The sequence below is a fragment of the Lolium perenne genome, chromosome 3 (assembly GCF_019359855.2).
Source record: "Lolium perenne isolate Kyuss_39 chromosome 3, Kyuss_2.0, whole genome shotgun sequence".
Taxonomy (NCBI): domain Eukaryota; kingdom Viridiplantae; phylum Streptophyta; class Magnoliopsida; order Poales; family Poaceae; genus Lolium; species Lolium perenne.
Genome location: NC_067246.2, coordinates 213,456,831 through 213,528,919, shown reverse-complemented (window position 1 = coordinate 213,528,919; position 72,089 = coordinate 213,456,831). Strand labels below are relative to the sequence as shown.

Genomic DNA, 72,089 nt, shown 5'->3' with positions numbered 1-72,089 from the left:
TTTGGAAATGACATTTCCAAAATCATTATGCTTTTACCGTCGGGTCATGTCGTGGCAGAGCAGAACCTATTGCAGTATTTTTCGTCATGATGCCCTGCCTTCTCGACTGCTCCGCGTGATTTGACCGTTGTATTTGGGCACCGCCTCCTCGAAAACTGCCGTGGCATTGAATTTCTTCACCATAGCCCCCTTTTATTTAACCGCTTCTGAGCAGTTCGTCACTTCACCATCCTGCTCTATTCTGGCCATCGGCACCGAAAAACCCCAATCTCCCACAGCCATGTCTTCTTCTTCTTCCTCTTCGTCGTCGGTCTTCCACGACTCCTCCTCCGAGCTTTCCTACGGGTCCTCCTCCTCCCGTGAGACGCCGCCGGACATCCGCGCCCCAGAAGCATGGGACCTGGAAGACCATGCTTCCTCGGTCTGGTCCAAAGACGACCAGTCCCTGACCAGCGGGGACGAAGATCTTCAGTTCCTTGCCGTCGGGGAACTGGAGTCGGAGAGCGAGGACGATCAGTTCCCCTGGGACGGCTGCCCCACCTCTGAAGAAGAGGAAGAGGAAGACGACGATGATGACGACGACTCCCTCGAGGGCTACCCGCCAGCGAAGCGCCTCCGCATGTGGTGGGACGACGACAGCAGCGACGATGAAGACGAAGATGAAGCTCCTGTAGAGGGCTATGGGAGCAGTGACGAGGAACCCATCGGCAGCAGTGCCGATGAGAGTCCCGAGGATGACGATGAAGGAAGCGATGGCCCGTAGATTAGGATCTACTAGTGTAGGCCTAGCAGTAGTAGATTGGTCAATAGACCCTTCTTTTGTTCTTCCTTCCTGAGAAATCGACTCTTTCTTTGTAAGAAATCCCCTTACTAATGAAGAAAATCCCTTAATTAATCTCGCTCCCTTGCCGATTGTCGAAGGGAGTTGTCGTACAGGGAGCCGATAGCAGAGTATCGGCTCATATTACTGTCGAAGCCAAGCTGTTGTATAAACAAGCCTAAATCGCGTCCAAACCATAAGACTGAATCCCTCAGCAATTATTAGGAGATCTCACGCCGTGGTTAGGAAGCTGTTGTATAAACTTATTTCGCTAAAGTCGATATCAGCGTATCGGCTTTGTTTTCTGAAGTCGATGCCCGTGCATCGGCTGTTCTTGCATACTGTCAATCTCCACACATTTTCTCAAGTCGATGTCTGTGCATCGGCTGTGATTTTTGTTTTTTTTTACTGGCCGATTCTGAAATCGGCCCCCATATCTTACTGTCCATCATCCCACATGCTGGGGAAATATTTCTTGAGGTGTTGACCATTTACAGCCACTGGGAACTTTTCGCCGCTCAACTCCTCCAGCATGTATGCATTACCCTTCAAGGCCTGAACAACTTTGTACGGACCGTGCCAATTAGGAGACCATTTGCCATATGCCTTATCCCTGGTTCCCAATGGCAACACGGCTTCCCACACAAGATCACCAACTTGGAACTCCTTTGGCCTAACCTTTTTATTGTAAGCACGAGCCACCTTGGCTTTGTTCTCCTTAATCTTCTCCAACGACCAAAGCCTGAGTTCTGTTGCGTCCTCAATAGTGTCGCTCATCAAAGCTGCATATTCTTCAGCTGTCAGATCATTCTGAAACATGACACGTCTTGATCCAGCCGTAATTTCCCAAGGCAATACGGCTTCCTGTCCATAGACAAGCTGGTACGGTGAAGTCTTTATGGATCCATGGCACGACATGCGGTAGGCCCATAATGCTTCTGATAACTTCTCATGCCAATCCCGAGGGTTCTCGTCAATTTTTCTCTTGATTAGCTTGATCAGACTCTGATTGGACGCCTCAGCCTGCCCGTTAGCTTGAGCATAGTATGGGGATGATCGGATCAGTTTGATCCCTAAGTCATCACAGAACTTCCTGAATTCTTTAGAAATGAAGACCGAACCTCCATCGGTCGTGATAGTTTGGGGGATCCCAAACCTATGAATGACGTGTTCTTTCACAAACTTGATCACATCTTCTGACTTCACCTTTTTCATAGGGACGGCTTCCACCCACTTAGTGAAGTAATCTGTGATAACCAAAATCCATTCATGTTTTTTACCTGACGCCGGATGGATTTTGCCGATCATATCCATGCCCCACCCCCGAAACGGCCAAGGCTTGATGATGGGGTTCATTGCTGATGCTGGCACCATTTGAATCTTTCCAAACATCTGACACGCTTGGCACCCCTTGTAATATTTGAAGCAATCTTCAAGCATAGTGGGCCAATAAAACCCTGATCGCCTGATCAACCACTTCATCTTATGAGCCGATCGATGCGTTCCACGTGCACCTTCATGCACCTCATGTAAGAGCCGATTAGACTCGATCGGTCCTAGGCACTTGAGTAGCAACCCTTCCAATGTCCCTGTAGAACATGTCGTCTCCTATAAGGACATACTTCATGGCTTTGTATCTTACCCGTTTAGGTGCCCCCCGAGCCGAATCTTTTAAATAATCGAAGATCTCGGCTCTCCAATCATTCTGTTCCAGGAATTGTATCTGAACTTCCGATCCGTCGGCTATATCTATGTAGCCTGACGCCATTTGTGCGAGATTGTTGGCATCGGTATTCGGGATCTTGGGATCCAATTAAAGTTGATGTACCGAAACTGTGTCATCAACTCACGGCATTCCACCCAATATGGGAAAAGTGATTCACTTTCGCAATTATATTCATCCGTGAGCTGGTTAATCACCAACTTTGAGTCTCCAAAGAGCTCCACAGCTTCCGCTCCAGCTTCTAGTAGCAATTCCATTCCCTTGCGTATTGCCTCGTATTCTGCTACGTTGTTGGTGCAAGGGGTAGATAATCTGATGGAGAAGGAGTACTCCGCCCCCCGAGGCGACACAAGCAGAATGCCGATGCCACAACCCCCGTCACAAACTGATCCATCGAAGAACATAGCCCATGCACGTATAGATAGTGCTGCTATATTGGTACTGATCCGTTCAGCGATGAGATCGGCCAACGCTTGGCCCTTGATCGCCTTCGCCGGCTGGTACCGGAGATCAAATTCTCGATGCCAACATCCACTTACCGAGTCGGCCTTTCAAAACAGGGGCCGACAACATGTGCTTGACAACGTCTGATTTACAGATGACGATGATCTCTGCCGTCAGAAGGATGTGATGAAGCTTGGTGCAGGTAAAGAACAGGCAGAGGCAAAGTTTCTCGACCTCAGGATATCTTGTCTCCGCGTCCAGCATCCTTCTGCTGAGGTAGAAAACGACTCTCTCCACGCCCTCGTAGAGTTGCACCACCACCGAAGCAATGGACGTGTCAGTTACTGACAGGTAGATGTAGAATGGCATGTCTTGCTGGGGCGGAACTAGCACAGGCGGCGTCGTCAGATATCGCTTAATCTCATCAAACGCCTGTTGTCGTTTCTGCCCCCGATGAAACTCGTCGTCAGTATTTAGTCTTCACCAGCGCCATGAACGGCTCGATTCGTCCTGACAAATTAGAGATGAACCGCCGGACGAAATTGATCTTGCCGATGAGGCGTTGGAGCTCCTTTTTCGTGGTTGGCGGCTGCATGGTACGCACCGCCTCCTGACTTTTCAGGCCGATCTCAATTCCCCGTTCATGAACCAGAAAACCTAGGAATTGACCAGCCGTCACGCCAAAGGCACACTTCTTCGGATTCATTCTCAGCCCGAATTTCCGAGTTCGGTCTAGGACGCGCCGTAGATCGCTCAAATGTCCCTCCATGGAGACCGATTTGACCACCACGTCATCGATGTAGATCTCCACCAACTTGCCGATCAAATCATGAAATATATAATTCATGGCTCGTTGGTACGTTGCACCAGCATTCTTCAACCCAAAGGTCATGACCACGTATTCGAACAAGCCCACTGCCCCTGGTACCCTGAATGCGGTCTTGTGTATATCTTCCGGAGCCATGAAAATCTGATTATAACCGGCGTTGCCATCCATGAAGCTCAACACCTTGTGGCCAGCAGCAGCGTTTATCAATGTTTCTGCCACGGGCATTGGATATTCGTCCTTTGGGGTGGCTCTGTTCAGATCTCGGAAATCGATGGCAACGCGCCATCGGCCGTCCTTCTTCTCCACCGGAACGATACTGGAGATCCACTCCGCATACCTGCATGGCCTGATGAAGCCAGCGGCCAACATTTTCTCGATCTCCTTCTTGACTTCTTCCAGGATTTCGGCCCTCATCTGACGTGCTCGCTGTTGGAACGGCCGAAATCCCTTCTTAAGGGGGAGCCGATGCTCAATGATGCTCCTGTCCAAACCAGGCATCTCCGTGTAATCCCATGCAAAGCAATCTGGGTATTCCTTCAACAGGGCTATCATCTGTCCCCTGAGCTGTGGATCTAACTTTGTGCTGATGAAAGTAGGTCGAGGTTTATCCCCAGGACCGATGTCGACTTCTTCTAGCTCATCAGCTGATGTAAACCCGTACCCTAGCTTTCCGTCACCTGTGAGGTCGACGCCACATACTGGGAGAGCAGGTGCTACGGATACTATGGGCCGATTACTAGCATCGGCTTCTACCTTGATCATCACCAAGATGTTTTGGCGGTGTCGGGGCCGATCACATGGAGCAGCCTCTTCCTCATCTTTGCCACGAGAGCAGTGGCCCTCGCCTTTATCTCCATCTAGGGGGTGTCCCAGTTCTATCATGTTGACGTTGAACGAGCGTCCTGGTTGGCACCTCCCAGGGTAGGTACCGTTGATCCTGTCAACGGTGCGCGACGGTGAATGAGGCACTCTTGGTGCCGCCGATGTGCACGACAACGGCATACGGGGCTGGTGTGGCACCTTTCCTCGGTAGGTCCTGAGAGCTGGCTCTAATAGAGAGTGCCGATTCTTCATGACCTCCTTGACCATCCGAACGGCGACATGCTCCAAAGTATTCACCAGGCTCTCGGAATGGAGATGCAACGAGTGAGCCACCATGCCACCGATCTCCTGGCGCACGGCCCTGGTACGTTCCTCTGACGGGACAGATAGATCCACTTCGTCGAGTGCGCCTTCCGGTGAGAACCCCTTCCGCCTGATGCCATACGCACGGGTTCTGTGATATGAGCTGATGAGGTCAGCTTCGAGGCTGGCCTTGATCTCGTCATATTTCTTCTTGAGCTCGGCAGGCAGCTCCTCGTAGGTGACTGGCGTGCCGTCCGCCGCCATCTCAGATGTAGATGGCGATGTGGTTGATGTAGACGATGGTCCCACCGGGCGTGCCAGAATGTGTTGACTGCCAAAACCCACCGGCGGGCAGCGGCCTGTCAACACAAAGTGGAGAGCCGGAAGAGCCTAGAGCTGCGGCTGGCCGAGACCCTCCGAGCGACGGCCCGCAATGCTCTTCTGGTCACACGCGGCGATGCGAAGTGCAAGGGCGTGCCACCTGACCTATACCTGGTCAGGAAGGTGATGGGGATGCCTCGCTTAGTTCCTGCATGGCATACACGTAAACATTAAATACGAGCCTCGATCGGCTCTCAGGTTATCCTGTGAATCGGCTCAAAGAGCCGATTCACCCATGATCCGTACGGGGTGCACGAATACTTGGTGATCCTGCTTGATCAAGATATAGCTAATGAGATCTACGACGATTTAGGGTTTTCACCGCATAATCGGATCATCCTACTCCAGGTTGGGCCTCGCGGCCACGCACGGTGCTCATAAGCCGATCCTAAACAAGGCCTAAAAACCAACATGACGTTGATCCTCGGAACATCCTGTTTAGGACTTGCGAACGCCACCCTACGTGCCGCTGGATCCTCCACCCCTTTGTAAGGCCTAACTATTGCAGATATTAAACTAATCCTTGCAGAGCAAGGAGCAATCGTAACGGATCAGACCTACTAGATGATGAACAAGCAGGGTGCCGCCCCCACACCCGAGATAGGCGTGAGGGCGGCTAGACATGCAGGGGTTGCACTACGTAAGCATGTTATACGAAGAGCTATGCTAACCCTAACACATCTATGATAACTACGTTGCTCGCCATCAAAGACGCTTCAGTACGAGCAACGCATGAACAACGTGGAGCTTGTGCTGCCTAGATCACAAGATGCGATCTAGGCAGCATGTCGCTTACCTGATTGAAACCCTCGAGATGAAGGAGTTGGCGATGCGCCGAGATTGGTTTGTTTTGGGTTGAACGTGAGTTGTTGTTTATTCCATAAACCCTAGATACATATTTATAGTCCAGCGGACTTTCTAATTCAGGCGTGCACCTAACCGTGCACGGGTAAAACTCTAACTCCTAACTTAACATACGATCTAATATATTACAGATAAATGGGCAATCTAGCCCAACTTCGCATATAAGGCCGATCTTCGTGTTCTCTCCAAATATATCCTTCAGGCTTATCTTGATCATGGCCCACCTCCAACTTGGCCAAATTCTGGTGATAACAAGCTCCTCCTTCTCTTTTCATTCCATCAAATCAAATCCATCATTGCGAGAAGTGGAAACACAGTTAGCAAGCAATGAGTGTATGTGAGGTGGTATCATACTTATCAACATAGGGAGAAAGAAGAATACATACTAAGCTCAACAAATAACAGTGCAAAGAAGAAGACAATGGCACACTGTCTATGAAGGGGATCAATTACTTTATCAAAGCTCACATTTCCAAAGCTCATATTTCCAAACCTTTTTGTCAATGTCAATCACAGCCTTCAACTCTTCAACTTAATTTATCAGATTTAAATTCACTTCAACTACGACACTTCATTCTACCTATATTCAGTAAGTTTATACTTTATCTACAAGTTCTTTTCTCATTTTTACTATATTTTAATTAATTTGTTGATGCTTTCTATGCAGAATCTATTCCCTCAAAACCCCGACCCTCAACTGGACCCTTCCCATAGACATGAAAACATGGTTTAGATGATGGACCAAAGGTATGCATATTCACTTTATTTCCACAAGCAAGCAATAGTTTTAGTTAACTCAATTATGACACAAATAAAGTAAAGTTATATATTATCCAGGAAGCAACTAATGTACTAATAACTAGAGTTCATGAGCCACTACCATAGAGTAAATTTGTGCTAGTTGTTAGATATAGCATCCAACAAACAAGACCAAAAAGATGCATGGAAGATGCATGGAAGTGCATCTGAAGGGAGAGGAAGAGGAAGAGGAATTGGAATGAGACGGAGTAATGCAAATGCATAAAGAGGAATATGCGTGGAATTGCTGCCCAAAAAGATATGCCGAAGCTAGTTCAAGTGGATTTGCACAAGAACCTGAAGATGTCGTAGTTGTGAGGGGAAGATCAAGAAGAGGGTACAGTACAACCCCTAGCAGTGCCTACTTTATGCTATTTGGTGATGAAAGGCAACAACAAAATCAAGTAATGTACCAAATTTGAATCAATATTACAATCCAGATTTGAATGCACATGAGATGCCACTGAGTCAAAATGCATGCTCGTTCGATGACATCTAGCTTAAGTAACATGACTATTTCATAATACACTGAAGAATAAGTAATTTGTGTCATTTTAAGTGGCTAAATTATTGCCAATTTAGTGAATAGTTGTTGAATTATATTGTAGTCAATATTCTATGAACTATATTGCCAATTTAGTGAATTATTTTGGTGTTGAATATTGTAAAGTTTCAATATTTCACACTGTCATTTGAGGCAAGATAACAGATTGCAAAAGTCATTTTTATTTCTCAATCAGTAGTACATTGATACAACTTACTCACACATAACACTCACAAAAAGCCCTAAAAAACATCACACAACCAAACAACTACTCCCTCCGAGCTAGATTAACCGGTGCCATCTGCCCACCATGCAGTTTCTTTTCTCCCTGCTGGTTTAGGCGTGTATCATTTAATTCTCGTCTAGTACTTAGCGAGTCCCTTCGTTGTGAAACTGAGCATGCAGGTGTGAACGGAAGCTGGCTGTTTGTTGTGTGTTTGCATGCAGTGTGAACATGAGCTAGCTGATGGTGCAATGATTGCATGCATGTGTAAACAACCTTCGTCTAGCTGCCAATCACGGAGCAACTTGGTCCTAGCAAAATTTCTAGTACGCCGGTTAATCTGGCCTGGAGGTAGTAGTTAAAATGATCACACATCCCACGACCAAAAGATACTTCAATTTATCCTAGAAAAAATCAACAAATTTGCACTAGTTCAGTAAATTTCACCTCCAGATCATGATCACTATAGTACAACGAAGAGAGCGGGGAGCAGTAGAATAACTAACGGGAGATCCTCACCCAGTCATCCTTGTCTGGGTCCTCGTCGTCATAGGGTAGTACATGACGGAGATAAACTTTTATTCATCAATGTTTTCCCTAGTGCTCCCGCCAACGCCACCATGGGCACCTACGACCTCGCTGCTCGCGCTCGCAGCCACCAATTTGTCTGTGCCCCCTCCTAGCTTGGCCTCGTAGCTCGCCTTGGACACAGCTTGCCGCTCTTGCCGTAGCTCTCTACTCTCTGTTCTCGATGGTTGTGATGGTTGTCTCTTTACTCAAGCAGGCATCTTTCGACGGTAGGTAGGACTCCGCCAACAACCCCTTACACTCCTTCCTCTCCAATGTCAGTCATCCCCTTCTCTTCGATAGAAAAAGGTACTGGGTGTTGGAGATATTCCCAAGAGGCAATAATAAAAGTGTTTATTGTTATATCTTAGTGTTCATGATAGATGTTTACATCCCATGCTATAATTTTATTAACCGGAAACATTAATACTTGGTTGTTTTGTAAACATAAAGGAGTCCCTAGTAAGCCTCTTGTTAAACTAGCTTGTTGATTAATAGATGATCATGGTTTCCTGATCATGAACATTGGATGTTATTAATAACAAGATCACATCATTAGGTGAATGATGTGATGGACATACACCCATAGTAAGCGTAGCATATGATCAAGTCATTTAGTTCTTTGTGCTTCAAGCTTTAATATGCATAGTAACTTAATCCTTCGACCATGAGATCATGTTAATCACCTACACCGGATGGATGCTTTGATGACACCAAACACTACTGCGTAAATGAGTTGTTATAAAGGTGGCATTAAGTGTTCGGAAAGTATAGGGTTGAGGCACGTGAATCAATAGTGGGATTTGTCCATCCTAATGACGAACAGATATACTCTGGGCCCTCTCGGTGGAATGATATCTAATTAGCTTGCAAGCATGTGACTGGTTCACAAGGGATATCATATCATGGTACGAGTAAAGAGAACTTATCGGTAACGAGGTTGAACTAGGTATAGAGATACCGACGATCAAACTTAGGATAAGTAAAATATCACAAGACAAAGGGAATTGTTATTTTATGTAAATGGTTATTTTGATCATGAAATCATTGTTGAATATGTGGGAGCTATTATGGATCTCCAGATTCCGCTAGTAGTTATTGATCGGAGAAGAGTCTCGGTCATGTCCGCATAGTTCTAGAACCGTAGGGTGACACACTTAAGGTTCGATGTCGTTTTAAGTAGATATGGAATATGGAATATGGAATGGAGTTCGAATGTTGTTCGGAATCTCGGATGGGATCCAGGACATCACGAGGAGTTCCAAAATTGTCCGAAGAATAATATTCATATATAGGAAGTCACTTTGCAAGTTTGGAAATGATCTGGTGCATTTATGGAAGGCGCTGGAATATTCTAGAACCTTCCAGAAGAAATCACCATGGAAGGTGGAGTCCCGGAAGGACTCCACCAACCCTAACCAGCCAACCAAGAGGGAAGGTGGAGTCCATGGTGGACTCCACCACCTTGGCCGGCCAAGGGAGAAGGAAAGGGAGGAATCCCACTTCCCCTAGGTTTCACCCAAAAGGCAGTTTTTGGAGTTGGACTTCAACATGGTTTTGGGGCAACCCTAGGAGGTTTCACCTATATAAAGAGAGGGAGAGGGGAGGGGCTGGACACACCAATTGATCCACACCACCAAGGGCACCCAAGGCCGGCGCCCAAGTGCCCCCTCTCCCCAAACCCTAGACACTCCTCTCCTCCCTATTCTCCCGCGGTGCTTATGCGAAGCGCTGCCGGAGATCTCCACCACCACCGCCACCACGACATCGTGCTGGCGGGATTTCGGGGAGGATCTACTACATCCGCTGCCCGCTGGAACGGTGAGAAGGACGTCGTCATCAACACCGAACGTGTGACCGAGTGCGGAGGTGCTGCCCGATTGTGGCACCGTCAAGATCTTCTACGCGCTTTTGAAAGCGGCAAGTGATCGACTACATCCACCACGAGATTTATCTCGTTAACGCTTAGTGATCTTCGATGGTATGTTGATCTTCACCTCGTTTCTATCATATACTAGATTAGATCTTGGCTTGTTGTTCGTTCTTGCGGTAGGATTTTTTTTTTGTTTTCTATGCTATGAATCCCTATAATGGTATCAGAGCCAGGTCTATGCAAAGATTGGTTGCACGAGTAGAACACAATGGTTTTGTGGGAGTTGATGATTTTGTTGTCTTTTGTTATGTGTACTTTGCATCTTGCGGTATGGTGGGATGAAGCGGCCCGGGCTAACTTTACATGATCGCGTTCATGAGACTTGCTCCACGCTCGACATGCAACTTGTATTGCATAAGTGGCTCCGCGAGTGTCTGTCTCTCTCACCATAGTTAAGATTGAATTTACTATTTCAATTGACAACACTAGTATCAGTGTTGTGGTTCATGTTTGTAGGTAGATTGGATCTTACTCGAAAACCCTAAACCACGTAAAATATGCAAAGAAAATTAGAGGCATCTAACTTGTTTTTGCAGGGTTTGGTGATGTGATATGGCCATTATGTGATGATGAATATGTATGAGATGATCATTATTGTATTGTGGCAACCGGCAGGAGCCTTATGGTTGTCTTATATTTCATGTAGTAGTATTATTTCAAAGTAGTTGTAATAGTTGCTACATGTGGTGAACAACCATGAAGACTGCGCCATTGACCTTGACGCTACGCCGACGATGATGGAGATCATGCCCGTTGATGATGGAGATCATGTATGTGCTTTGGAGATGAAGATCAAAGGCGCAAAGACAAAAGGGCCATATCATATCACATTATGAATTGGATGTGATGTTAATCTTTTTATGCATCTTATATTGCTTAGATCGTGACGGTAGCATTATAAGATGAACCCGCTCACTAAAAATCAAGATAATAAAGTGTTCGTCCTTAGTTAGCACCGTTGCTAAGACTCGTTGTTTCGAAGCACCACGTGATGATCGGGTGTGATAGACTCAACGTGTGCATACAACAGGTGCAAGCCAGATTTGCACATGCGGAAACTAATTAAGGTTTGACTTGACGAGCCTAGCATGTACAGACATGGCTGCTTGTGACGGTAAAGCACACGTCCGTTGGGAACCCCAAGACGAAGGTATGATGAGTACAGCAACGAGTTTTCCCTCAGTAAGAAACCAAGGTTATCGAACCAGTAGGAGATGAAGACCACGTGAAGGTTGTTGGTGAAGGAGTGTAGTGCGGCGCAACACCAGGGATTCCGGCGCCAACGTGGAACCTGCACAACACAATCAAACTACTTTTCCCCAACTTAACAGTGAGGTTGTCAATCTCACCGGCTTGCTGAAAACAAAGGATTAAACGTATGGTGTGGAAAATGATGTTTGCTTGCAGAAAACAAAAGAGAACAATGATTGCAGTAGGTTGTATTTCAGATGTAAAAGAATGGACCGGGGTCCACAGTTCACTAGTGGTGTCTCTCCAATAAGATAAATAACATGTTGGGTAAACAAATTACAGTTGGGCAATTGACAAATAGAGAGGGCATAACAATGCACATACGTATCATGATGACTACTATGAGATTTACTTAGGGCATTACGATAAAGAACATAGACCGCCATCCAGCATGCATCTATGCCTAAAAAGTCCACCTTCGGGTTAGCATCCGCACCCCTTCTAGTATTAAGTTGCAAACAACAGACAATTGCATTAAGTAATGTGCGTAATGTAAGAAATACAAATATCCTTAGACAAAGCATTGATGTTTTATCCCTAGTGGCAACAGCACATCCACAGCCTTAGGGGTTGCTGTCACTCCCCCAGATTCAATGGAGACATGAACCCACTATCTAGCATAAATACCCCCTCTTGGAGTTACAAGTATCAACTTGGCCAGAGCCTCTACTAGAAACGGAGAGCATGCAAGATCATAAATAACATATATGAGAGATCAATAATCAACTTGACATAGTATTCCATATTCATCGGATCCCAATAAACACAACATGTAGCATTACAAATAGATGATCTTGATCATGATAGGCAGCTCACAAGATCTAAACATGATAGCACAATAGGAGAAGACAACCATCTAGCTACTGCTATGGACCCATAGTCCAAGGATGAACTACTCACGCATCAGTCCGGAGGCGGGCATGGTGATGTAGAGCCCTCCGGTGATGATTCCCCTCTCCGGCAGGGTGCCGGAGGAGATCTTCTGAACCCCCCCCCCCCCCCCCGAGATAGGGTTGATGGCGGCGGTGTCTCTGGAACTGTTCTCGTATTTTGGCTCTCTGTCCTAGGGTTTTCGGGGATGAAGGAATAAATAGGCGAAGGGGCAGCATCGGGGGAGCCAGGGGGCTCCCTCCCCACATGTCGGCGCGGCAGTGGGGCCCCCCGCTCCGCCCTATGGTGTGGGCCCCCTGCTGGCCTTCCTCGACTCTTCTTCGGTCTTCTGGAACACTCAGTGGAAAATAGGGCCGTGGGCTTTTGTTTCGTCCAATCCCGAGAATATTTGTAAACCAACTTTTCTGAAATAAAAAACAGTAGAAAACAGGAACTGGCACTGTGGCATCTTGTTAATAGGTTAGTCCCAGAAAATGCATAAAAACATTATAAAGTGTGAATAAAACATGTAGGTATTGTCATAAAACTAGCATGGAACATAAGAAATTATAGATACGTTGGAGACGTATCAAGCTTCCCCAAGCTTAGTTCCTACTCGCCCTCGAGTAGGTAAACGATAAAAAGAATAATTTCTGAAGTGACATGCTACCAACATAATCTTGATCAATACCATTGTAAATCATATGTGATGAATGAAGTGACTCAAAGCAATGGTCTATAGTTTGCTAACAAAAAGATAATGACTAAACAACTGAATCATATAGCAAAAACTTTTCATGAATAGTACTTTCAAGACAAGCATCAAAAAGTCTTGCATAAGAGTTAACTCATAAATCAATAGATTCTTAATAAGAGGTTTTGAAGCAACACAAAGGAAGATTTAAGTTTCAGCAATTGCTTTCAACTTTCAACATGTATATCTCATGGATAATTGTCAACACAAAGTAATATGATGAGTGCAATAAGCAAGCATGTAAGAATCAATGCACACAGTTGACACAAGTGTTTGCTTCTAAGATAGAAAGAAGTAGGTAAACTGACTCAACATAAAGTAAAAGAAAGGCCCTTCGCAGAGGAAAGCAGGGATTAAATCATGTGCTAGAGCTTTTCAAGTTTTGAAATCATAAAGAGAGCATAAAAATAAAGTTTTGAGAGGTGTTTGTTGTTGTCAACGAATGGTAGTGGGCACTCTAACCCCCTTGTCAAACAGACTTTCAAAGAGCGGCTCCCATGAAGGACGTTATCTCTACCAGCAAGGTAGATCATCCCTCTTCTCTTTTGTTTACACATGTATTTTAGTTTTATTTATAGATGACACTCCTCCCAAACTTTTGCTTTCACAAGCCATGGCTAACCGAATCCTCGGGTGCCTTCCAACATTTCACATACCATGGACGAGTGTCTATTGCAAAATTAAGTTGCTTACTGATAAATCAGGGCAAAACATGTGAAGAGAATTATTAATGAAAGTTAATTAATTGGGGCTGGGCACCCTGCTGCCGCCTCTTTTTGCAAAATTATTGGATAAGCGGATGTATATGCCACTAGTCCATTGGTGAAAGTCTGCCCAACAAGATTGAAAGATAAAACACCACATACTTCCTCATGAGCTATAAAACATTGACACAAATAAGGAGTAATAAAGTTTTGAATTGTTTAAAGGTAGCACATGAAGTATTTACTTGGAATGGCAGAAAAATACCACATAGTAGGTAGTTATGGTGGACACAAATGGCATAGGTTTTGGCTCAAGGTTTTGGATGCACGAGAAGCATTCCCTCTCAGTACAAGGCTTTGGTTAGCAAGGTTGTTTGAAGCAAACACAAGTATAAACCGGTACAACAAAACTTACATAAGAACATATTGCAAGCATTATAAGACTATACACTGTCTTCCTTGTTGCTCAAACACTTTTACCAGAAAATATCTAGACCTTAGAGAGACCAATCATGCAAACCAAATTTCAACAAGCTCTACGGTAGTTCTCCACTAATAGGTTTGAACTACATGATGCAAAAGCTTAAACATGATCTACTTGAGAGCTCAAAACAATTGCCAAGTATCAAATTATTCAAGACGATATACAATTTACCACATGAAGCATTTTCTGTTTCCAACAAAATATCAATAAGTGATGCGGCTTTCAGCTTTCGCCATGAACATGAAAAATAAAACGAAGAACACAAGTTTTCAAATGAAAAAGCGGAGCGTGTCTCTCTCCCACACAAGCATGTTAGGATCCGATTTATTAAGAAAACTTAAAATAACAAACGAGAATAAAAGCACACAGACCCTCCAAGTAAAGTACATAAGATGTGACGGAATTAAAATATAGTTTCACTAGAGGTGACCTGATAAGTTTGATGAAGAAGGGGATGCCTTGGGCATCCCCAAGCTTAGACGCTTTAGTCTTCTTGAAATATGCAGGGATGAACCACGGGGGCATCCCCAAGCTTAAAATTTTCATTCTTCTTGATCATATTATATCATCCTCCTCTCTTGATCCTTGAAAACTTCCTTCACACCAAACTAAAAGCAATCTCATTAGAGGGTTAGTGTATAATCAAAAATTCACATGTTCAGCAAGGACACAATCATTCCCAACACTTCTGGACATTACCCAAGGCTACTGAAATTTAATGGAGCAAAGAAATCCACTCAAACACAGTAAAAGAGGCAATGCGAAATAAAAGGCAGAATCTGTCAAAACAGAATAGTCCGTAAAGACGAATTTTTTAGAGGCACCTAACATGCTCAGATGGAAAAGCTCCAGTTGAATGAAAGTTGCGTACATATCTGAGGATTACTCATGATTGTTTTCAGGATTTTACGATTTCTCTACAGAGAGAAAAGCTCAAATTCGTGACAGCTAAAAATCTGTTTCTGCGCAGAAATCCAAATCTAGTATCAACTTTCTATCAAACACTTCACTTGGCACAACAATGCAAGAAAATAAAGATACAAAGGTATTGCTACAGTAGTAACAAGCACCTTGACTCAAATATAAAACAAAAATTTCAGAAATAATGGGTTATCTCCCATAAGCGCTTTTCTTTAACGCCTTTCAGCTAGGCGCAGAAAGTGTAATCAAGTAACATCAAGAGAAGAAGCATCAACATCATAATTTGTTCTAATAATAGAATCAAAAGGCATCTTAATTCTATTTCTAGGGAAGTGTTCCATACCTTTCTTAAGAGGGAATTTATATTTAATATTTCCTTCTTTCATATCAATAATATGACCAACGGTTCGAAGAAAGGGTCTTCCCAAAACAATAGGACAAGATGCATTGCATTCAATATCCAAAACAACAAAATCAACGGGGACAAGGTTATGTTAACCGTAATGTGAACATTGTCAATTCTCCCCAAAGGTTTCTTTATAGAATTATCAGCAAGATTAACATCCAAATAACAACATTCCAAAGGTGGCAAGTCAAGCATATCATAAAGTTTCTTAGGCATAACAGAAATACTTGCACCAAGATCACATAAAGCATTACAATCAAAATCATTGACCTTCATTTTAATGATGGGCTCCCAACCATCTTCCAACTTCCTAGGGATAGAAGCTTCAAGTTTTAATTCTTCTTCCCTAGCTTTAATGAGAGCATTTGTAATTTGTTTTGTAAAGACCAAGTTTATAGCACTAGCATTAGGACTTCTAGCAAGTTTTTGCAAGAACTTAGTAACTTCAGAAATATGACAATTATCAAAATCAAAACCATTATGATCTAAAGCAATGGGACCATTGTCCCCAACACTTTGAAAAATTTCAGCACTTTTATCACAAATAGTTTCAAAGAGTTCGTGCAATTTTGCACGCTTTGTAGTAGAAGTAGAAACATTGCCAACACCAATTATTTTACCATTGATAGTAGGAGGTTTAGCAACATGTGAAGCATCAACATTACTAGTGGTGGTAATAGTCCAAACTCTAGCTATATTATTCTCTATAGCAAGTTTTTCTTCTCTTTCCCACCTAGCATGCAATTCAGCCATCATTCTAATATTGTCATTAATTCGAACTTGGATAGCATTTGCTGTAGCAAATGACTTAGTATCTTTAACTTCATTAGGCATAACTTTCAGTTTCAAAAGATCAACATCAAGAGCAATACTATCAACCTTAGAAGCAAGAACATCAATTTTACCAAACTTTTCCTCAACAGATTTGTTGAAAGCAGTTTGTGTATTAATAAATTCTTTAAGCATGACTTCAAGATCAGAGGGTACACTCCTACTATTGTTGTAAGAATTACCATAACCATTACCACTATTAGAGGGATATGGCCTATAGTTGTTGTTACCAAAATTATTCCTATAAGCATTGTTGTTGAAATTATTATTTTTAATGAAGTTCACATCAACATGCTCTTCTTGAGCAACCAATGAAGCTAAAGGAACATTATTAGGATCAACATGAGATTTACCATTAACAAGCATAGACATAATAACATCAATCTTATCACTCAAGGAAGAGGTTTCTTCAACAGAATTTACCTTCTTACCTTGAGGAGTTCTTTCAGTGTGCCATTCACAGTAGTTGATCATCATATCATCAAGAAGCTTTGTTGCAGCACCCAAAGTGATGGACATAAAGGTACCTCCAGCAGCTGAATCCAATAGGTTCCTTGAAGAAAAATTTAATCCTGCATAAAAGGTTTGGATGATCATCCAAGTAGTTAGTCCATGGGTAGGGCAATTCTTTACCGAAGATTTCATTCTCTCCCATGCTTGGGCAACATGTTCATTATCCAATTGCTTAAAATTCATAATGCTACTTCTCAAAGATATAATTTTAGCAGCAGGACAATATTTTCCAATGAAAGCATCTTTACATTTAGTCCATGAACTAATACTATTTTTAGGCAAAGATAGCAACCAATCTTTAGCTCTTCCCCTCAAGGAGAAAGGAAACAATTTCAGATTTATAATATCCCCATCTATATCCTTATACTTTTGCATTTCACAAAGTTCAACAAAATTAATAAGATGGGCAGCAGCATCATCAGTACTAACACCAGAAAATTGCTCACTCATAACAAGATTTAGTAAAGCAGGTTTAATTTCATAAAATTTTGCTGTAGAAGCAGGTGGAGCAATAGGAGTGCATATGAAATCATTATTATTTGTGCTAGTGAAGTCACACAACTTAGTGTTCTCAGGAGTACTCATTTTAGCAATAATAAAGCAAAACCGAATTAAATAAAGTAAAACAAGTAACTAATTTTTTTGTGTTTTTGATATAAAGAAAGCAAACAAGACAAAAAATAAAATAAAGCAAGACAATAAACAAAGTAAAGAGATTGGGTGTGACAGACTCCCCTTGCAGCGTGTCTTGATCTCCCCGGCAACGGCGCCAGAAAAGTAGCTGCTTGTGACGGTAAAGCACACGTCCGTTGGGAACCCCAAGAGGAAGGTATGATGAGTACAACAGCGAGTTTTCCATCAGTAAGAAACCAAGGTTATCGAACCAGTAGGAGATGAAGATCACGTGAAGGTTGTTGGTGAAGGAGTGTAGTGCGACGCAACACCAGGGATTCCGGCGCCAACGTGGAACCTGCACAACACAATCAAACTACTTTTCCCCAATTTAATAGTGAGGTTGTCAATCTCACCGGCTTGCTGAAAACAAAGGATTAAACGTATGGTGTGGAAAATGATGTTTGCTTGCAGAAAACAAAAGAGAACAATGATTGCAGTAGGTTGTATTTCAGATGTAAAAGAATGGACCGGGGTCCACAGTTCACTAGTGGTGTCTCTCCAATAAGATAAATAACATGTTGGGTAAACAAATTACAGTTGGGCAATTGACAAATAGAGAGGGCATAACAATGCACATACATATCATGATGACTACTATGAGATTTACTTAGGGCATTACGACAAAGAACATAGACCGCCATCCAAAGATGCATCTATGCCTAAAAAGTCCACCTTCGGGTTAGCATCCGCACCCCTTCCAGTATTAAGTTGCAAACAACAGACAATTGCATTAAGTACTGTGCGTAATGTAAACAATACAAATATCCTTAGACAAAGCATTGATGTTTTATCCCTAGTGGCAACAGCACATCCACAACCTTAGGGGTTACTGTCACTCCCCCAGATTCAATGGAGACATGAACCCACTATCTAGCATAAATACCCCCTCTTGGAGTTACAAGTATCAACTTGGCCAGAGCCTCTACTAGCAACGGAGAGCATGCAAGATCATAAATAACATATATGATAGATCAATAATCAACTTGACATAGTATTCCATTGATACGTCTCAAACGTATCTATAATTTCTTATGTTCCATGCTAGTTTTATGACTATACTCACATGTTTTATACACACTTTACATCATTTATATGCATTTTCCGGCACTAACATATTAACGAGATGCCGAAGCGCCAGTTCCTGTTTTGTGCTGTTTTTGGTTTCAGAAATCCTACACAGGAAATATTCTCGGAATTGGACGAAACGAACGCCCAGGGTCTTATTTTTCCACGGAGCTTCCAGAAGACCGAAGAGGATACGAAGTGGGGCCACGAGGCGCCCTAACCATAGGGCGGCGCGGCCAGCATGGGGCCCGCGCTGGCCTATGGTGTGGGGCCCCCGTGCCTCCTCCGACTCTGCCCTTCCGCCTACTTAAACTCTCCGTCGCGAAAACCCTATTACCGAGAACCACGATACGGAAAAAGTTCCAGAGACGCCGCCACCGCCAATCCCATCTCGGGGATTCAGGAGATCGCCTCCAGCACCCTGCCGAAGAGGGGAATCATCACCGGAGGGCTCTACATCATCATGCCCGCCTCCGGATCGATGCGTGAGTAGTTCATCCTTGGACTATGGGTCCATAGCAGTAGCTAGATGGTTGTCTTCTCCTCATTGTGCTATCATGTTAGATCTTGTGAGCTGCCTATCATGATCAAGATCATCTATTTGTAATGCTACGTGTTGTGTTTGTTGGGATCCGATGAATATTGAATACTATGTCAAGTTGATTATCAATCTATCATATATGTGTTGTTTATGTTATTGCATGCTCTCCGTTGCTAGTAGAGGCTCTGGCCAAGTTGATACTTGTGACTCCAAGAGGGAGTATTTATGCTCGATAGTGGGTTCATGCCTCCATTGAATCTGGGACAGTGACAGAAAGTTCTAAGGTTGTGGATGTGCTGTTGCCACTAGGGATAAAACATCAATGCTTTGTCTAAGGATATTTGTGTTGATTACATTACGCACCATACTTAATGCAATTGTCTGTTGTTTGCAACTTAATACTGGAAGGGGTGCGGATGCTAACCCGAAGGTGGACTTTTTAGGCATAGATGCATGCTGGATAGCGGTCTATGTACTTTGTCGTAATGCCCTAAGTAAATCTCATATTAGTCATCATGATATGTATGTGCATTGTTATGCCCTCTATATTTGTCAATTGCCCAACTGTAATTTGTTCACCCAACATGCTATTTCTTATGGGAGAGACACCACTAGTGAACTGTGGACCCCGGTCCATTCTTTTACATCTGAAATACAATCAACTGCAATATCTGTTCTCTGTTGTTCTTCACAAGCAAACATCATTCTCCACACCATACGTTTAATCCTTTGTTTATAGCAAGCCGGTGAGATTGACAACTTCACTGTTAAGTTGGGGCAAAGTATTTTGGTTGTGTTGTGCAGGTTCCACGTTGGCGCCGGAATCCCTGGTGTTGCGCCGCACTACACTCCTCCACCAACAACCTTCACGTGGCCTTCATCTCCTACTGGTTCGACAACCTTGGTTTCATACTGAGGGAAACTTGCTGCTATACGCATCACACCTTCCACTTGGGGTTCCCAACGGACGTGTGCTTCACGCGTTATCAAGCTAAATTTCTGGCGCTGTTGCCGGGGAGATCAAGACACGCTGCAAGGGGAGTCTCTCACATCCAATCTCTTTACTTTGTTATTGTCTTGCTTTACTTTATTTTATTTTCTATTTAGTTTGCTTCTTTATATCAAAAACACAAAAAAATTAGTTACTTGCATTCACTCTACTTAATTTAGTTTGCTTTACTTATTTTTATTACTGTTAAAATGAATACTCCTGAGAACACTAAGTTGTGTGATTTCACTAGCACCAATAATAATGATTTTATATGCACTCCTGTTGCTCCACCTGCTACTACAACAGAATTCTATGAAATTAAACCTGCTTTACTAAATCTTGTTATGAGAGAGCAATTTTCTGGTGTTAGTTCTGATGATGCTGCTGCCCATCTTAATAATTTTGTTGCACTTTGTGAAATGCAAAAGTATAAGGATGTAGATGGAGACATTATAAAACTGAAATTGTTTCCTTTCTCCTTAAGAGGAAGAGCTAAAGATTGGTTGCTATCTTTGCCTAAGAATAGTATTGATTCATGGACTAAATGTAAAGATGCTTTCATTGGTAGATATTATCCTCCTGCTAAAATTATATCTTTGAGAAGTAGCATAATGAATTTTAAGCAATTGGATAATGAACATGTTGCTCAAGCATGGGAAAGAATGAAATCTTTGGTAAAGAATTGCCCTACCCATGGACTAACTACTTGGAAGATCATCCAAACCTTTTATGCAGGACTGGATTTTTCTTCGCGGAACCTATTGGATTCAGCAGCTGGAGGTACTTTTATGCCCATTACTTTGGGGCGGCAACAAATCTTCTTGATGATATGATGATAAATTACTCTGAATGGCACACGGAAAGGACTCCACAAGGTAAGAAGGTAAATTCTGTTGAAGAAACCTCCTCCTTGAGTGATAAGATTGATGCTATTATGTCTATGCTTGTGAATGGTAGATCTAATGTTGATCCTAATAATGTTCCTTTAGCTTCATTGGTTGCTCAAGAAGAGAATGTTGATGTGAACTTCATTAAAAGTAATAATTTCAACAACAATGCTTATAGGAATAATTCTGGTAACAACTATAGGCCATATCCTCCTAATAATGGTAATGGTTATGGTAATTCTTATGGTAATTCTTACAACAATAGTAGAAGTGTACCCTCTGGTCTTGAAGTCATGCTTAAAGAATTTATTAGTACACAAACTGCTTTTAACAAATCTGTTGAGGAAAAGCTTGGTAAAATTGATATTCTTTCTTCTAAGGTTGATAGTCTTGCTGCTGATGTTGATCTTTTAAAATTGAAAGATATGCCTAATGAAACTAAAGATATTAAGTCATTTGCTACAGCAAACGCCATACAAGTTCGAATTAATGAAAATATTAGATTGATGGCTGAATTGCATGCTAGGTGGGAAAGAGAAGAAAAACTAGCTAAAGAGAATAATGTAGCTAAAGTTTGGACTATTACCACTACTAGTAATGATGATGCTTCACATGTTGCTAAACCTACTACTATCAATGGTAAAATAATTGGTGTTGGCAATGTTTCTACTCCTAGTGCAAAGCGTGCAAAATTGCCTGAAACTGCTAAAACTGCTGAAATTTTTCAAAATATTGGGGACAATGATCCCATTGTTGTAGATCATAATGGTTTAGATTTTGATGATTGTCATAGCTCTGAAGTTATTAAGTTCTTACAAAAACTTGCTAGAAGTCCTAATGCTAGTGCTATAAATTTGGCCTTTACAAAACATATTACAAATGCTCTTATTAAAGCTAGAGAAGAGAAATTAAAACTTGAAACTTCTATTCCTAGGAAGTTGGAAGATGGTTGGGAGCCATCATTAAGATGAAGGTCAATGATTTTTATTTTAATGCTTTATGTGATCTTGGTGCAAGTATTTCTGTTATGCCTAAGAAACTCTATAACATGCTTGACTTGCCACCATTGAAAAATTGTTATTTGGATGTTAATCTTGCTAATAATTCTACAAAGAAACCTTTGGGGAGGATTGATAATATTCGCATTACGGTTAACAACAACCTTGTCCCCGTTGATTTTGTTGTCTTGGATATTGAATGCAATGCATCTTGTCCCATTATTTTGGGAAGACCTTTTCTTCGAACTGTTGGTGCTATTATTGATATGAAGGAAGGGAATATTAAGTATCAATTTCCTCTCAAGAAAGGTATGGAACACTTCCCTAGAAAGAGAATGAAGTTACCTTTTGATTCTATTATTAGAATAAATTATGATGTTGATGCTTCATCTCTCGATAATACTTGATTCACACTTTATGCGCCTAGCTGAAAGGCGTTAAAGAAAAGCACTTCTTGGGAGATAACCCATGTATGTTTTTACTACTGTTTTGTTGTGTCTTGGAAGTTGTTACTACTGTAGCAACCTCTCCTTATCTTTACTTTATTGCATTGTTATGCCAAGTAAAGTCTCTAATAGTAAGGTTGATACTAGATTTGGATTGCTGCGCAGAAACAGATTTCTACCTGTCACGAATTTGAGTAGATCTCTCTGTAGAAGAATCAAAAAAATCTGCCAATTTACATGCGTGATCCTCAGATATGTACGCAACTTTCATTAGTTTTGAGCTTTTTCATCTGATCCTGTTAAGTGCCTCTAAAAAAATTCGTCTTTACGGACTGTTCTGTTTTGACAGATTCTGCCTTTTATTTCGCATTGCCTCTTTTGCTATGTTGAATGGATTTCTTTGTTCCATTAACTTTCAGTAGCTTTGGGCAATGTCCAGAAGTGTTAAGAATGATTATGTCACCTCTGAATATGTGAATTTTTGATTATGCACTAACCCTCTAATGAGTTTGTTTTGAGTTTGGTGTGGAGGAAGTTTTCAAGGATCAAGAGAGGAGGATGATACAATATGATCAAGAAGAGTGAAAAGTCTAAGCTTGGGGATGCCCCCGTGGTTCATCCCTGCATATTTCAAGAAGACTCAAGCATCTAAGCTGGGGGGATGCCCAAGGCATCCCCTTCTTCATCAACAACTTATCAGGTCACCTCTAGTGAAACTATATTTTTATTCCGTCACATCTTATGTGCTTTACTTGGAGCGTCTTTTTGCTTTTATTTTTGTTTTTGTTTGAATAAACTCGGATCCTAGCATTCTTTGTGTGGGAGAGAGACACGCTCCGCTCGTTCATATGAACACTGGTGTTCTTAGCTTTACTTTTAATGTTCATGGCGAAGGTTGAAACTGCTTCGTTCATTGTTATTTGGTTGGAAACAGAAAATGCTTCATGTGGTAATTGGTATATGGTCTTGAATAATTGATACTTGGCAATTGTTGTGCTCAAATAGATCATGTTTAAGCTCTTGCATCATGTACTTTGCATCTATTAATGAAGAACTACCATAGAGCTTGTTGAAATTTGGTTTGCATGATTGGTCTCTCTAAAGTCTAGATATTTTCTGGTGAAGTGTTTGAACAACAAGAAAGACAGTGTAGAGTCTTATAATGCTTGCAATATGTTCTTATGTAAGTTTTGCTGTACCGGTTCATACTTGTGTTTGCTTCAAACAACCTTGCTAGCCAAAGCCTTGTACTGAGAGGGAATACTTCTCGTGCATCCAAATCCTTGAGCCAAAACCTATGCCATTTGTGTCCACCATACCTACCTACTATGTGGTATTTCTCTGCCATTCCAAAGTAAATTACTTGAGTGCTACCTTTAAAATTTCATTCTTTGTCTTTGCAATACATAGCTCATGGGAAAATAGCTTAAAAACTATTGTGGTAAAGAATATGTAGCTTATGTATCTTATTTCTTATAAGTTGCTTGTTGAGCGGTAACCATGTTTCTGGGGACGCCATCAACTATTACACCTTTGTTGAATATCATGTGAGTTGCTATGCATGTTCGTCTTGTCTGAAGTAAGGGCGATTTATCATGATCAAATGGTTTGAGTATGCATATTGTTAGAGAAGAACATTGGGCCGCTAACCAAAGCCATGGATCATGGTGGAAGTTTCAGTTTGGACATTAATCCTCAATCTCTTATGAGAATATTATCTGTTGTTGAATGCTTATGCATTAAAGAGGAGTCCATTATCTGTTTTCTATGTTGTCCCGGTATGGATGTCCTTAGTTGAGATCTATCAAAAACGAGAAATCAAATGCGATCTATCTCCTTGGACCTTTGTACAGGCGGCATAGAGGTACCCCTTTGTGACACTTGGTTGAAACATATGTTATGCAATGATAATCCATGTAAATCCAAGCTAATTAGGAGAAGGTGCGAGCACTATTGGTATTCTATGCATGAGGCTTGCAACTTATAGGATGTCTTATGCATAACACATATGAATTATTACTACCTTTGACAAAATTGTTTCTATGTTTTCAAAATAAAAGCTCTAGCACAAAAATAGTAATCCATGCTTCCCTCTGCGAAGGGCCCTTTCTTTTACTTTATGTTGAGTCAGTTTACCTACTTCCTTCTATCTTAGAAGCAAACACTTGTGTCAACTGTGTGCATTGATTCCTACATACTTGCTTATTTGCATTCATCATATTACTTTGTGTTGACAATTATCCATGAGATATACATGTTGAAGTTGAAAGCAACCGCTAAAACTTATATCTTCCTTTCTGTTGCTTCAAAACTTTGTACTAAGAATTTATTGCTTTATGAGTTAACTCCTATGCAAGTCTTATTGATGCTTGTCTTGAGAGTACTATTCATGAAAAGTCTTTGCTATATGATTCAGTTGTTTAGTCATTGTCTTTACCATTGCTTCGAATCACTTCATTCATCTCATATGCTTTACAATAGTATTGATCGAGATTATGATAGCATGTCACTTCAGAAATTATCCTTGTTATCGTTTACCTACTCGAGGGCGAGTAGGAACTAAGCTTGGGGATGCTTGATACGTCTCAAACGAATCTATAATTTCTTATGTTCCATGCTAGTTTTATAACTATACTCACATGTTTTATACACACTTTACATCATTTATATGCATTTTCCGGCACTAACCTATTAACGAGATGCCGAAGCGCCAGTTCCTGTTTTGTGCTGTTTTGGTTTCAGAAATCCTACACAGGAAATATTCTCGGAATTGGACGAAACAAGTAACTAATTAAATAAAGTAAAACAAGTAACTAATTTTTCTGTGTTTTTGATATAAAGAAAGCAAACAAGACAGAAAATAAAATAAAGCAAGACAATAAACAAAGTAAAGAGATTGGGTGTGACAGACTCCCCTTGCAGCGTGTCTTGATCTCCCCGGCAACGGCGCCAGAAAAGTAGCTGCTTGTGACGGTAAAGCACACGTCCGTTGGGAACCCCAAGAGGAAGGTATGATGAGTACAAAGAAATGAGTTTTCCCTCAGTAAGAAACCAAGGTTATCGAACCAGTAGGAGATGAAGATCACGTGAAGGTTGTTGGTGAAGGAGTGTAGTGCGACGCAACACCAGGGATTCCGGCGCCAACGTGGAACCTGCACAACACAATCAAACTACTTTTCCCCAACTTAATAGTGAGGTTGTCAATCTCACCGGCTTGCTGAAAACAAAGAATTAAACGTATGGTGTGGAAAATGATGTTTGCTTGCAGAAAACAAAAGAGAACAATGATTGCAGTAGGTTGTATTAATTTCAGATGTAAAAGAATGGACCGGGGTCCACAGTTCACTAGTGGTGTCTCTCCAATAAGATAAATAACATGTTGGGTAAACAAATTACAGTTGGGCAATTGACAAATAGAGAGGGCATAACAATGCACATACATATCATGATGACTACTATGAGATTTACTTAGGGCATTACGACAAAGAACATAGACCGCCATCCAGCATGCATCTATGCCTAAAAAGTCCACCTTAGGGTTAGCATCCGCACCCCTTCCAGTATTAAGTTGCAAACAACAGACAATTGCATTAAGTACTGTGCGTAATGTAAACAATACAAATATCCTTAGACAAAGCATTGATGTTTTATCCCTAGTGGCAACAGCACATCCACAACCTTAGGGGTTGCTGTCACTCCCCCAGATTCAATGGAGACATGAACCCACTATCTAGCATAAATACCCCCTCTTGGAGTTACAATTATCAACTTGGCCAGAGCCTCTACTAGCAACGGAGAGCATGCAAGATCATAAATAACATATATGATAGATCAATAATCAACTTGACATAGTATTCCATTGATACGTCTCAAACGTATCTATAATTTCTTATGTTCCATGCTAGTTTTATGACTATACTCACATGTTTTATACACACTTTACATCATTTATATGCATTTTCCGGCACTAACCTATTAACGAGATGCTGAAGCGCCAGTTCCTGTTTTGTGCTGTTTTTGGTTTCAGAAATCCTACACAGGAAATATTCTCGGAATTGGACGAAACGAACGCCCAGGGTCTTATTTTTCCACGGAGCTTCCAGAAGACCGAAGAGGATACGAAGTGGGGCCACGAGGCGCCCTAACCATAGGGCGGCGCGGCCAGCATGGGGCCCGCGCCGGCCTATGGTGTGGGGCCCTCGTGCCTCCTCCAACTCTGCCCTTCCGCCTACTTAAACTCTCCGTCGTGAAAACCCTATTACCGAGAGCCACGATACGGAAAAAGTTCCAGAGACGCCGCCGCCGCCAATCCCATCTCGGGGGATTCAGGAGATCGCCTCCGGCACCCTGCCGGAGAGGGGAATCATCATCGGAGGGCTCTACATCATCATGCCCGCCTCCGGATCGATGCGTGAGTAGTTCATCCTTGGACTATGGGTCCATAGCAGTAGCTAGATGGTTGTCTTCTCCTCATTTTGCTATCATGTTAGATCTTGTGAGCTGCCCATCATGATCAAGATCATCTATTTGTAATGCTACAAGTTGTGTTTGTTGGGATCCGATGAATATTGAATACTATGTCAAGTTGATTATCAATCTATCATATATGTGTTGTTTATGTTCTTGCATGCTCTCCGTTGCTAGTAGAGGCTCTGGCCAAGTTGATACTTGTGACTCCAAGAGGGAGTATTTATGCTCGATAGTGGGTTCATGCCTCCATTGAATCTGGGACAGTGACAGAAAGTTCTAAGGTTGTGGATGTGCTGTTGCCACTAGGGATAAAACATCAATGCTTTGTCTAAGGATATTTGTGTTGATTACATTACGCACCATACTTAATGCAATTGTCTGTTGTTTGCAACTTAATACTGGAAGGGGTGCGGATGCTAACCCGAAGGTGGACTTTTTAGGCATAGATGCATGCTGGATAGCGGTCTATGTACTTTGTCGTAATGCCCTAAGTAAATCTCATATTAGTCATCATGATATGTATGTGCATTGTTATGCCCTCTCTATTTGTCAATTGCCCAACTGTAATTTGTTCACCCAACATGCTATTTCTTATGGGAGAGGCACCACTAGTGAACTGTGGACCCCGGTCCATTCTTTTACATCTGAAATACAATCAACTGCAATATCTGTTCTCTGTTGTTCTTCACAAGCAAACATCATTCTCCACACCATACGTTTAATCCTTTGTTTATAGCAAGCCGGTGAGATTGACAACTTCACTGTTAAGTTGGGGCAAAGTATTTTGGTTGTGTTGTGCAGGTTCCACGTTGGCGCCGGAATCCCTGGTGTTGCGCCGCACTACACTCCTCCACCAACAACCTTCACGTGGCCTTCATCTCCTACTGGTTCGACAACCTTGGTTTCATACTGAGGGAAACTTGCTGCTATACGCATCACACCTTCCACTTGGGGTTTCCAACGGACGTGTGCTTCACGCGTTATCATCCATATTCATCGGATCCCAACAAAACACAACATGTAGCATTACAAATAGATGATCTTGATCATGATAGGCAGCTCATAAGATCTAAACATGATAGCACAATAGGAGAAGACAACCATCTAGCTACTGCTATGGACCCATAGTCCAAGGATGAACTACTCACGCATCAGTCCGGAGGCGGGCATGGTGATGTAGAGCCCTCCGGTGATGATTCCCCTCTCCGGCAGGGTGCCGGAGGAGATCTTCTGAACCCCCCGAGATAGGGTTGACGGCGGCGGCGTCTCTGAAACTGTTCTCGTATTTTGGCTCTCCGTCCTAGGTTTTTCGGGGACGAAGGAATAAATAGGCGAAGGGGCAGCGTCGGGGGAGCCAGGGGGCTCCCTCCCCACATGTCGGCGCGGCAGTGGGCCCCCCACGCCGCCCTATGGTGTGGGCCCCCTGCTGGCCTTTCTCGACTCTTCTTCGGTCTTCTGGAACACTCCGTGGAAAATAGGGTCGTGGGCTTTTGTTTCGTCCAATTCCGAGAATATTTGTAAACCAACTTTTCTGAAATAAAAAACAACAGAAAACAGGAACTGGCACTGTGGCATCTTGTTAATAGGTTAGTCCCAGAAAATGCATAAAAACATTATAAAGTGTGAATAAAACATGTAGGTATTGTCATAAAACTAGCATGGAACATAAGAAATTATAGATACGTTGGAGAAGTATCAATGGCCTCGGAACACGGCAGACCGAAAGGTTAAGCATGGATCATATAGATGATATGATGAACATGTTGATGTTCGCCATTGAAACTACATCATCTCACGTGATGATCAGACTTGGTGTAGTGGATTTGGTTCGTGTAATCACTAAGACAATGCGAGGGATATTGTTTTGAGTGGGAGTTCATCTAGTCAATTTAAGAATTAATAGTAAACTCAAATTTATCATGAACAAAGTCTAAATTGTATTTAAATTAATTTTTGTAGAATTGGCATCCGTTTTCTACTTTACGCTAGGTTTGTAATTGAGATAGAAATACTATTAAATATGACAAGTAACTTTACGGACTGGTACCGTATCGTTAAATAATCAAGAAATGATTAAGTCCTATTGCAAACTTTTTGTAATCCTCAAATTGTTGATTCGAAAAGCAATGGTTTCAATTGTAATCCTCAAATATGTTTAAAAAGTAAGGAGCTGAAAAGTTTGTTTTTAGAAATAAGCAAGGTGTGAGATATATATGATATCTAAGACCTTATTACAAGATGATAGAATATAATTTAGCGAGACTACATAAACTCATAAGTTTTATGGGAATGTACGAAAGTTGAAGACGCTAGGCGTCCCGATCCTTCAACTAGTTGGGCACTAACATTATTCGCATATCCATGTAAGCCATAGTAGCTTCATCATGAAGTTGTCATGATTTGATGAATAAAATTATGAGTGAAATTGTTCATCACATTAAAAAAATTACTAATAGTGAAATTCAGAACACTTGTCATGTGATGATCAATTTCAAAGTACGAACCTCAAGGTTATTGATATTTGACCAACAAGCCTAGAAGTTATTGATGTTGAAGTGTTTTCAGAAATATGAGGAAAGTCGAAAGAGAAACTACAAAAGGATTTTGGCAGAAAGAAAGAAAAGACTGTAAAGTCTAGCTCAGGTGTATATAGATGATATACATGTTACGAATGTATTCTTTGATTGGTCACGCAATGAAGTTCTTGGATATTTATACCATATTGGTTGGTATGAGATATCATACAACACAATGCAATACAAGAATACAATGGCCTAATTGACTGATAAGGAATGTGGTAATAATGCACGTCTCGAACAAAATAAAGTGTTATTATGTTCGTCATTGGCATTCTACCTAGCCCTTCAGATTTATAATAAAGAACTTAATAATTGTTATTTTGCTCTGGTCAAATGAAAACAATGAGTTGTTCAAATTATGACCTTACTCCATGTACGATGGATAAGTTATTATAAATCTTAATGGTGAAACACACATGCATAGCACTGACGCTAAAATGCCATAAGGCAAATGATTTGAATTCCACTTATTTGTGCAACCGCCATTTAGGTCATGTTAGAAAGGAACGCATGAAGAAACTCCATGCAAATGGATTTTTGGAGTCATTTGATTTTTGAATCGTTTACTTGCAAATCTTTTCTAAAGAAAATGACTAAAATACCGTTCATAGGCCAAGAGTTGAACGGGCAACTAACTTAGTGGAAACATACATGACGATGTATGTGGTTCATTGGGCATAGTTGTGTGTGGAAGATTCTTCTACTTCATGAAAACTTCCAACAATGAATTGAGTGTATATATATGGATATATTTATTTGATGAGGAAGAAGTTTGAAATATTTGAATAGATTCAAATAAATTTCAGCATGAAGTGGAAATCATCGTAATAGAAAAGTCAAATATCTATGATTGGAGCATGGTGGAAATATTTGAATTACGTTTTAGCAAACATTTAAGAGAGTTACGAAATTGTTCCACAACTCACGTTTCTTGGAACACCATAGTTATGATGGAGTATTCAAAAGACGTATCCAAACCTTGTTGGATTAATGATGATATAAAATATAATAATGCCATTATATTGTAGATTATGCATTAGAGACTAACGCTTTTACACTAAATAGAGCGTCATCATAATCCGTTGAAATGACACCATATGAGTTATGGCATGGGTATAAACCCTAATAGTCCTTTCTTAAATTTTGGTATGCATAGCATAAGTAAATGAGTTTACAACCAAAATCGATGAATGTCTTTGCTGGTTATCCCAAAGAACAAATTGGGACTTCTTTCCACACTATGAAGTCAAAAACAGAAGTGTTTGTCAATGTTTAAGAAATTGAGAAATTGTTTGTATCGAAGTATTTGAGTGGGAGGACAATGGAACTTGATAAGATTGATGAACCTGAGCATAATGATCAGAGTAGCGCATCATCGGAAGTGGTTCCGGAAGCAGCCACGACGATCATGGCTTCCATGTCTACAAAGTGTTATAGTCATGAAGATCGAAGTACCTACTGAACCTTGTAGGTACGGTTTACTTTGTGATCAAATAAATGATTTGTGGACAAATGATTGATTTTGAACAATGATAAAACAACTACATACAAAGAAGCTATGATGGGCCCTGACTCCGTTAAAATGGTTAAAAGCCATGAAATCCAAGATAGTATCTAAAATCAAGCTTAGAGCTTGGTAAAACTTTTGAAGCAATAAATACTTTTTGAAAGTAAATGGATCTATAAAATTAATAGACTTGGATATAATATCCTTGAAGAAGCTCGCTTTGTCAAAAGATTGTTTACGACAAAGTTGAAAGAGTTGACTGCGATAAGATTAGATCTTCAGTAGCGATGCTTATAGTCTATACGGATTTTTCTAGTAATCTCTACATATTTCTTTTATGAGATATGTTAGTAGGATGGCAAAATACATTTCTCAACAGAAGTGTGTATTAAAGGTGTATACAAGATACAACTGAGATTTTTTGCTAGTCCGTAGAATGCTAGAAAGTTACTGGTTGAAGTGAGTATCACGGAGTTGGAATCTTCACCGGATGAAATAATCAAAGAGTTTTTGATTTCATCAGAAACGATGAAGATGTTTGCATTTGCAACAAATTAAGTGGGAGCGCTGAGACATATTTATAATACTTTATTTAGATGACATATCATTGATTATAAATAATGTAATCATGTACTTGATGTGATTAGAAGATTTCATTGAAAATTAACTTCAATGAAAGGATATGGACTAAAAACATATTTAGCGTCAAGATATATGAAGATAGATTGAAACGCATAATAAGTTTAAGTCAAATGTACATACAATAAATATTGAAGTAGTTCAATATAAAAACGTTAAGAAGATGTTCTTTTCCATCTGGAGGTTTAAATAAGATTTAAGTGTATTTGACACTCAATGAGTAAAAACACATGAGTGATTTTAGATCACGGATAATATGTACACAATCAGATGTCCTATGCTCTAAGGTGTTACGAGCATATATCAGAATGATTCATATAATGATCATTGGACAACAGTAAGAATATCCCTGAGTGCTTTGTCAGAGCCGAGGATATAAATATATAGTTTTATATGGGGTAATGAGAAATAAATCGTTGTAAATTGTTACACCGATATTAGTTTGGTCACATATAAAAATAAATTTCAATCTCAATTATGCTAATGTGTTAAATAAAAGGTAGCACAATGGACTTGAAAGAGTCTATGCTAGATTTAGATGAGTTCTATACATTGTAACAGATTCTAAAAATGAAGGCAGAGTATCTCATTGTTTTGACAATGACCGAGGATGTTTGAATCGAGGATTTCTTTAAGAACTTGGTGTAGTTCCGGTAGTGTCAGAACTATGAAACTATATTGTATGTGAAAATATTGGTAACATATTTCAGACCGCGGAATTAAGGTTCCACCAGAAGACCAAACATATACGATTAATGCCGACTCATTTGAAAAACTGAGTGATGCGTACAGACGCAAATGAATTGCAAAATACATACGTTTCTGAGAATGTCAGAATCATTGACTGAAACCTCTCCCATAAGCAAACATGATAAGCACCAGAAGGCCAATGTGTCATATCTTTACAAATGTAAACCAGATTATTGACTCTAGCGCAAGTGGGAGACTGTTGGAGATATGCCCAAGAGGCAATAATTAAAATGTTTATTGTTATATCTTAGTGTTCATGATAAATATTTACATCCCATGCTATAACTGTATTAACCGGAAACATTAATGATTGTGTGTTTTGTAAACATAAAGGAGTCCCTAGTAAGCCTCTTGTTAAACTAGCTTGTTGATTAATAGATGATCATGAACATTGGATGTTGCTAATAACAAGATCATATCATTAGGTGAATGATATGATGGATATACACCCATAGTAAGCGTAGCATATGATCAAGTCATTTAATTCTTTGTGCTTCAAGCTTTAATATGCATAGTAACTTAATCCTTCGACCATGAGATCGTGTTAATCACCTACAACGGATGGATGCTTTGATGACATCAAACACTACTGCGTAAATGGGTTGTTATAAAGGTGGCATTAAGTGTTCGGAAAGTATAGGGTTGAGGCACGTGAATCAATAGTGGGATTTGTCAATCCTAATGACGGATAGATATACTCTGGGCCCTCTCGATGGAATGATATCTAATTAGCTTGCAAGCATGTGACTGGTTCACAAGGGATATCATATCATGGTACGAGTAAAGAGTACTTATCGGTAACGAGGTTGAACTAGGTATAGAGATACCGACGATCAAACTTCAGATAAGTAAAATAACGCGAGACAAAGGGAATTGTTATTTTATGTATATGCTTATTTCGATCATGAAGTCATCGTTAAATATGTGGGATCTATTATGTATCTCCAGGTTCCACTATTAGTTATTGATCGGAGAAGAGTATCGATCATGTCCGCAGAGTTCTCGAACCATAGGGTGACACACTTAAGGTTCGATGTCGTTTTAAGTAGATATGGAATATGGAATGGAGTTCGAATGTTGTTCGGAGTCTCGGATGGGATCCAGGACATCACGAGGAGTTCCAGAATGGTCCAGAGAATAAGATTCATATATAGGAAGTCACTTTGCAAGTTTGGAAATGATCCGGTGCATTTATGGAAGGTTTCTAGAACCTTCCGAAAGAAATCACCATGGAAGGTGGAGTCCCGGAAGGACTCCACCAACCCTATCCAGCCAACCAATAGGGAAGGTGGAGTCCATGGTGAATTCCACCACCTTGGCCGGTGAAGGGAGAAGGAAAGGGAGGAATCCCACTTCCCCTAGGTTTCACCCAAAAGGCAGTTTTTGGAGTTGGACTTCAACATGGTTTTGGGGCAACCCTAGGAGGTTCCACCTATAAAAAGAGAGGGAGAGGGGAGGGGGCTGGCCACACCAATTGAGCCACACCACCAAGGGCACCCAAGGCCGGCGCCCAAGTGCCCCCTCTCCCCAAACACTAGCCACTCCCCTCCTCCCTATTCTCCCGCGGTACTTAGGTGAAGCGCTGCCGGAGATCTCCACCACCACCGCCACCATGCCGTCGTGCTGGCGGGATTCCGAGGAGGATCTACTACATCCGCTGCCCGCTGGAACGGGGAGAAGGACATCGTCATCAACACCGAACGTGTGACCGAGTGCGGAGGTGCTGCCTGATTGTGGCACCGTCAAGATCTTCTACGCGCTTTTGAAAGCGGCAAGTGATCGACTACATCCACCACGAGATTTATCTCGTTAACTCTTAGCGATCTTCGAGGGTATGTTGATCTTAACCTCGTTTCTACCATCTACTAGATTAGATCTTGGCTTGTTATTCGTTCTTGCGGTAGGAATTTTTTTGTTTTCTATGCTACGAATCCCTACACTGGGAAGGTTAATTTTTTAATGTCTATGGCTGATGGCGAGCAGATGCAGCTAGGCACTCCTTGGCGTTGCTCGATGCAGCTGCCTTCATCAGCGTTTTCCCCGTGGCATGCCACGTGGCTTGATGGGAGAAAACCAATTGACATTGCTCCGCTCATCTTCGTGGATTCAAAGAGAAAGACTTGAAAGGTTTCTCAAGCGCTTCTTGATGAGGCTTGGGTGAGGAAAACCGTCTTGGACCATTATTTTACCACAGAGCATCTCTCCCAGTTTGTGGTTCTTTGGACACTCATTTCCAACATCCATCTTGACCCCGAGGTGGATGAGTTACTCGGCAAAGTAGGCATACGAGTTGCAATTTTTGGGCTCAACTTCCTCACCCATGGACAAAACGATTTGGAAAGCTTGGGCACCCCCAAAGGTGAAGTTCTTTACATGGCTTGCGAACCAAAATAGGATTTGGACGGCTGACCGTATAACCAAGAGGATGGTCTAATTGTGAGATTTGCCCTCTTTTATAAGCAATGCATATAAACCATCGAAAATCTCTTTGTTAATTATAGCGTCGCCTCCCGCCTTTTGGGCTTTATCGAAGAATGGATGGGACTCAACGAGCTTCAGCCTACGCAATGGATGAACATTGACATCTCCAATTGGTGGGACATGATGGCGGGCGGGCGCATGCCTAAGCGCAAGGCTATGGCTTCCATCACCTTGCTCGTCTCTCGGAAGGTTTGGAATGAGCAAAATGCTAGGGGTTTTCAGCAAAAGTGCGCTGTCACAAGTAGTTTTCGATAAGACTAAGAGAGAGGTGCGTTTGTGGGTACTAGCGGATGCCAAAAGTTTGGGCAATTTAATGCCGCGAGAGTGATTCTTGTAATGAATTTGTCAGTCCGTATGACATGTCCTCCACATGTTCTTTTGAAAGGAATTGATGTCGAGAGAGTGATTCTTATAATGAACTTGTTTGTCTGCATGACATGTACTCCACGTGTTTTTTTTCAAAGGAATACGGTAGGGAAAGCCTTACAATATTTTTTAAAAATAAAAACTCAAATCTGCCTCTACGGGACTTGAACTTGAGTGATTGGGTTGTAGATCGACTTCCCTACTCCACATGTAAAACTCATTTTTTAGAGCATCTCCAGTCGCGTCCCGAAATCGTTCCCCAAAGGGATTTGGGGCGCGCCGGATAGAAAAACGTTCCCAGCCACGTCCCCCAAAGTCGCTTTTTGTCCGACGCGGCCTGATACGGTGTCCGGCGCTCCTAGCCCGTCCCCGCTCCGGGGACGTCGAACACACCGAAAAGCGAGGCGGGGAGTGGCGGGACCGACGCGTCAGCGGCACATTGAATTTTAACCTAACCGTCGCCTACCTCGCGACGGAAGTTATTGGCGCGCAGCGACGGTGCAGTTCCCGCAGAGGCGCAACGAAGCGTCTCGTCGCGCCTAGCTCTGCGTGCCAGCGTTAATGAGCGCCACCGCTCCCCCACCTCCCTCCGGCCTATAAAAAGGGTTGCCTCTCATCGTCCCTCTCACACACAAACCCTAGCGCCTCTCTCCCCAACCCTAGCCGCCACCATCTCAAGAGTCGACGCCATGGCTGGTAGAGGCGCAGGCCGAGCTCGAGGACGTGGTCATGGCCGCGGTAGAGCTGCACGCTCGCCGTCGCCTGTGACGTCGTCGTCTTCATCGTCGGACATGCAAGACGAGGAGGGGCACGTGCTGATCGAGTTCGTCGTCGTCCTCAAGGGTGACCCACACGCCATCCAGAGGCTGTCGGACACCTTCGCCGACTTCGTCGCCGGCGACGAACGCCCGGGCTCGTTGCATCTGCGGGAGGCTACCTGCGGCTACTGCCGGTGGATTGTCGAAGTGATCTACGACGCACGCGGTAAGATGTACCTCCACATCAGTTGGGAGAGGTTCGCGCGCAACCACCGCCTCCAAGCCGGCTTCGTGCTCGTGTTCTCCTACTTTGGCGAGAGGGACATGAGCGTCAAGGTGTTCGACGAGACGCGTTGCCGTCGGCACTACCGTGGCGACAACGCCGAGGAGGACGACGACTGACGAGTGTTGTTTCTTCACAGCGAAAATATGCACAGAGGTTTCTGGTTGGTCTTCCTCAAAAGAACCAACTGGAGCACCCTCAGCAGCTGGATTTTCCAGTTTGGGTGACTGGGTGTGCCCTCGAGTGTTCTTTCTTGGCAGCGAACACACGAAATCTTCGATGCCCGGCCTAGTTAGGTTTAATTATTTTGCAATGTTTTATATTTGTATCAACCATAGTTCAAACTATGTATTAGTTTGTGGAAAACCATGTTCCAAATTATGTCTTCGTGTAAACCATATTTCCAATTATGTATTAGTTTGTGGAATGTTTTTTCTCTTTATTGAAATAAAAATGCAAAAAAAAACGTATTTTAATGTTTGGAGGCGGCGTTTGAGGGACGTGGCTGGGGAGTGACGTCCCCAAACGCGGCACGAACGAAACACGTCCCCCGAACGCTCAATTCGGCGCTGTTTGGGACGACGGTTTTGGGACGCGACTGGAGATGCTCTTAGTACTTCCTTCAATCCAAATTACTGATCCAACTTTGTCTAGATATACATTTATCCAGAGCTAAAACACGTCTAGATAAAATTGAGCCAAATAATTCAAATCAGAGGAAGTAATAGATTGAGGTAAAGTTTTTTGCTTCCGTTTAAAAAAATTTAGCACTTCATTTTCGTGGTGCTGGTACTAGGAGAGCGACGGCTTGCGGTCCCACGAACGACCCGAAAAGGGTCACGTCTATGTTTGTATCCAGCGCTTTCCTTTAATTTCCGTGTCCCGTTTGTGTGTGTGGAGCCTGGCCTGATTGATCTGGGACTGTCAACTGTGGACGGTGTCTTTTTCGCTGGAGCGTGTTAAACGCGACAGGTGACACGAGAGAAGCCAAGCGTCGGCATCGTGATCATGAATGGACCTCACCAATACTACTTTGTTAACTGAAGCCGCCACAATCCTGCTGCCCCTGCTCAATCATCGATCGACCCTGAGACCCTCGACACTTTTGGCAACAGATTACGGCATGGCCATCCCAGTACCATTAAGTTATTGCGCAACCGTGTCGATGATAGAGATGCTCAACATGTCAAACACCCATACGGCCGTACCCACCCCTCCAGGGGAGAGCAAAAGTAGGCATCAATGGGATCAATGGAAACATAAAACATTTCTATATGAAGCAGGCTTCTCCCCATGTTGAGTTGTTGACTGTTACAACAATTGTGACTAAAACTGCTCTCATCTGATCTATCCAAAGTAAAGTACAGCCACAGCCAGGCTGACCGGAGCGGAGACCTCGAGATTGAGGCCACGATTTGGCCAGCGGCGTGGCCAAGAGGTCAGTTTTCGCTGACAGAACGGAAAACAAACTCCAGATCCAGCACCCAACGCGCTATAGAATATCATGTAATGTAACAGACACTTCTAGTAGCACATGCAAGTCAGCTGTAATTTGCCTTGGGCACATTGTACACATGAGGGAATTGCTCTAGCGAATTGAAACTAACAAGTCACAAGCTTTTTTATACACTGGTTGACTGATTGTCCAGGTAGACAGCCAGACAACCAAATACAAGCATGCTGTACTACTACATCCAAACCAGCCTACCGACCAACAGGTTCTCTCTTCCACCACTAGCAGTTTGCCCAAAAGGGGCAAAGGCTTATTGTCAATTCACTATTACTTGCCTAAATGTCCACTGGAGATTTTGGGATAATACTTTCATCTTCCTGGGGCTCTTATTCACTGTACTCAGATGAGTATGATGTTGCATCTTCATCTGCATTCGTCTCAACACCGTCACCACCATCGTCTCCATCATCGCCTAGATCATCATCCTCATCCATCTCATCATCAACATCAGCAGCTGCATGGTTCAGCTCATCTTCGTCGACGTCATCATCATCACTCTCTGCATCCCCTTCAGCCTCTTCATCGTCCTCCTCAGTCTCATCATCCATCATGCCATGGGGTCTGGACCCAGCAGAATAGGCTCTGGAGTAGCCTGCTGGGGGCTGGTCGTCGTATTCCTCGTCCATGGGTTGCCCATTTTCCTCGTTGTCTTCTGATTGGTCTGATTGGGATCCAGAGCTGTTCTCACCCCTGTCGATATACGGTCTTCTGTTCTCCAAGCCCCACTCTTCCGCACCTGAGCTTCGTGGAGACTCCTCGACAGTTGAAGGCTTCACATTGCTAAGCATGTGAAAGCTTCCCAACAAATTAGCCTTTGGAATTGATCTACCTCTGCCCTCAGATGATGGCTGCCGAGGTCTAACTGTTCGACGTCCTCGCCCACGGCCACGACCACGTCCACGTCCTCGGCGTGCATTCTTTTTGGGGGCTTTCTCATACGAGCCATTGTCATCTGTAAATTCAATCCTAGATGAGCTGCTAGTACCTCTTGGGATCCTTCCACCTCGACTTCGACCTCTTCCTCCTCTGCTACCTCCTCTACTTCCTCTTCCACGACCCCTGCGGCCACTACTGGGGGGGCACCTTGCATCATAAAGGTCAAAACCAGTTGCTTCCAATGGCTCTATATCCTGTGTCTTCTTAACAACACTATATCTTGATGGAAGCTTCTGCAGGACGGAAAAGATAATTACACAACTAAAATGGTAGCGTTATACATGAAAAACAACGTGCACATTGTCCAAACAAATCATCAGCTTGAACATTTGACAACAATTCATGGCTTAATTGCATATGTATAGTACAGCAAGGTAGGGTGCAACCAAAAGACAAACTATCAAATCTTGCATGTGAATATTTTTGCAAACATACTAAAATATTTAATATAACTACTTAAAATTTCAAACAACAAAAGGAAATATTTCTTGCACTTTAACTTACCACGGAATCTCCACCATCTCTCTCCTTCTTTTCATTTTTAATGTATGAAACCGCATAATCAAGGTCTAACATTCTTAATGTGACGGCTGCAATAGTGTCAGGAACCCATGGAAGTACAGAAATTCCAGATAGCCCGAAAGGACTCTGGGATGGCATATCTTGTGTCTTTGAGTTAAGCAATTCATTTGATGTTTCAAAATCAGAAGACAGGTAATCTCGTCTTATTGCACCTTCCAGCAGAGTCAACATCTGCAAAGGAGTGGAAAACATTAGCACAGACAGTATGTGCAAAGGTAGAAAAATAAAATAAGTAGGAAGCCAGCATGCAGGTAATTCATGCATCTGCCCAGATGTATAGAAAAATTTGCAAGTGTCAAAACTTGAATCATGTAATAATACTCTGGAAACAGAAATGAATATGTAAGAAGCCATAAGCCATCAAGCTATGCCAGTTTCCAGAAGAGGTTAACAGAAATGAGTATGTAAGAAGCCATAAGCCATCAAGCTATGCCAGTTTCCAGAAGAGGGTAACAGAAACGAGTACATATAAGAAGCCATGAGCCATCGAAACAATCTTAATTCTTCAATGTAATTATTTATGCCTGTCACATCAGCATTGCCCTTGGTACTTCAATTCACGTCTGCTAAGGCTGGAGCTAGTAATAAGATGAATATTTCTGGTGAAGTAGTCAAAATCACATGGCTCAAGCTATCATGGTCCTGGTAAATCGTGGTTACAACCAGTTATACAAATCAACGCCTAATTAATTACAACTAGACAGTATTTCAATAATTCAATAGTTACCAAATTCACTGATACCGAATAGTACCTATATTTTCATGGTTGTTTGAGATTGTTTTCTAATAAGGCCCTAACCATCCACTGACACCGAATAGTACCTATATTTTCATGGTTGTTTGAGATGGTTTTCTAATAAGGCCCTAACCATCCACAGAAGTGTTTCATCATGTTGCCAGAGTAATGGAGAAACAAATGAAGAACCTGAAATATTTCCTCAACAGATGTGGTGGAGTGCAGTTTCACAGCCCAAGATTTCCGATATCCATCACTCCAAAATGGTTGAAGTGCTTCTGATGGTACCGAAGCCTGCAAAACAAAATACCAATATATTGTCAAACAGCTAATAGCAAAGCAAGCTAAATTGAGAAGCAATCAACAGACGGAAACTTGACCTCAATAGTAACTAACTGCAACTTGAGCAATCTCATTCCAATTGGAACAGAATAGTCCGCAATTTGCATCTTCCAGTTAGGGTCAGTTCTCCGCCTTTCTTCACATTGTGATGTGTGCTCAGAAAAATTGTGAATGGATTTGAAGGTCTTGTGGCAAGAAGAGCAGTGCCTTTCTTCTGTTAAGTAAATCTGATAGCAATAATCACAAGAACACATCAATGCAGAGCATCTTTTCTTCCCATACTTCATGGCACATGTCTGTTGACGATTGAAGCATTCCCTCCACATCCATTTTAAAAAACCATCAGCCCTTTTTGAGATAGCTATCTTCTCCACATCATTGCGCCCAAGTTCTATTTTGAAAGAATCAGAATATGCTGTGGCACTATCAGCAGAAACACTAGAAAGACTACTGCTTGGGCTTCCAAACTCGCTACGATAATTTGCACGCACCATATCAGTAGCTCCATTCTTTAGGTGCCTTCCATTTGATTGTTCTATAGCTGTGCTCCTTTTCCTCTTAATGCCTTCCTTAAATGTTGATTCAACCCTTTGCAGCATCGAATGCAACTGCGCCTCCCTGCTGCCACGTGTATCAAGGGAAGCTACTAAAGAATCAAAAACCTGCATTGTTAATAGACAAAATTATTTAGAGATTAGAGACAACGTGATTGTTGTAAATTAGTAACTATATTCTGCTATAGAATGTGGTGGAACAGATTTCAGATTTCTACATGGTGACAGAAATAAAAATTAGGTTATATTCAAAAAATAGTCACAGACTGCATGCATCTAAGACGAGATGTACTTCACATAGTCCATAAAAAAAGGGGTTTTAATACTCAGACTCAACTTCAAACTTCAAACTAGTTTGGTGCAAAATCTGTGAACCTATTTGGAACGAGATAGTTATGTGATACATCACAGTATAAAGATAGGATAAAAATAAGAACAAAACAAACACTAAAATTGGCAATTTTTGCTAGCTGTCAGTAGAATTCCGACAGTTCTAAGTTTTTGCTGTGAATCAAGCAGGTGCTCACGAAATGAGTATAATGCATCCCAGTACCAGACATAAAATCAGTCTTCAAAAGTGGGCTAGTGCATCGCATTTGCAAAATTGTGATGCAGGGGAAAAAGATGAAACAATATTTGCTTACATACTTCCCCCAGAAATGTTATCCGATAACTTGTCATAGTTTGTATAACGACCAGATTTTTTTACCAACAAGAAAAAGTATGCTCGTAGTGATAAATTATACCACAAAGAGAAAGATAGCACAATATTAGTTAACATATTTCTCTCGTGTTCTGATAATTAAGTTGCAGTTTTGAGTATTGTGTATAATAAATAGGTTAGATCTAATATGTGCAAACAAATTAAATACCTCCTCTGAGTCTATAACCCTCCAATGTCCATCTTTTGATTCGAAAAAGATTCTTCCTGAACCAGGGTCATTTGGTGATGCAGAAGTGGAGAACTGCCAATACCGGTTTCGTCTCCGATCCTGCCCCAGGGGCAGCGATCTGTAAACATATAGCTGCTCTGCTCTATGACCAATGTATGACTTCAGCTGAGAGCGTGTTTTATCAGCATATGCATACTGCTGAGCAGATAAAACATCTGGTGTTGCACTCATGTCTTGCCCTACACCATTTCGCTCATAAGGAAGATTCCCAGCATTACTCTGACTATGTTGATTAACCATCTCACTGTTATTTATAGCCCCCACATTTCCATCATTGTCTATATCAAGATTACGGACTGGAGTCGGAGTAGTCTCTGTAGCATTATGTTCTGGAACATCAGCCTTCGAAGTTGTGTAAGAATTATACTGCATTTTTCCCGCAAAGTCTTCCTTGGATCGCCTCTTATCAAGTTGTGCATCTGCCCACATTTGTTTTTTTATGGCATTTGCTGCTTCCAAACGCTCCTGCAAGAATCTTATAATTAAATGCTGTCTGAACAGGACGTACGAACTGAAATGATATTTCTACGACATTTACCTCAAGAACAGCTCGAATAGAGTTTCCTTCGGTGGCAACACCAACAAGTGCGACCAATGCATTCAGCCGTTCTTCGACACTAAGATCGCAATAGTCACCTTCTGATAGTCCCTGTACCCAAGACTCACCTTGGTTGCTTTCATCAATCTCTGTATCTTCAGCATCACCAGTGACTACCTCGTGATGATCTGAGGAAGCTCTGAGAGGTGAGACACTTGAAGTACCTGCTGCACTGGAGTTGCCTAAAGAAAGCATGCCAGCACCTTTTCCCGGTGCAATCAAACTAATTGGTTGGGTTAATGCAGTATCCAAATTATCTATCTTCCCCTTTATGTCACCAACTTCAGTTGCTGTTGCTACTACATCTTGTGCTTTAACAGCAAGAATGGGATCCTTCTCATCTACTACATCAATATTCACATCATCACCGTCAGGATCATCATCACATTCAGAGTCGTCGTCCCTATCAACATCATCCACCTCTTTTTCAGCTTCGGAGTCAGAAAGCACATTCTGAAAAGCCCTAATTTTTTCACGTGCTGCTGACAATACAGCCTCAGAATCAGCTGGATCTTTTCTGTAAGGGGATTTGACACAATATGTTGAAGGAGCAGTTCGCTCGAAAAGTTTTGTATCCCTTGACAAGGCAGCAGCTATAGATGCCTCAGGTGTCTTGCTTGTGGTAAGATCTCTCAGTCCAGATTTCTGAAGAGATAAAGGGTCAATCTATTAAATTAATGATAGTCGTAGAAGGCAACGACAAAGCTAGCATATCTTTATGCTGCATACCTGGATTTTTTCTGCAACATCCAATATTGTGAGACCGCTGCTATCTTCCAGAGAAAGCACATGGAAAGCAGCAAATTTTACTGTCCCAGGAGTGAGGCGGTGCCGAGATCGGCGATGGGTGTAGCCTCTTTCTTTCATCAGAGCAGCAGCACGCACAGCTGCTGAACCATTTCGGAGAGTGGATATGACATTCTCACTGTCCCGGCCCTATATACAAATTTGCATACCAACCTTGTGAAAATTCTTCCAGAAGTTTTGTTTTGCCATGCACTACGGCATAATTACTGAATTATCAATTAAAAAGATCCTTCTTTCAAAAGCTAATCCATGAGAAATTACAACAGAAACACATGTGATTATTTCACAGCTAGAATTTTGAGTTTTGTCATGATATGCCTTCCTCACCTTGCAACAGAGGCACATAACTATTTACCAACAGGCTTCTCATAAGTAAAACATGGTTACCAACAGATGAAATATGCCCATTCATAAGCAGACACTTTAAAGATTTCATTTGTACCAAAATTCAAAGAAAGATATGTAGATTAGGTAACTGCCAGAAAAAGGCAAACCATAGTTTCAATTTGTGATTACACACAAGACCGCTTTACAACTGGAATGATCTTATAGTGGTATAGGAAGCACCGAAGCACAAACCTCATTTTCATCACGATAAAAAACATCTTCAGCATTCCTTTTCTTCAACTGAGGTCCAAAACCAGCAGATAAAGCAAACTGCCGCAATATTTCAGGCCAAGTAAGAAGATTGAGGTGGCGCTGCCAGTTACGAATGTTGAACCCCCAAGAATATGCCTGTGAAAAAGTTCAAGTATATAAATAGCATGCAAACAACAAATAAGCTTATACAATCAGAGCTTTCAAGATATCTGCACACACACCCCTTCCACAATTTGTGGATGTCCACCTCCTGGATTCACCCCCAGTGCAACCGACGGAGTTCGGGAAACATCCTCAATATCCTTTATGATGGATTTCAGCAGAGCAACATGGAACTCCCCCAACAACCTTGAATCCTACAAAAAACAAACCCAGTAAGATAACACATGGCGTCATACACACCTATTAGGCTATTACTATCTTCACCCAACAGCGACAAAAAAACATCAAAAATAATATAGTAGAGTCAGGAGAGATGACATCGAATATATGGTGGATTTAAACAGAGTGAAACTATATGGCATATGAACTTCATGGAATAGTAGAGTAGAACCCTTGTGATCTACCAAACAAACAAAAAGCTATATGTTTCACTTTTGTAGTCAATAACAAACCAAATGCATGAAAAACGTCAGAGGTCCAGATAAGTTTACATGTTTCGTTTTGCAAGGTCTATCAGGTCCAACTTTAATCATCAACGTTCAACAAAAATATGCTGGTAAATTTACTGTGATCTTTTTATAGCAAATATTCCCATACAACTTTCTTGTCCCAATCCATATAAATTATAAATATACCCATACAGCCATATGCAGCATTAGATCAGGAACATTGGGTTTGACACAATAAATAATACATAAAAAATTGCACACACTAATCCAACAATTACAAGAGCTTGTGCTTTCTCATATTTATTATGTCAGGAGTGTACACGTGTTCCCCACCAGACATTTATTTATTTTTGTACTCCCTCCGATCCAAATTAATTGACTCAACTTTGTCAAGATACAAATGTTAATATGAACCGGAGGGAGTACCTAATCTTGTCAATAGTAGTAAGTAAACAATTTATAAATATATTCTACTCCCTCCGCTCCATAGTAAGTGTCGGGGCTTTAGTTCAAATTTGGACTAAATTGAACTGAAGCCCCGACACTTACTATGGATGGGAGGGAGTATGTCTTTTTCCTTTTTATCATAACAGTCAAGGACATAATTACCCTCTCCAAAGAAACCAACTTACATAATCATGAAGAGACTGAACAAACTCATCAAGTGTAACTGAAGAAAGCCCAAGAACATCAGCAAAAGTTATCAAGAATTTCCACACCTGCAAATAACATAGCAACAGTGTCACTACTAATATTGCCAAATACACACAACTGAACTATGTAACTCAAAATTTGAAATAACATGTGCATATGCTTCGAAAGTACCAACAGTTCTATCAGATGGAATGCTATCTGTAAAAGGTATACTCAGCTAAGCACATTAACAGGTTAATAAAGTGTAAGTGTTTCAATTATCTGTTGGCACTACAAGACCTAAAGAAAATATTATAACAAGACCAGAACAAATATATTTTCAATAAAACAACAAGATAGTCAAATGCTTCTGCTCTAATACCTCTGTGAAAATGGATGGCTAGAATACGGTATAAGTACTTTAAAAGTGAAGTGGACATGGTGCATAGTTTATATCCACGGACTTGACTTGAATGTATTGGAAGGAGTATTTATTTACCCACGTGCACTGGACAAACACAAGGCAACATACACAACCAACAACACAAGACGTGTGTTCTTTGTTGATAAAAAAAACATTTATTTGAAAACAGATTGTGTGTCTGCATATATAGAAGGCCTTTATTGGAGCGGAGCTAACTGCAAATCTTTTGGCAACACTAGTAGCCCAAATAAGCTGTAAGAATGAAACAGGAACATATCAGTAACACCATTACCATCAAAAGCCTCCCAACACAATCCTCAGATCCTGTCCAAGGCTTTATCGAAAATGGCACCTTAAGTCTCACCGTTTCAGGGGGGAATTGGCTCAACATGCCTGGAAGAAGGTAGGGTAACAAAAAATGCATTATGCAGTTAGACTTCACATGTTGGAACAGAAATGCACTAAACAAAAGTATAATAGGCTAGGCCACAATGTTGAATATCTATTTCCTCCATGCTGCCATACCTAAAAAATAAAAGGGTATTTTTTATGACCAAACAAGTACTAACTAAATATATGACTTACTCAATCCTCCAAGCACCAGACAGTAGACACCATCTAACTCAGCGTTTGTTTACCCATAAATTTTCGAGGTGGAATTCGTGTAAGATTCAGGAGAGTAGATTTGATTTTGTTGGATTCCACTTACAATAGTACATAATTAATACCTTATTGTGATAAAAATGTTTTAAAAATTCAGCCCTAAGTTTGCCCAAAAAAAACAGGTACATTTTACAAATTTGATTTTACTTTAAGTAGAAATCTAGACAAGGCCTTAACAGATTTGTTGCACAGTCCTCTATTGTGAATGTCAGAATGTGCTTTCACTAACCCTAAATTGACAAGTATATAGTATTTTCTAGTGATGACCTCACTCAGAAGTTCCATGGTTTACAATTGTTACATACGGAGTAATATATAAATATAGTTAAATACTGGTGTTACCATTTTTTAGAGGAAAAGTAAAATGTTTCTGGTTTCAGCCTAATGTGCTATTCATAATCTATTAGGGATGTATAACAATATAGATTTATTTCCTACAAAACCATTGAAGTGAACTGTTACTGCTGGTAGAGTGCAATGCTGAGAAGTATAGAGCTAAACTTAATAAGCATACCTCGAAATGAATCAAGCTGCTGCAATGTGTCGCTATCAAGACAGAGCATTGAGTGTAACCCTTTGCTTTGTGCAGCCAACTCCATTAGCTCCAAGCGCTCATCTTCCACAAGCTCCATATACTCCCGGGCAATTCTTCGTGCTGTGGCCCTTTCATCGGCAGCCTTTTGCCTCGCCACCTCTTTCTCTTTTCTGAGTTCCTCCTTTTGTCTTTGTTTCTCTGCCTGAACATATATAGACAGATCTGAATGCTACATAGAGGTAGTGGTACATATGCTACAGCACTATATTGAGATACAGTCAGTCTACTTCAAAATAACTACAAGACTCACTCGTCTAGATTGCTTCTGTAGAAACTTCTCCATGCGCTCATGTTCCCGCCTTTGCTCCCTTTGTAACCTCTCTTCCTCTCTTTGCCTTTCACGCAGAAATCTCTCCTCTTCCTTTTTCCTTTCACGGTCATTTCTCTCCATTTCCTTGCGCATTTGTTCTTCTCTCTGCAAAGACATGAAACCATACATGACTGTCCAGTCAAAGTATTTATATCTGCTGATATCCAGCAATTAAAACGAGCAGATACCTTTCTCCTCAAAATATCTTGCTTCTCAAGCTCCTTCCTAATTCGTCTTTCATGAGCTTCAACTTCCTTTGCAATTTTTGCTTCCTCATTATGCTGAGGCACATGTCAGATAAATTTAATATGGTTGTTGGTTGAAGAACAAGATGCATATATGAGGTCAGAGAAAAACATACTTTTCGCTTTCTATCCACTCGAGAAGCATCTTCGTCATGATAAGCCCTTGTTTCCGATGATACAAGTGGATCTTCGAAGCCAGCAACTTCAGAAATACCAAACTGACCATCGATTGGTACAGAATTAAGGTTGCTATTAGACTGATTCGCCTCATAATCTGTTGGTACTGCAGGAAACACCTGAGGCCTGCCAGATTGAGGCAAAAGACCTTGGCCTTCAAAAGTATAACCAGGTGCCATCTCCTCAGATCCATGGACAAGATGCGATCCTGGATTGAGAGATGATACCCTCGAATTTGAAGCTTCAACTGGAGTGTCGTAGTAATGAGATCTACTTGCTCTGTCGTATGTGTCACTTGGCTGCTCAGGAAGAAATTGATACTCATGAACTGCCCGCGATCCACCATGAGGGTGAACTTGAGGTGGATTAGCAACAGTTGTTTTTCTCTTCCCAGGAAATGAATTCGGAACAAAAGGGTGCTCCATGCTGGGCAGGAATGACGATACCTAGGGGGGGATGGAGAAGAGGATCAACAATCAATTAAAGGTAGGTACGAGGAAGAAATTGGATGTGCGTGTGTGTGTGGGGGGGGGGGGGGGGGGGGGTTCAAGCCTTAGAATTTATATGCTGCACCAACAGCTTCTCACTTTCAATCCTCAAAATACAGATCGTGGCACAAGATGATAAGAACAAACAATATAGCAGCAAAGAGACTCGTTGAGACTACTGTTATAAATAAGCATGAAAAGTTGAAAACTGCATAAAGGGGAAGTTCAATGGAAAGGGTGCCGATGGTGACACGCATATCGATGGGGTCAAACCAGTTAAGAAGTTGAGCATGGCCAATGATGCATATAAATGCAGTCTTACTACTTTTTGCAATGATGAATTACATGAACAAGCCATCTAGCAATACACAGTAATGTTGCCATGTCAGTATCTGTTGGCACCACTCTATTACCATTTGTCAGATCCAAATACATGGCCTAGACCAGATTATGAAATCTCCACATGAGGTGTAAGTACAATACGTAGACTCATTTCAGTGGGACAGTACATCTTGGTTTGGAGCTAATAGGTTAGGATAGTTACCATGGTATTTGTAATTGCCTATACTGAAAGGTTCTTTGAACCAACCATGTAAAAATGGACTACAATGCCAACTCACAACAACCATATATGATAACATTAATGCTGAAGCAACGTACTCTAGAACATACGCGAACACAAGATACAAAACAATTTGTGCACTGACAAAAATCCAATACACACATATAAAGCACAAAAACATACTTCCGCGAGTTTCCCAAATATTTACCTTCAAGAGATTTGGATCATTCCTAGAAAATATCTTTGCATCATAAGAGCGGACAGGCTGTTTTTGTTGCTCCGGAACTGCATGAGAGTAAGTATGTCAGCAATTAGAAGGATATGAAATTATAAATAAGTGGCACAATGTACATGATACCAATATATTCCATAGTAAGAACTTCTATTCAGCAAATAGAGAAGCTCAACAGTACAGGCCTTAGGTATATGTCCTTAAGTGATTGCTTAAATGTTTATCTATCCTTTTACACGTATATACTGCTAAAGCGGGGGAGTCTAACGAAATGCCCACTCTAGGTGCTACCATGCAAAACAACGTTTTGGCGACTGGACGATATTTGCATGGATTGAATTTACAGAGACTTCAGGCGGTGGGCGCAAAACAGCCTACATGCCCGTAGCTCATTCCTGCACAGTACAAAACATAAAAACTTGCTCAAGCAAGTGAATCTTATCCGATACAGATTCATCACCGATATGGCCCTGATACGTGTCAGGTGAGTATCCCTGATTAAACGATTAAAACAAATTAATGTGACCCCGATATGTGACTGATAATTTCCTGGTACACTGCCGATACGGCCCAGCCCAGTAAGAGGCGTATGTGCAGCCAGCCGTAGCATCACTACCTCCCTGATGCCCATGTCTGACTCCATCCCTCTCTCTCCCGTCCTCCCGAGCCGCGATAACGGCTCCTTACTTCACGGCGGCAGACTCCTGCTCCTCCTTCCTCACCTTCTCATGGCTGTGTATGTCCAAACAGCACCAGTATCAATCCATCCCCGATAGCCCTGTCTGACTCAATCCCTCCCCCTTCTGTCCTCTCGGGCGGCGGCGACGGTCCTCACCTCCTGCTCCAGCAGCTCACTGAATCAGCAGCGGGAGCAGTTCCAGCTCCAGCAGTAAGTACTCTCTCCCCCCCCCCCCCCACCCCACACCCTTCTCCCACAAGAAGAGCTAAAAACAGTAGAAACATATCATAAATGGAACTTAATGACGTAGCAACAACATGAAAGTGATGTGGTGGACACATCCACATCACACAGAACTGCTTGTCAAACTACCCAAGAGTGAAAAAAGATGGTTTGAATAGATCAGGTTGCTTTTCAAAATTTCAAATGGTTTATAGTTCAGGGTTAAAAAGTGAACTTTTGCCTAACAACAAGTTTGAAGAGTAAACGTTTTTCTTAAAATTTCATTATTGTTTGATAAGATCCTACTGTATGTAACTCTTATCTAAGCACCCCTCACTAGGAGAAATATTAGTAGCTTAATAGTTAATACATGGCCCTATAAATAAAGTTCCAAGGGATGCTTTTCCTACTTATTCGAGAAAACGCGACCTTTTTGTGTTTCATTTCATTGAAAGGATACAGTTTGGTTTACATCCTCTTAGGAGGCAGGTTACATATCAAGAGCAAACAAATCAATGCACATCCCAAGTGGATGGCCTGTGCGGACCGAGGAAGTTGTCGATGCCTGGGTGCGCCAGAAGGTAACTAAATGTTTTCGGACAAATACAAACATCACATTGAGCAAATATTGTTTTCAAAGTAGTTATAATGCGTAAACATTGATACAATAAACCTGAGTTGCCTCTGGGAGTTGGGGCACGGGTTTCAGAAAGAGTAGATTTGGGGGATCGAGGAAAGCTGACTCCGGAGAAAGAGACCTATTCGAGTCGCTTCTGTCGCTTGGTGTGGTGGTGCCTTTAGTGGACAGCAGCTGATAGGCTCCTTAATCCTTGCCAGGGATGATCCTGATAGTTCGAGGGTGTGCCCAGGTCGAACTAAAACCTTGGACCTCGAACTAACCACCAACACCACTCGTTGAAAACTTAATATTTCAACCCAGAAACGAATGCCTAAAACTGGTAGAAAGTCATGACCGCCGCTCTTCAATTTGTTGAAACGACTAGGTGAACATAGTAAACTGGGAGAAGGACTAATCATGCTATTGCGACTGGCCAACTGCTCACATCGTAATTTTCCGTTCCACGAAAAGGACACGGTAAACAAGAAAATGCCTTTCAAACCTTTTGCACAGGACGAGAGAATTACAAAGAACACTTTTTGCGGGTAGAATATTTATTTGTTTGTTTATTGCACGTAAGCTGTTATCTCTCCTTGTGTTTTTTTTCTCTCCTTGTTTTGGATTCCTTATGTTTCCGTTGGGTTTCATATCTAGCCTATTCCAACTTGCTTGGGAAAAAGGCTTTGATGTTTTTGTTGCTGTATTGCATGTAAGCTTTTAAATCCACATAATATGCAAATATAATTGCTAGTTTTGTTGAAATTGTTTAAAATTCAAATATATTTCTTTGGCATGCACGAGCTGGAGCTCCTTGTTTTATGCTAAAAAAACATTTTGAGTAGTAGTATGGACTGGACTGCTGTGTTTTGAGCGATGCAAATGGCTTTCATTGCTGGTCGGCATGTAGACGTACACACTTCAGCGATAAGGAGGGTCCGGCCTCAAGGCCCAATTGGCTGTGAACTGTGCACAGGCTGCACAACGGAACACACCAGGCTCGCTCAGCACCTCAGCATCCGCTAAAAAAAACAAATCAGGCTCGCTCTGCCCCTCGGCAATGTTTGCCCATCGATAACTCATTCTTTCTAAGCTGGATTTCGTCTCATGCCAGGTGTGCATGGCCACGGAGCCTGGGCAAGCGCCCGGGCAACAGGGGCGCTAGGTCCGCCAGTGTGGATGGCAGTACTACTCGCAGTCCCTGGGCGCCAGCTCTTGCCCATAGTCTGACCTCTTCGTTGATCTTTGTAACCAGGGAAGGAACCGATGGTTGGGCGCCTTCAAAGACACTCTTTGAGGTGCTTCTAGGTCATACATGGGATGAGTAGGGTGGTGGAGGCAAGGCCCTTGCATAGCTGCATGGGTGTGCCCTGCTTTGCTCTATGCCACCAGTCCATGAGCGAGTTCTCGTGGTCAGGCCCTCTAGCTGTCATTCTTAGCCATGCCAGGACTTCATGCCATGTTTCCCGGGCAAAGGGGCAGTCCAGCATCAGGTGTCGTGTAGTCTCTGGTTCCTGGTCGCGGAGGAGGCATCGTGGGTGATATGGAAGGTCATGGCGAGCTAGGCACTCAGCAGAACAACACCTGTCTTGGTTGGCCAGCCTATGGAAGAATCTGACCTTTGGTGGAGCCCATGTTTTCCAGATCAGCTTCCAGGAGTAACAAGTCGTTGATCCGTGGAAGGTGGCTATGTAGCACGAGCTCGCAGAATAGGTGCCAGATTAGTTGCCTGAAGCAGTCCACTTCCCTGGATCATGTGCCAAAGTTGTAAGTACTGGCCAATCTCATGAATAACATTCACTCCCTGAATGTCTCTTGCCCAGCTGTTCCCCTGTAGCCCGTCAGACACGGTCCTGATCTTGCGACGTCTCTTGGGTATGCAGTTGTATAGTAGTGGCGCGATCTCTCTGATGGCTTGGTCATTGACGCGAAGAAGAGTGTGTGTTCCTTGGCAGAGAATTGCAGGCTGAGTCCAAGCTCGGCTGTCATCTGTGCGTGAGAGCCACAGCCATCGCAGTCTTAGGGGTAGACCTGCACGCTTGAGATCCTGGACTCCCAAACCTCCATGGGTTTACATCCTGACGGCAGACGTGTCACCAATTGCCACAGTTGGCAGCAGCGCGCCCAGCCCAGAGGAAGCCGCGCTCAATCTTCTCAATTTGCTTTAGCGATTTCTTACTTATCATTCTAGCTTTACTTTGATCAGTCATTCTTCTCCAACATATGCTCTAAGTAGATTTTGATTATTAGCTAATGACTCATCCCAATCCCATAGCGTTGTTCTTCACTTCGAACGCAGCTTCAGTGATTTCTTACCGCTCACTCGAATGGATTGACACTTTCTCAGAATATGAAACAAAACACTTATGATCTAGTGGAAGTTTTTCAATTTTTTCTAAACAGTTTGAAATTTTGAGTTCAGAATCTGGGACAACCTAGTCCGTTGGATCTTAAATAGAGGGCTGAGATTGGTGACTTTGCTTCTCAAAGTCACTGAAGGTGCGACCCTCAACTTCCTATTTACATGAACAAGAGATAATGGGTCTAGCTACCAGAAGAGCTCTCACACTCGCGACACAGGACATAAGTGGGACAAGCGGGTGTCCAGCACGTGGCGAACACGGGATGAGCCCGGCTCCCTTCCGCTGGTTGTTTTCGTTGGTTTTATCCTTTTTTTAGTTTCTAGTTTATCTTTTATTTTTTATGCAGTTCATCCATACCCAAAGACGGTGCATCTGAAGCTGTAAATCAAAGCAGTGCACAAAGTGTGAAAATAGGGCAGTGAACCGTGCACTAACAAGACGCAACGCAGAACATCTAAATTCGAACTCTTCACCATGGTATTAGAGAAAACAGTAGTGCGTAAGATTGTGGGGTTCATCAGACGGTAAAATACTTTGGTGCAAGATCACGCGGAGACCTTCAAGTTTCCACTATGTTGAGCTACAAGTCAGCTTAGGGTATTCTTAAAACTGGAGAGGTTTATGAGAAAGTAAGTACCAATGGGTGCACCAAAGGCGCCTGGAGGAAGCGGATCAAAATCGCTGCCGAGCACGGGTCCATCCTCCCTCATGGGCTCCCCGAGCTGCGACTCGACGGAAGTGATAATCCTGAGCTCGTCTTGCCTGTACTGCATCGCCGGCACGGGTGGCGCGAGCATAACAGGCAGAGGCTCGTAGTACCTCCTCCCGATGTCAGGCCCAGAAATCCTGGGCACGGCGGAGGACCGTCCGGGCCCCCTGCGCATGTGGGCGGGGTGCAGCGGCTCGTCGTACGGGCTGCCCATCATGTGGTCGCTGCTCGCCAGCGGCATTGCGTGCAGCGGCGCCAACACGGGCGATACCGGCAGGGGCGCGGCCGCCGGGACGTCGTCGTCGCGGCGCTGCTTCTTGGCGGGCGGCTTGCGGTCCTTGAGGCGGCGGTGGCAGAACCACATCTGCAGCTGCCTGTCCGACAGGCCTATCTTGACTGACAGCTCTGCGCGCATGGCCTCCGTCGGGTACTGCTCCGCTGCAGCCAGAGAGACCGAAACCGGAATGAAATCCTCGCGGTGAGCTCCGTGGTCGGTTAGTTTGGAAGGAGGGGAAACATGGAAAACATTTCGGAGCATGGGAAGCGGCGGCGCACCTTGGTATGTCTGCTCGAGGACGTCCAGCTGGTAGGGGGTCTTCATCATGCGCTTGGCCGTCTTCTCCCCGGAGCCAGAGGGGCCGCCGCCGCCCCCGGAGGCTGAGGCCGAGGCCGGAGCCGGGGCGGCTGGCACGGCTGCCGGCGCCGGAGGCGGAGGCGGAGAAGGAGCCGGGGGCGTCCTCTCCTCCGGCGGCGCCCCATCGCCGTCACCGGCGGTGGCGGCTTCCATGACGGCGGCCGGAAACCGGCAAACCTAGATCCGAACTTGGTCCGCACAGGGCTTTCCCCTCTCGTAGGGTTTGCCCGCACCAAAACAAACAGCAACAAATGCCGCCGCACTTTTCCTCCAGCGTATGCGTATGTATATAGCCAAGGCGAGGCGAGGAGAAAAAGGCGAATCGATGTGCGGCCGGATCTTCTCCGCCGCGAGCGAGGGAGCGAGGGAGCGGGATAATTAATACGCAATGATGATGGATTAAACACTCGCTACGAACAACAGCAGAGGGGCGGGGGCAGCAGCGGCGGTGGAGTGGAGATAGGGATGTGGGAATGAGATTGGGGAGGAAACAGGAACAAGGCAACACGGAGGGCTACTGCTGGTGGATGATTATTCATGCGTCGCCTTTGGGATTGGGTTCCGATTTGGATCGCTTCCATCCTAGTAATATTGCTACTGCTGTTCTCTCTCTCTATCTTTCTTTTCGTCAGGGTTCAGGCCCCCTTTTAATTTCTTTTCTTTTCTGGCAGCAGCTGCTGCGTTTGTGTTTGTTTGCGTAGGAATGAATATCTGCGGATCGCGATGGAATAATTAGTGGGTGCTTGGATTTCTTGGGGTTTGATCTCGGGTGTGGCTTTTGACTAGTAGTACTCCAGTAGTAGTAGTAGTAGTAGTAGTTGGTGTGGTTCGTGGGGGTCGCTGCTGCGTGTGCTGTGTTCATAGGATTGCTCCTCCCCTGTACGAACGGAGGATCATTGGACCAAGCGCGCGGGGGAATACAAGAACTGCGCGGGATCTTCTGCGCCTGCGCGCGAGCCGACTTTGGGGCACCCGGTCGCGCACGCACGTGATGGCCGGTGGTAGGCCCTCATGTCTCCCGGTGCCGGTAGGGGTGCTTGACGTGCCACAAACATGTAAACATGTCTGTGACAGGTGGGACTGAATATCGATTTCAGAGAACAACATGTGCTGCCACCTGACACTGTCGTAGAAAACCTAGTTTTTAAAATGACTTCTATTGCGACGATGTCCAGTTTAATCCGTTTCTTCTCCTATCTTTACTTTTTCTAGAGTACTACAAGAGCATCTTCACCGCCAAATCTAATGGCGCTTCCAATAGCTATTTGGGATCGGCGGAAAACTGAGCTCACACTGGCGAATCTAATGAAGCGCCGGCACCGTTTCGAACCCAATGGAATCACCGGCAACCTTGAGATGGCGCCTTTGTGCGGGTCGCGAATCGGTGGCGCCGGCACTCTCGTCCACGTAGGAAAACGCCCGCAGAGCCCTTCTGGCAGTCAAACACGCGTGTTTCCCCCACCTCCTACCCCTGCCCGGTCCGCCTCCCACCGTTCTGGATCGCGATCGTCGTCGTTGCCTCCCCCGTGGTCGCCTTCCACCCCGCCTATCCAGAAACCACCGACCATCGAAACCAGCGGCGCCTGGCCTCCTTGCTGGCAGTAGGACGTTGCCGCCACTCTCGTCCGTCCGTCCCACCCGCTAGGAATATTCCGAGGACAGGGTCGGAACTTCTAGCCTGGGCACTGAAGAACTAAACCAGGATTATCCGTGGGGCCGGAACATCCGGGCCAACTTAAGCCGGATTATCCACACACCCCCTGACACAGCAACGGCTACTCCAAGCGTAAGAGCTATAAATAGAGGAGCCTTCTTCTTCCTCAAATGAGATGTGACCAGCACGAAGACTTTCTTTCTCCTTCATTGTTCTTGAGCTCAAATTGAGTGGATCTCCCTCCCTAGCCAACCAAATCCCCCAAAGCTTGGGGAATCGAAGGAGGGCTAGATCTACCTATCTACCCAAGTAGTTTCGTGATTCCCCTACTCATCCTTAGTGGATTTGGAAACCATATATCTCCTTTGTGGGGGTCCTTGTTGATGGAAGATCATCTCACCCTAGATCTTGTTGTGACTAGTTCAAGATGTTGTTGGGAGCCTCCGTCCTTTGTGGAGTTTGCCCTAACCTTGTGTGAAGTCTAGCCACCTAGACCGGCGTTGCTTAGTGGAGAAGTAGGAATGCCTTTGTGTTGTGCCTACGAGGAATATGGTAACACCTTTGTGTTGTGCCTACAAGAAGGAACCAGAACAACAACAACAACAACGGCCGCCTTTACAACATGACTGCCACAGAAGCACCAGAAGCACTTCAGGCCATGCCAAGTATGTTTTCCTGTTAAATCATATCGCCCAATCTCTCTTAGGAACCTAACTTTTCTTAAAATCTCGGGACGAGATTTGTTTAAGGGGGAAGGGTTTGTAACATCCCAAATTTCAAAACCAAGAGAAAATGAATTTCCTTTTTTCCAAAAATGAGAACCAACAAAAACTTTTCTTACATAAAGTGCTATGCATAGTGCTCCTACCTAATACCTGTGTTTTGCCATGATTGTCTGTTTATTACTGTGAACACATTTTCAAAACCCTAAACCCTAACCTTCTCAAAACCAATTGGATCTATTTTGAGAAACCCAAAATAAAGAAAAAGACATAGGTGGGCATATAGCCCTAATATGTAAATCTTGAACCCTACCTTTCTTATTTTGCTAAATGGTGGTGAACCATGGTGAACCCCACTAAACCCTAAACCTCATCCCTCTTGTCATCAACCTTTGAAAATCAAAATAAAAAGAAATGATCTTAAATAAGAAAAAGGCATATGCAAGCCTAGGGCTACTTTTTGCAAATGCTAAACTTTGCTTTGTCTACCTTGGTAGATGGTTTTGAAATACCTCAAAAAACCTAATTGGAGGCTTACCACTCCAATCTTGGTGAAACCAAAAAGAAACAAAAATCAAATAAAGCATATGCATAGAGGCATATGTGGCACTTAGCCAAAATATCAAATTTTGACCTAGGCACCTACATTGCCCCAAAATGGTTTGAACCCTTTACCCAACTCAATCTAGCACCAAATAAACCTCACACATGCTTAAGTGAAGCAAAGAAAAAGAAAAGAATAAAAGTGAGAAAATCACAAAACCCTCACATATGGTTTATGCCATTTTTCCAAATCTTTGACCTAGACCATTTTGGCCTTCACCATTGGTTGTATTATGTTACTAAACACTTATTACAACTTTTGGAATCAAATAAACACAAATCAAATCAAATTCAAACTCAAATTGTGACCACATATGATAATGGTCAAATCTGCCATTTACATTCTGGTCACTAATTTGAGCCCCTCTATCTCAAGTTTTTCAAACTAAACTTTCCCAATTCTTTGCACCTCATCCAAGAGCACATCAAGGTGAACAACTTTGGTAAAGACCACCATGTCAAATTCATCTTGGGTCAAAAACTATGCTCATGCAAAGTTGAGACTTTTTAACATGTGCAACAATCTCACTTTGTGCAAATTTGCATTTATTTGATTTTCAAAATTCCACCACCACACATGTTTGTCTCTGGTCATTTACAACTCAACCAAACCAACCACTCTCCATTTTTGAAACCATTTGAGCTCAACCAAATTTTTTAAGAAATTGAATTGGGCAAATATGGGACAAATCAAAATCACTATTTTGCATAGTGTTCTCGCCAACCCTAAGCCACCACTCACCTCTACCCTATCCCCTCACCCCTCTCCACTCTAACCCTGCACAGCAACCCTAGAGGGAGGAGGCTGAGCATGGCATAGCCATGCCATGCCGGCCACCATGCATGAGCACATGCTCCCCTCCTCTCCTCACATCCTCAGCCCTGTCCACCATGTCTCTGAGCGCCACCTAGCCCTACTGCACCAGCCTACGCCAGCTTTGGTAGAGGAGGAGGCCGACCAGCGCCGGAATGAGCGCGCCTAGGGTGACCAGTGCATGCCGAGGGCGTCGCCCATGGACGTGCACTGGCCACGCGCCGCCCCAACACTCTGCGCCTCCCCCAGACCCCACTCCTGCACGTCGAGCTTCGCCGCCGCTCCTGCAACCCGCCAGACATGCTCCGTGGCTCGCGCAAGCCCTGCCGCCGTCGACATCGTTGCCATTTCCTTCGCACCCGTGCCGCCAGACCTCACCATCGCCAGCGCTCGCCAGGCCGTCCCCCACCTCGCCATCAAGCTCCCTAGCACCGCCTGGACGCCGCCTACCCAGAGCCGCCCTAGCCTACCCCTCTCCATCGCCGGAATCGCCGCAACCTGGTCGAGCTCGCCGCAGATCCTCGCAGCACCTCACGCCCCTATAAAAGGAGAACACCCCCCCCCCCCCCCCGCCTCCAATCCTCACTCCCCTCGCCTCCTCTCATCTCCTTAAGCCTGCTCGAGCTCAGCCACCTCCCAATTTCAACCGTAGAGCGCCAATTGATCGCCGGAGTCCGCCGGAGCAGGAGCAGAAGAAGTCGTCGAATTCGTCTACCCCCGACGCTGCCGCGACCACCATTGGCTTCCTCATCGTCGACAACGTCGCCCTGCCTCATCGTCGACCCTCGCCGGAGCCCCAGCTCGCCGCCGACCCCCTACCTCCGCCGTGCCAGAGCCTCCCTCTCGTCGACGACGACGACGAAGCTCCACCGCTCGATCAGCTTCTAATCGCATGGCTCGGGGTAAAAGGTACCGTTTCGGTGAATTCGAGTCACTGACGCCTGGGACCCACTGTCAGTTGGCAGCAGCGTTAGTTGGGCTGGCCCCTTTGCCTTTTTAAACCAATTCGGCCCATCTGTTTTCCCGCCTAGCCCATTAGTCCAAATTTCGAATTAATTGGATTCAGTAATTTTCAAATACTGGTCCTGTGCTAAATTTCAAATAGTTTCAAATCTACCCAACCAAATTTGATGAACTTTGTATTGTTGGAAAGCTTAGGAAATGCTTGATCCAACTACACTGGTCTCACTTTGAATTTCTTTGTAGAAATAATGTGACAAAAAGAACAAGTCAGGGACTTTTGCACATTCAAATAAATATTAAAAATCAACCAAAAATGATATTCAGTTGATTTCAACTCTCATAGCTCACTTTTCACTTACACTAATTGTTTATGTAAAAATATGGTAGGGTTACTTTGAGTGATCATGGCCCAAATTAAATAAAGGATTATATGGCTATTTTAGTTAGTTGATATTGTCCAAAACTATTATGCAAATCATATGAAGTGTTTTACTTCATTTAAATCTTGTCCCAAGTACTTTCACATGAGGTTTAGACCCTGGTCAAATTACTCTCACATGAAATACTTGGTGATATTAAATCATAATTAGCATTGTTAAATAGTATGAGGTATTCTACCTCATTTAAATCATTTTCCCAAATGATGATGATGAATGGTTGACTTAGGTCAACATGATTTCATGTATGATTATTTGAGGAAGTTAAATCTTAAAGAGATTCAATGAGAGGAAATTATTTCCTCAAGAACGAAATGGAAACTATCATTTACATATATAATGAGAAGAAATTATTTCTCTAACACTAAGTAAGAAAACCCTAGAATAATTTTAAGTAGCAATGCTAAGTGATGATGCTAGATAATTTGGAGTGAGACATTAAGGCTAATTAAGGCTACTTAAGTATTGTTTGGTGATTGTATCCTCGTATTCGTGTATAGACGCTAGTACCGGAGAATACCAGGAAGAGGAAGGATTCTACCCAGAAGAAGAAGAGAACTTTGACCACCTCAACAACCAAGGCAAGCTAGCACCATTGCAAGTTCTATGGTTGCAAGCTAATATTCTTGCAAAGTGCAAAGCCCTTTGGGGCAAGGCACCATTAGATATACCTTACTTAGCACAAACCTATCCCAAGTTTTTACCTTACAAGTTTTACTTGTTTTATTAAAGAGTTACTTTTATAGCTAACTTTGGTCTAAGTTAAGAATGTTACTAGAGTAGCAAAGTTAGCCTCAAGCTAGCCAAACAAGATAGCACCCCTCATGATTAGTGCTAGTGCTAAATACTAAAACTTGACTACTCTAGATGGGAACTTGTGAAGTGAAGGGAATTTGAAACCTTGGAATGATGAGTCATTCCATTGAATGATTTTTGACGGTGAATATGACTTGGAGAAGATGGTGATTTTTGATTAAAACTGATATTGGTTTGGATGCGATATCTTTCCAATTTTTTAGTACCCCCACAATACCTGATTATGGGTAGGGCTTAACTAGAAATTTATACATCTTAGTACGAGTTCCCTCTGAACAAACATCATAGGGGTTATGCCGAGGCTGCCTCCGTTGTTGAGAAATGATGTGAATTGAGTTGAATTGTACGGCCAAGCCCTGTGCAGTTCCCAGGTTGACTGTTGGTCTTCACTGGGAGGCCAAGCTCATGGGGAGATGTGCCTATACTAGGGTTTGTAAGTGAAAGGTTATGGTTGATGATCCGCGTACTGTGTTACGATGATTCGGGGTAATCCCGACGGATGAAATCAAATGTTGTGGCACAAGTGTGCAACCTCTGCAGAGTGTAAACCTATTCGAATAGCCGTGTCCACGGTTACGGACGGTTGGAAAGGCCATACAGTTTTCGGTATCAGATTCTTGAAAATGTTGGTGAAGTGAATGGTGACTGGTGACTTGTTTTTGAATCACAACAGAGTTGTGGGAATGACACTAATGTTCCCACTTGAGTTAGTTAGCACATGAATAAGTCTTTTCTCACATACTTGTGAACTAAAATTGGCTTTATGCAAATTAAACTAGAGCTTAGCACCCCCTTACTAGAATTGATAGTACTTACATTAGTATTAGTTTGCGAGTACTTTAAAGTACTCACGGCTGTGTCCCTGGCTATTCCAATGGCCAGACTATGAAGAGGAGCAGAACTATCAAGATGACGGCAACCAAGATGTCTACGACAACTAGGGAATCTTCTGACGTCAGACGTTGGCCTGTGGACTAGAGAGTCCATTTATATTTACGCTTCCGCTATGAACTTGTGTTTGTTCGTTGATCAATAGATCAACTATTTGTGTAATATTGGATCAGGTGATCTCTATTTGTAAGACGACTATGGTATGTAATGAATGATGACTTATGATATTCAACTGTTATGTCTCGCAACAACAATATTCCTGGGATTGCGATGTATGGCATAACAGGCATCTGGACTTAAAAATCCAGGTGTTGACAAGTTGGCATCAGAGCCATTGTTTGACCTTAGGAGACCCTAGTTAGAATGGACGTCTGAAAAACTTAGTTTCAAAACAAATGAAGTGAATATTTATGAAAAACTTATTCTCACTCTTATCCTTGAGATCTTTTCAAAAACAACATTCATACTCTACCTTTCTTACTACATAAAAACTTGGCACACTTGGGCACTTCTCTAATTAACTCCTCCTCATTGTTCATAGATGGAGTACAAATGGGAGTTCTATCAGCTTGGTCACGGAGGAGACCTGATATTCGAGAAAGATTTGAAGCAACTAGTCGAATATCTAGGACGCCCGTATCCCGAGTTCTTCGGAACACCCCTCAATAATCAGTTGGGAGGACCACCTCGGTGGGAAGTTTCGGCAGATCTACGAAGAAAGCTTGGAGCCCCGATATGGGAAACCATATGGTTTTCTGTAACGAGAAACACTTGGAAGGAAGGACTAGTCAGAGCTATGCAAGAAGCAATTGCCCGTCTGTGTGGACAAAATGAGAACAAGATCAAGAACACTTGCTTCATCTACTACCCAAGACATGACCCCATGGGAACACCGATGACCATGCCCCCGCACACGGAGATGAACCACTATGTAGCACACCTCGACTTCATGCTCTACAAGACCCGCAAGGAGTTGGACAACGCCCTCGCCTCTCGCCAAGCACATTACTCGTAGCAACGAAGAATCCACCCTGAAGAGTAGTATCACCCCAGCACTTAAGTAGGTGTGAGTTGTATCAGGATCCCCTTGTATCGTAGAGCGAATGAATGGTTCTTCAAACCAACGGTGTGTTAGAATTGTAATGTGTGATGTTTGGTATGAATGAAAAAGTGTTGCTGGTTTTTACCCCCTCAATACTACTCAAGTTTTCAAGTTTTGAACTTTTTGAACTTTAAATCAAACAAAACATAGAAATTTCCCTCTTATCTTATCATCTACCTCGATGTCAGATGGCCCCACCAACCTGCAGCGCCACCCAAGACGCCATGATGCAAATGCTAGAGATGATGATGGCCGACCGAGAAGCCGAGAGAGCTGAACGCCAAGCCAACATCGCTGCACTGCAGCAGATCGCTCAGAACAACAACGGCCATGGAAACCACGACCACCCTGGGTCTAAACTGAAGAACTTTCAAAACACCAACCCACCTATTTTCAGCAAGACCGAAGAGCCCCTCGACGCAGATGACTGGCTCCAGACAATGGAGAACAACCTCGAAGTTGCAAGAGTTGAAGCCACAGAGAAAGTACTGTTCGCCACCCACTACCTGTCAGGACCTTCACGAGCCTGGTGGACAAGCGCCCGCGCAATGAATGCGGGATAGATGATGACCTGGGAAGACTTCAAGTTGAAGTTTAGCAAGTACCATGTGCCCCAAGGACTGATTAAGAAGATGAGAGACGAGTTCAGCCAACTCAAGCAAGGAAGGATGTCCGTGGTAGAATATCGCGACATGTTTCTTGCTCTGTCAAGGTACGCCCCGGACGAAACCGACACCAATGAGAAGCGGAAGGAAAGATTTCTGAACGGATTACATGACGAGATGCAGACCGTACTGGTCAATATTCCCTTTGCTGACCTAGAAGCCCTGGTGGACTCCGCCATCCAGATGGAAGGGAAGCTGCACCAAGCCAACGAGAACCGCAAACGTCGGATGATGAACCAGCATGGGTCCAGCAATACCCAGAAGTACCGCAACAACTCATCAGGAGGATTTGCTCCAAGATACAACAAGCCCACTGCCCAGACTTACCGCCCAAACTACACCAATAACCAAGGAGGACCCCCGAAGCCCGGAGGCAACAACAACAACAATCACAACAACACCACCAACCCCAACAGCAACAACAACAACGGGAACAACAACAACAACCAACAACAACAACACTGGCCCTACGACTGGAAGCAACGCCATCCCCGTCGCCACCAAGGACAAGGCCACCATCACTTGTTATGAGTGTGGAGTGGTTGGGCATTACTCCAATGAGTGCCCCAAGAGAATAGCCAAGATTGCCGCCAACACCGCTGCACCCGCTCAGAACCAGCGCCGCTTTGCTGCAAGAAGGAACCAGAACAACAACAACAACAACGGTCGCCTTTACAACATGACTGCCACATAAGCACCAGAAGCACCTCATGCCATGCCAAGTATGTTTTCCTGTTAAATCATATCGCCCAATCTCTCTTAGGAACCTAACTTTTCTTAAAATCTCGGGACGAGATTTGTTTAAGGGGGAAGGGTTTGTAACATCCCAAATTTCAAAACCAAGAGAAAATGAATTTCCTTTTTCCAAAAATGAGAACCAACAAAAACTTTTCTTACATAAAGTGCTATGCATAGTGCTCATACCTAATACCTGTGTTTTGCCATGATTGTCTGTTTATTACTGTGAACACAATTTCAAAACCCTAAACCCTAACCTTCTCAAAACCAATTGGATCTATTTTGAGAAACCCAAAATAAAGAAAAAGACATAGGTGGGCATATAGCCCTAATATGTAAATCTTGAACCCTACCTTTCTTATTTTGCTAAATGGTGGTGAACCATGGTGAACCCCACTAAACCCTAAACCTCATCCCTCTTGTCATCAACCTTTGAAAATCAAAATAAAAAGAAATGATCTTAAATAAGAAAAATGCATATGCAAGCCTATGGCTACTTTTTGCAAATGCTAAACTTTGCTTTGTCTACCTTGGTAGATGGTTTTGAAATACCACAACAAACCTAATTGGAGGCTTACCACTCCAATCTTGGTGAAACCAAAAAGAAACAAAAATCAAATAAATCATATGCATAGAGGCATATGTGGCACTTAGCCAAAATATCAAATTTTGACCTAGGCACCCACATTGACCCAAAATGGTTTGAACCCTTTACCCAACTCAATCTAGCACCAAATAAACCTCACACATGCTTAAGCGAAGCAAAGAAAAAGAAAAGAATAAAAGTGAGAAAATCACAAAACCCTTACATATGGTTTATGCCATTTTTCTAAATCTTTGACCTAGACCATTTTGGCCTTCACCATTTGTTGTATTATGTTACTAAACACTTATTACAACTTTTGTAATAAGAGAAACACAAATCAAATCAAATTCAAACTCAAATTGTGATCACATATGATAATGGTCAAATCTGCCATTTACATTCTGGTTACTACTTTGAGCCCCTCTATCTCAAGTTTTTCAAACTAAACTTTCCCAATTCTTTGCACCTCATCCAAGAGAACATCAAGGTGAACAACTTTGGTAAAGACCACCATGTAAAATTCATCTTGGGTCAAAAACTATGCTCATGCAAAGTTGAGACTTTTTAACATGTGCAACAATCTCACTTTGTGCAAATTTGCATTTATTTGATTTTCAAAATTCCACCACCACACATGTTTGTCTCTGGTCATTTACAACTCAACCAAACCAACCACTCTCCATTTTTGAAACCATTTGAGCTCAACCAAATTTTGTAAGAAATTGAATTGGGCAAATATGGGACAAATCAAAATCACTATTTTGCATAGTGTTCTGGCCAACCCTAAGCCACCACTCACCTCTACCCTATCCCCTGGCCCCTCTCCACTCTAACCCTGCACAGCAACCCTAGAGGGAGGAGGCTAAGCATGGCATAGCCATGCCATGCCGGCCACCATGCATGAGCACATGCTCCCCTCCTCTCCTCACCTCCTCAGCCCTGTCCACCATGTCCCTGAGCGCCACCTAGCCCTACTGCACCAGCCTACGCCAGCTTTGGTCGAGGAGGAGGCCGACCAGCGCCGGAATGAGCGTGCCCAGGGTGACCAGCGCATGCCGAGGGCGTCGCCCATGGACGTGTGATACGTCTCCAACGTATCGATAATTTCTTATGTTCCATGCTACTTTTATGATGATACATACATGTTTTATACATACTTTATATCATATTTATGCATTTTCCGGCACTAACCTATTAACAAGATGCCGAAGAGCCAGTTGCTGTTTTCTGTTGTTTTTGGTTTCAGAAATCCTAGTAAGGAAATATTCTCGGAATTGGACGAAATCAACGCCTGGGATCTTATTTTTCCACGAAGCTTCCAGAAGTCCGAAAGGGAAATGAAGTGGGGCGACGAGGCGGCGATACGCCAGGGCGGCGCGGCCCACCCCCTGGCCGTGCGGCCCTAGCGTGTGGGCCCCTCGTGTCGCCCCTAAACCTACCCTTCTGCCTATAAGAAGCCTTCGTCGATAATAACTCCAGTACCGAGAGCCACGATACGGAAAACCTTCCAGAGACGCCGCCGCCGCCAATCCCATCTTGGGGGATTCGGGAGATCGCCTCCGGCACCCTGCCGGAGAGGGGAATCATCTCCCGGAGGACTCTTCACCGCCATGGTCGCCTCCGGAGTGATGTGTGAGTAGTTCACCCCTGGACTATGTGTCCATAGAAGTAGCTAGATGGTTGTCTTCTCCTCATTGTGCTATCATTGTTCGATCTTGTGAGCTGCCTAACATGATCAAGATCATCTATTTGTAATGCTACATGCTTCGTTTGTTGGGATCCGATGAATATGGAATACTATGTTATGTTGATTATCAATCTATGTGTTCTTTATGATCTTGCATGCTCTCCGTTATTAGTAGAGGCTCTGGCCAAGTCGTTACTTGTAACTCCAAGAGGGAGTATTTATGCTCGATAGTGGGTTCATGCCTCCATTAAATCTGGGACAGTGACAGAAAGTTCTAAGGTTGTGGATGTGTTGTTGCCACTAGGGATAAAACATCAATGCTATGTCTAAGTATATTTGTGTTGATTACATTACGCACCATACTTAATGCAATTGTCTGCTGTTTGCAACTTAATACTGGAAGGAGTTCGGATGATAACCTGAAGGTGGACTCTTTAGGCATAGATGCATGTTGGATAGCGGTCTATGTACTTTGTCGTAATGCCCAATTAAATCTCACACTACTCATCATAATATGTATGTGCATTGTCATGCCATCTTTATTTGTCAATTGCCCAACTGTAATTTGTTCACCCAACATGCTATTTATCTTATGGAGAGACACCACTAGTGAACTGTGGACCCCGGTCCATTCTTTACATCGAATACAATCTACTGCAATATTTGTTCTTACTGTTCTCTGCAAACATCATCATCCACACTATACATCTAATCCTTTGTTATAGCAAGCCGGTGAGATTGAAAATCTCACTGTCACGTTGGGGCAAAGTAATTTGGTTGTGTTGTGCAAGTTCCACGTTGGCGCCGGAATCCCTGGTGTTGCGCCGCGCTACACTCCGCCGCCATCAACCTTCAACGTGCTTCTTGGCTCCTACTGGTTCGATAAACCTTGGTTTCTTACTGAGGGAAAACTTGCTGCTGTACGCATCACACCTTCCTCTTGGGGTTCCCAACGGACGCGTGCTGTACGCGTATCAAGCTCTTTTTCTGGCGCCGTTGCCGGGGAGATCAAGACACGCTGCAAGGGGAGTCTTCCACTTCCAATCTCTTTACTTTGTTTTTTGTCTTGCTTTATTTTATTTACTACTTTGTTTGCTGCATTATATCAAAATACAAAAAAAATAGTTACTTAGTTTACTTTATTTACTATCTTGTTTGCGTTCTCCATATTGAAAACACACAAAAAATTAGTTACTTGCATTTACTTTACTTAGTTCATCATGTTTCCTCCTAAGTTTGCTCTTAAGGATGTACCGGTAGGACGCGGGTCTATCATTGGAAAAGATAATATAGACGATTTTTTCACTCATATTAGTCCGGTTGAAGATTTTGAAGATAGACACTTGGTAGAACTTGCTCCTACTTATGAAATTGATGTTGCTTCTTTAGTACACGCGTTAGAAGCTAGATTTGTTAATCTCAATCCCGTGATTCAACATATGTTTCTTACACTCTGTGATATGGAAGAAGGAGAAAAGAAAGATTTTGTCTTAGAAACCCTTCTTAAAGAATTTGGTGATGTAGCAAGAGGAGCTAGAAAAGTCTTTACTAAATATAATATGATTGGCTCTTATACCAACTTTGCTAGCACCCTTGAAAAGATGGAAAAAGATAGACAAAAGTACACTAATCAAGTTAATTATGAGGGGGATATTAAAACATCAATACCTTGCAAGCTCTTAGGAATGTGCGAGGCACTAGAAAAGAATTTTGATTGGATTGTTCCTGAAATTTTGTTTGATGAGAGTAGCAAGCTTAAGCGTAATGAAAAAGGAGCCTCTGAAACTTACATAGATAAAATACAATGCGTAGTAGAGAAAACTCCAACCCCTGATGTTGATGCATCAGCTCTTGACAATACTTGATACACACTTTCTGCGCCTAGCTGAAAGGCGTTAAAGAAAAGCGCTTATGGGAGACAACCCATGATTTTACTTATGCACTTTTGTTTTATATTTGAGTCTTGGAAGCTGTTACTACTGTAGCAACCTCTCCTTATCTTTATTTTATTGCATTGTTGTGCCAAGTAAAGTCTTTGATAGTAAGGTTCATACTAGATTTGGATTACTGCGCAGAAACAGATTTCTTGCTGTCACGAATTTGAGCAGTGTTCTCTGTAGGTAACTCAGAAAAACCTTCCAATTTACGTGAGTAATCCTCAGATATGTACGCAGCTTTCATTCAATTTGAGCATTTTCATTTGAGCAAGTCTGGTGCACCTAAAAAATTCGTCTTTACGGAATATTCTGTTTTGACAGATTCTGCCTTTTATTTCGCATTGCCTGTTTTGCTATGTTTGATGGATTTATTTATTCCATTAACTTTCAGTAGCTTTGTGCAATTTCCAGAAGTGTTAAGAATGATTATGTCACCTCTGAACATGTGAATTTTGATTATGCACTAACCCTCTAATGAGTTGTTTCGAGTTTGGTGTGGAGGAAGTTTTCAAGGATCAAGAGAGGAGGATGATACAATATGATCAATGAGAGTGAAAGCTCTAAGCTTGGGGATGCCCCCGGTGGTTCATCCCTGCATATTTCAAGAAGACTCAAGCATCTAAGCTTGGGGATGCCCAAGGCATCCCCTTCTTCATCGACAACATTATCAGGTTCCTCTAGTGAAACTATATTTTTATTCTGTCACATCTTATGTGCTTTACTTGGAGCGTCTGTTTGCTTTTGTTTTTGTTTTGTTTGAATAAAATTGGATCCTAGCATTCATTGTGTGGGAGAGAGACACGCTCCGCTGTTGCATATGAACACATATGTTCTTAGCTTTATTCTTAATGTTCATGGCGAAGGTTGAAACTGCTTCGTTAATTGTTATATGGTTGGAAACAGAAAATTCTACATGTGGTAATTGGTATAATATCTTGAATAATGTGATACTTGGCAATTGTTATAGCTCATGTTTAAGCTCTTGCATCATATACTTTGCACCTATTAGTGAAGAAATACATAGAGCTTGCTAAAATTTGGTTTGCATGATTGGTCTCTCTAAAGTCTAGATATTTTCTAGTAAGGGTTTGAACAACAAGGAGGACGGTGTAGAGTTGTATAATGCTTGCAATATGTTGTTATGTAAGTTTTGTTGTACCGGTGCATACTTGTGTTTGCTTCAAACAACCTTGCTAGCCTAAGCCTTGTATCGAGAGGGATTACTTCTCATGCATCCAAATCCTTGAGCCAAAAACTATGCCATTTGTGTCCACCATACCTACCTACTACATCGTATTTTCTCTGCCATTCCCAAGTAAATTGCTTGAGTGCTACCTTTAAAATTACATTCTTTGTCTTTGCAATATATAGCTCATGGGAAAAGTAGCCTAAAAACTATTGTGGTATTGAATATGTACTTATGTATCTTATTTCTTATTAAGTTGCTTGTTGTGCGATAACCATGTTCCTGGGGACGTCATCAACTATCCTTTGTTGAATATCATGTGAGTTGCTATGCATGTTCGTCTTGTCTGAAGTAAGGGTGATTTATCGTGAGTTGAATGGTTTGACCATGCATATTGTTAGAGAAGAACATTGGGCCGCTAACTAAAGCCATGATCCATGATGGAAGTTTCAGTTTGGACAACAATCCTCAATCTCTTATGAGAATATTATCTGTTGTTGAATGCTTATGCATTAAAGAGGAGTCCATTATCTGTTGTCTATGTTGTCCCGGTATGGATGTCTAAGTTGAGAACAATCAAAAGCGAGAAATCCAATGCGAGCTTTCTCCTTAGACCTTTGTACAGGCGGCATAGAGGTACCCCTTTGTGATACTTGGTTAAAACATGTGTTATGCAATGATAATCCATGAAAATCCGAGCTAATTAGGACAAGGTGCGGGCACTATTGGTATACTATGCATGAGGCTTGCAACTTGTAGGATATCTTATACATAACACATATGCTTTATTACTACCGTTGACAAAATTGTTTCTTGTTTTCAAAATAAAAGCTCTAGCACAAACATAGCAATCCCTGCTTCCCTCTGCGAAGGGCCATTCTTTTACTTTTATGTTGAGTCAGTTTACCCATTTCCTTCCACCTTAGAAGCAAACACTTGTGTTAACTGTGCATTGATTCTTACATGCTTGCATATTTGCATTCATCATATTACTTTGCATTGACAATTATCCATGAGATATACATGTTACAAGTTGAAAGCAACCGCTGAAACTTAATCTTCCTTTGTGTTGCTTCAATGCCTTTACTTTGAATTTATTGCTTTATGAGTTAACTCTTATGCAAGACTTATTGATGCTTGTCTCGAAAGTACTATTCATGAAAAGTCTTTGCTAAATGATTCAGTTGTTTAACCATTGTCTTTACCATTGCTTTGGATCGCTGCATTCATTACATGTGCTTACAATAGTATTGATCAAGATTATGATAGCATGTCACTTCAGAAATTATCTTTGTTATCGTTCACCTACTCGGGGATGAGTAGGAACTAAGCTTGGGGATGCTGATACGTCTCCAACGTATCGATAATTTCTTATGTTCCATGCTACTTTTATGATGATACACACATGTTTTATACATACTTTATGTCATATTTATGCATTTTCCGGCACTAACCTATTAACAAGATGCCGAAGAGCCAGTTGTTGTTTTCTGCTGTTTTTTGGTTTCAGAAATCCTAGTAAGGAAATATTCTCGGAATTGGACGAAATCAACGCCCAGGATCTTATTTTTCCACGAAGCTTCCAGAAGTCCAAAAGGGAAACGAAGTGGGGCGACGAGGCGGCGACACGCCAGGGCGGCGCGGCCCACCCCCTGGACGCGCGGCCCTAGCGTGTGGGCCCCTCGCGTCGCCCCTAAACCTACCCTTCCGCCTATAAGAAGCCTTCGTCGATAATAACTCCAGTACCGAGAGCCACGATACGGAAAACCTTCCAGAGATGCCGCCGCCAATCCCATCTCGGGGGATTCAGGAGATCGCCTCCGGCACCCTGCCGGAGAGGGGAATCATCTCCCGGAGGACTCTTCACCGCCATGGTCGTCTCCGGAGTGATGTGTGAGTAGTTCACCCCTGGACTATGGGTCCATAGCAGTAGCTAGATGGTTGTCTTCTCCTCATTGTGCTATCATTGTTCAATCTTGTGAGCTGCCTAACATGATCAAGATCATCTATTTGTAATGCTACATGTTGCGTTTGTTGGGATCCGATGAATATGGAATACTATGTTATGTTGATTATCAATCTATGTGTTGTTTATGATCTTGCATGCTCTCCGTTATTAGTAGAGGCTCTGGCCAAGTCGTTACTTGTAACTCCAAGAGGGAGTATTTATGCTCGATAGTGGGTTCATGCCTCCATTAAATCTGGGACAGTGACAGAAAGTTCTAAGGTTATGGATGTGCTGTTGCCACTAGGGATAAAACATCAATGCTATGTCTAAGGTTATTTGTGTTGATTACATTACGCACCATACTTAATGCAATTGTCTGTTGTTTGCAACTTAATACTGGAAGGGGTTCAGATGATAACCTGAAGGTGGACTTTTTAGGCATAGATGCATGCTGGATAGCGGTCTATGTACTTTGTCGTAATGCCCAATTAAATCTCACACTACTCATCATAATATGTATGTGCATTGTCATGCCATCTTTATTTGTCAATTGCCCAACTGTAATTTGTTCACCCAACATGCTATTTATCTTATGGAGAGACACCACTAGTGAACCGTGGACCCCGGTCCATTCTTTACATCGAATACAATCTACTGCAATACTTGTTCTTACTGTTCTCTGCAAACATCATCATCCACACTATACATCTAATCCTTTGTTACAGCAAGCCGATGAGATTGACAACCTCACTGTCACATTGGGGCAAAGTAATTTGGTTGTGTTGTGCAGGTTCCACGTTGGCGCCGGAATCCCTGGTGTTGCGCCACACTACACTCCGCCGCCATCAACCTTCAACGTGCTTCTTGGCTCCTACTGGTTCGATAAACCTTGGTTTCTTACTGAGGGAAAACTTGCTGCTGTACGCATCACACCTTCCTCTTGGGGTTCCCAACGGACGCGTGCTGTACGCGTATCAACGTGCACTGGCCACGCGCCGCCCCAACACTCTGCGCCTCCCCAGACCCCACTCCTGCACGTCGAGCTTTGCCGCCGCTCCTGCAACCCGCCAGACACGCTTCGTGGCTCGCACAAGCCCTGCCGCCGTCGACATCATCGCCATTTCCTCCGCACCCG

At 42.8% G+C, this 72,089-nt stretch overlaps 1 protein-coding gene across 1 annotated transcript; it reads right to left on the bottom strand.

The window, feature by feature from the left end:
• Positions 1-37,928: 37,928 nt before the first annotated feature.
• LOC127343288 (homeobox-DDT domain protein RLT2) lies at positions 37,929-54,780 on the bottom strand. The gene is made up of 18 exons (XM_051369405.1): positions 54,127-54,780; positions 53,500-54,009; positions 48,959-49,035; positions 47,640-48,146; positions 47,467-47,559; positions 47,219-47,383; positions 46,888-47,110; positions 46,003-46,103; positions 45,286-45,372; positions 44,264-44,398; positions 44,022-44,177; positions 43,365-43,571; positions 42,576-43,280; positions 41,957-42,502; positions 40,569-41,192; positions 40,378-40,482; positions 39,375-39,623; positions 37,929-39,103 (listed from the first exon to the last, which is right to left on the bottom strand). Exons 1-18 carry the CDS (start codon positions 54,356-54,358, stop codon positions 38,261-38,263), a joined length of 5,565 nt encoding a protein of 1,854 aa, XP_051225365.1. The 5' UTR covers positions 54,359-54,780; the 3' UTR covers positions 37,929-38,260.
• Between the last annotated feature and the right edge of the window lie 17,309 nt (positions 54,781-72,089).

Excerpts from the sequence above, each read along its gene's own strand:
- LOC127343288 (XM_051369405.1), bottom strand. The coding sequence starts at position 54,358 with ATGGAAGCCGCCACCGCCGGTGACGGCGATGGGGCGCCGCCGGAGGAG. Across the intron at positions 47,560-47,639 it reads GAGTGGATAGAAAGCGAAAA|CATAATGAGGAAGCAAAAAT; the intron begins GTATGTTTTTCT and ends CATGTGCCTCAG. Across the intron at positions 41,193-41,956 it reads GGGTTATAGACTCAGAGGAG|GTTTTTGATTCTTTAGTAGC; the intron begins GTATTTAATTTG and ends TTAACAATGCAG.